The sequence below is a fragment of the Perognathus longimembris genome, chromosome 28 (assembly GCF_023159225.1).
Source record: "Perognathus longimembris pacificus isolate PPM17 chromosome 28, ASM2315922v1, whole genome shotgun sequence".
NCBI lineage: Eukaryota > Metazoa > Chordata > Mammalia > Rodentia > Heteromyidae > Perognathus > Perognathus longimembris.
Window position 1 is genome coordinate 54,919,874 of NC_063188.1, and position 72,089 is coordinate 54,991,962.

General features: G+C 36.2%; 1 protein-coding gene across 1 annotated transcript; it reads left to right on the forward strand.

Annotated features, from left to right (window-relative positions):
- The first annotated feature begins 15,055 nt into the window (after positions 1–15,055).
- On the forward strand, positions 15,056–42,520 carry LOC125343049 (charged multivesicular body protein 1b-2-like). Its single transcript, XM_048335359.1, has 8 exons — positions 15,056–15,104; positions 26,925–27,022; positions 30,615–30,762; positions 31,160–31,227; positions 31,323–31,430; positions 39,042–39,085; positions 41,912–41,981; positions 42,476–42,520. Exons 1-8 carry the CDS (start codon positions 15,056–15,058, stop codon positions 42,518–42,520), a joined length of 630 nt encoding a protein of 209 aa, XP_048191316.1.
- Positions 42,521–72,089: the final 29,569 nt, after the last annotated feature.

The following is a 72,089-nucleotide window of genomic DNA, read 5'->3' on the forward strand; positions in this document are numbered from 1 at the left end:
CTTGACTTATTTCATTCTCAATACCCATTAAAGAAAAAAAATTATATACATGAAAATTCATACTGTCAATCCCTGTACAACAACTGAACAAAGTAGTATTAAAATTATGGTCTTCCAGTGGGCACCAGTAGATTAAATCTCTAATCCTAGCTGCTCAAAAGACTGACATCTGAGGACTGCAGTTCAAAGCCAGCATGAGCAGGAAACTCCATGAGAATCTTATCTCCAGTTAAGCACCAAAAGCCAGAAGTGGAGCTGTGGCTCAAGTGCAGAGCATTAGCGTTGAATAAAATACTTGAAGACAATACTTAGACACTGAGTTCAAGTACCAAGACCAGCACAAATAAACATTGATGTTCCAAGTGAATGAAAATATATGACAAAACATGAAAGAGTAATATGCAAATGAAAAAGGCAGTTAACCTGATAAGTTTACTTACACTTCGTAGACTTTTGTCTGACACACACCAATTTTGTCCTATGGATAAATTTCTGCTAACTGAAAAAGATGAGAATAAGAGCTATTATAGATCAGACCCATAATCCACCCTAATCAGTATTTTGTTTCTGATATGTCAGGTATACAGTGCTAAGCACACACTAAGTAATCAATATTTCATTGAACTGTTCTTGGAATAGTTCTTAAATTGAGTTTTAAGGCACCAAACCCAAATAAAAGCCTGGTTTTCAATGAAATGCAAACAAATGTTAACTTCTTTCTGAATCATTTTCAGCACACAAAATCTTTTAGTGTATGAAATAATATTCCATTTACTAAAAGTTATTTCTACACTATGTCTCAGTAATTCCATTTCCAGTCTACAGCATAGGTGTTGCTTAGGAGAGCAGCCAAGGATGCTCTTAAACATCCTACAAAGCACAAGAAGCCTTTGAAATAATGAACTACCCATCCCAAAGAGTCTAGAGTATTATTTGAGAAACCTTGATTAAGAGGTAAGACCTCTTGATTATACTTACAGTGTCCAAACATAAGAGAATGTGTGTATTAAAACACAGACAACTCAAAAATTTACAAAGCATCCAGGCACCAGTGGCTCTCAGGTCTGTAATCCTAGATACTCAGGAAGCTGAGAAATGAGGATTGCATTTCGAAGCCATCCTGGGCAGAAAAGCCTGTGAGATTCTTACATCCAATTAACTACCAAAAACAAGCCAGAAGTAGAGGTGTGGCACAAGTGGTAGAGTACTACCTTTGAGCACAATAGCGCAGGGACAGTATTCAGTCCCTCAATTCAAACCTCAGAACCAGCACCAAGAAAAAATTGCAAAGCACAGTAGGTTCTATTTTACTCTGTTATTAAAGTAAAAAGAACTATGAAAATAAATTCAATAGAATTTTAACCTAAAAGTTTTGAATCAACCTAGGATAAAAATTGGTAGTGTTAAGAAAGGAATAGTAAAAAGCAGTCTCTGCAAGTAATGTATAATTTTAGTGGCCATGAAAACAGGCTAGAGGAATAGGAGAGAGCAGTTGTGTAAAAAAGAACTTGGATTTCTTTTTACCTTGCTCTTATCTTCCCTTCTGATAAAAGAACCACCTCTTTTAGCCTTTTCTTGCCTTAACAATTTTTTCAAATAACTCCTTCATAGTAAAATAATGTTAAGAAAAAGGCTTAAACACACATTTTTCTGAGCATTTAGGAAAATTAATGTTTTTTCCTCACTGTATCATCCTTTATGAATCAATGAACTCATCTAAGGGAAGGGGTGGGTCAAAGGGGGGAGAAGATGATGAAGAAATGGCACAGATTAAGATACACTATACACAAAGCTTGTCTTGTTAAATAGCAAAAGATTCAATATGTAATCTAACATTAAGATAAGGGAAAGGGTGGATTGGGAGAGAAGGGTGAGAATGTTGAAAGGATGACATTGATCAAGGTGCAGTCTTCATAAACTGCTTCCGTGAATAAGTCATTTGTACAACTACTTAAAGATAACAAAATATTTTTAAAAGGAGTCAATTGTAGAACACAATTTTAATTATTGAAGAATAGAAAAAGGTCTCCTAACAAAAGGACATTTTAAAGTCATGATTGTTGTATTAGAAATCATAGGTTTCCAGAATATACAAAGAGCTCCATAAAGAAATGATGATCCAATTAATAAATGGGCAAATAAACTGAACATACAATTCTCAAATGATCAATAAATACAAGAAGAATGCTCAACAAATCAAAATCCTAATGAGATGTCATGAATCTGACTCCAGTAGGAACTGGTAACAATGTTTACAAAGAAATGTACAAGTTACCTTACTTTTGTAAGTGTAACTCCCCTGTTCATCACATTAAATTTTTAAAAATAAATAAATAAAAAGAACATAAATAAAAGATTGGCTCCTGTGGCTCATGCCTGAAATCCTAGTTACTCAGGAGCCTGAGATCTGAGCATGGCTGTTCAAAGCCAGCCTGAGCAGGAAAGTTTGTGAGATTATCTCTAATTAACCAGTAAACTCCAGAAGTGAGGAGTAGCTCAAGTGGTAATGTGCCAGCCTTGAACAGCAAAAAACAAAACAAAACAAAAACACTAAAACTAAAGAACAGCATCAAATTCTGAGTTCAAGCCTCAAACACACACACAAAAAGCCCTACAAATAACAAATGCTGGTGAAGGTGCTGGAAGAAGGGAGGAATCCTTATTCACAGATGATAAAAATGTAAAATAGGGCAAGAATTATGAAAAATTGAAGCTCCTCAAAACTAAAAATAAAATTACCGAGTTTGGCGCATTTCACACAAGTGGGTGGGCCCACAACACCGGCCCTGGAGTGGTCCACACAGGAAGGCGAACTGCCTGAGAGGTGAGCTCCTCCAAGATACAGAGTGGAAAAAAGGCCCAAAGAAGAGATAAGCCTCCACACCACGCTGAATCAGCAACCAGCAAACCCCCAATAGGGGCACGCTAGGGTCAGCACAGCACAGCTACAGGACACTGTCCCGCAGAGAAAGACACAGAACCTACCGGCCCCCAAGTGCAGGGAGAGTGACCACCTCAGCAACAACCAAGAAGGTCACTCTCACCCATTGGGAAGCAAGGTCAAAGAGCCAAACCCAAACCCAGAGCCAGGACACCAGGACACAAGGCTCCCACTGACAGACAAGCACAAAACCAAACCAGGGAAGCCACATACAGATCTCCAGATGCGAAAATCACAAAGAAATATAACACAGTTCATCAAAGGGCAAGCCAACTCACCAGCTCCAAAAAGCAGCACGACTGAAGAGGAGATGGAGAATCAAAAAGAAACTGAGGCCATGTTAACAGAAATGATGGAAAGCGTCAGAAACGAAATCAGAAAACAATTCCAGGAGTTTAGAATGGAAGTCTTGAAGGACATCCAGGAAGCCAAGAAAGAAATGGAAGCAAAAATGGATACAATGCAAACCTCCTTAAAAGAAGACCTTAACATCCTGAGACGTGAAATGCATGAAAAAATAGATTTAAAATACAACTATTTAAAGGAAGAAATTTCCACGATCAGAGCTGATCTGACAACCATAAATAGCTCTCTGTCATCCATAAACTCCGCACTTGAATCCACAGCACAAAGAATTGACCATATGGAATCCAGTATCTCTCTCCTGGATGATGAAGCAGCCGACAACAACCAAAAAATGACCACACTCCAAGAAACAGTGAAGCTCCAGGGCAGACTAATCCAGGAAATAATGGACAAAGACAAGAGATATAAACTACGCATAATTGGAATAGAAGAAGGAGCCGAATACCAGAGCAGAGGGCTTCATCATATTTTCAATAAGTTATTGCAGAAAACTTCCCCAATCTCACAAGGGACCCCATCCAGGTAACCGAAGCCTATAGGACACATGGCAGGCCAGACCCCAGAAAAGCCACCCCAAGGCACATACATTCAAGACTTAGGATCAAAAGAATAAAGAGCAAATTTTGAACGCAGCCAAAGCGAAGAAAGAAATTTTCTACAATGGGAAGAGGATCCGAATAACAGCAGACCTCTCCACACAAATCTACCAAGCACGAAGTGAGTGGAAGAAAACCATCCAAGTACTACAGGCAAACAATATGCAACCCAGGATTAAATATCCAGCGAAACTGGAGTTCACATTCGAAGGGAAAACCAGATCTTTCCATAGCAAAGAGGATCTATGTGAATATGTGTATGTGAATAAAAAGGAGTATGTGAATAAAAAAAACCAGCCCTACAGCAAATTAGAAGAGGGGAATCCCACCCAACAGAGATCCCACAAGACACACAGACAGAAACAGATAGAAACTACAACAGCCAGAGCCCAACAGAAAGAGCAGCTCACTAAAGACAAGAAAGAAAAAAAAGAGGAAAAAACAGCCCAACAAGAAAATGGAAGGAGTAAAAACACTCTTATCCTTGATCTCTTTGAATATAAATGGTATAAACTCTCTGATAAAGAGGAGCAGACTGGAAGAATGGATCCGCAAACAAAAAGTTGGCATCTGTTGTCTACAAGAGACCTACCTTACAGCAAGGGACAAAAACAGGCTCCGAATGAAAGGATGGAGCAAGGTCGTACATACCAAAACGGCCGGAGTAGCCATCCTGATCGCAGACAAGCTGGACTTTTCATTAAAATCAACTCAAAAAAACAAAAAAGGACACTACATTTTAATACAAGGAAAAAAACAAAATCAAGACATCACGGTGATAAATGTATACTCACCGAACAGAAGAGGCCCTACATATGTCAAGCAAATTCTCACAGAACTACAGAACAAGAAAGACCCAAACACAATCATAGTGGGTGACTTTAAAACCCCACTCTCTCCAAGAGACAGATCCAACAGCCAGAGGATCAGCAAGGAAGCTGAGGACCTAAGTAACACCATATCCCAAATGGATCTGAGAGATCTATACAGAATCTTCCACCCTACAGAGACCCGATACACCTTCTTCTCAGCAGCCAATGGATCATACTCCAAAATTGACCATGTCATAGCCCACACAAAGAACCTCAGAAAATACAAAAGTATTGATGTCATCCCATGTACTATATCTAATCACAGTGGATTAAAGGTAACCCTCAATAACAACTGTTACCACACAGGCTATACACATTCTTGGAGGCTAAACCCACACTGTTATCCAACACTTGGGCCACAGACCAAATTAAAGATGAAATCAACGAATGCATAAGCCACAATGACAATGAAAATACATCACAAAGAAATCTATGGGACACAGCTAAGGCAGTACTGAGGGGCAAGATCATTGCCCTCATCACTCACATTAAAAGAATGGAAGCAGAGCAGATGAATAACCTTAAGATGAAACTAAAACAACTGGAGAAACAAGAAATGACCGAATCTAAGATGACTAGGAGGAGAGAGATCACAAAGATTAAAGAAGAGATAAATCTGATTGAAAATAGAAAGACCATTCAACAAATAAATAAGACTTGCAAAAAAAAGAAGAGAAGAGACTCATATACGTAAAATCAGGGACTCCACCGGAAAAATTACAAGTACACACGATATTCAAACAATCATAAGGAGCTATTCCAGAACCTCTACTCAGTAAAAAACAATAATATTACAGAAATGGATCAATTCTTAGAGAAGTATAAACTGCCCAAATTGAACCAAGAAGAAATAAATCAACTAAATAAACCAATAACTTACAGCAAGATACAGGAGGCAATCAAGAACCTCCCAACAAAAAAAGTCCAGGCCCAGATGGATTCACCAACGAATTCTACAAAACCTTTAGTGAGGAGCTAATACCAATACTCCTCAAACTCATCCGCGAAATAGAAACAGAGGGAGAAAGCCCAAATTCATTCTATGAAGCTAATATCATACTCATTCACAAACCAGGCAAAGACCTAACAAAAAAAGAGAACTACAGACTAATATCACTAATGAACACAGACGCAAAGCTCATCAATAAAATATTAGCTAACAGGATCCAGAAACTGATCAAGAAAAATATACATCATGACCAAGTAGGCTTCATCCCAGAGTACAAGGATGGTTCAACATCCATAAATCAATCAATGTAATTCACCACATAAACAGAACTAAAATCAAGAATCACAATGTTATCTCAGTCGATGCCCAAAAAGCCTTTAACAAAATACAACATCCATACTTATTAAAAGCTTTGGAGAGAACAGGAATAGATGGAACATTCCTCAAAACAATCAAGCCATATACAACAGACCAACTGCTAATATCACATTAAATGGAGAGAAACATAAATCATTCCCCCTAAATTCAGGAACAAGACAAGGATGCCCAATCTCCCCACTTCTTTTCAACATAGTGCTGGAAGTCCTAGCCATAGCAATAAGGCAAGTAGAGGACATCAAAGGCATCCACATCGGCAAGGAAGAAATCAAGTTATCCCTATTCACAGACGACATGATCTTATATCTGAAGGTCCCAAAAAACTCAGTACCCAAACTCCTACACCTAATAAACCAATTTGGCAAAGTAGCAGGTTACAAAATTAATCCAGAAAAGTCAGAAGCTTTCCTGTACACCAGCAATGCACAAGCAGAAAAGGAAATTATGGAAACAATTCAATTTACAGTAGCCAAAAAAGAAAATAGTACCTAGGGATCAACTTAACCAAGGACGTGATGGACCTATTTAATGAAAAGTATAAAAATCTAATAAGGGAAATCAAAGAAGACACAAGGAGATGGAAAGACTTCCCATGCTCATGGGTAGGCAGAATAAATATAGAGAAAATGGCCATATTGCCCAAATTGTTTTACAAATTCAATGCAATCCCCATCAAAATCCCAGTCACATTCTTCTCTGAAATCGAGAAACCAATCCATAAATTCATATGGAACAGCAAAAGACCTAGAATAGCCAAAGCAATTCTAGGCAAAAAAAATCAGACCTGAATCCTTGAAACTACTGAAGCACAGAGTAGGAAGACGCTAGAACTTATAGGCACAGGAAGGAACTTCCTGAATAGAGTCCCAGGGGCACAACAAGTAGGGGAGAGACTCGACAAATGGGACTACTACAAATTAAAAAGTTTCTGCACAGCTAAGGACATAGCCACCAAAACAGAAAGACAGCCAACGATATGGGAAAGGATCTTTACCAGCACAGCAACAGACAAAGGCCTAATATCTGTCATCTACATAGAACTAAAAAAACTAAGCCCCTCCAAGCCCAATAAACCAATTAGGAAATGGGCAAAGGAGCTAAAGAGAGACTTCACAAGAGAAGAAATAAAAATGGCAAAGAAACATATGAGGAAATGTTCAACATCCCTTGTAGTAAAGGAAATGCAAATAAAAAAACCCCTGAGATACCACCTCACCCCAGTTAGAATGGCCTATACTCTGAACTCAGGCAACAACAAATGCTGGAGGGGGTGCGGGGAAGGAGGAACCCTTCTCCATTGTTGGTGGGCGTGTAAATTAGTACAACCACTTTGGAGAACAGTATGGAGGTTTCTCAAATAGCTCAATATAGACCTACCCTATGACCCAGCCATACCACTCCTAGGCATCTATCCTGAACAGCAAACCCCAAGATATCAAAAAGACTTTTGTACTTCCATGTTTATCGCAGCACAATTCACAATAGCCAAAATATGGAAACAACCCAGATGCCCCTCCACAGATGAATGGATCCAAAAAATATGGTACCTATACACAATGGAATACTACATAATGATTAGGAATGGTGAAATACTGTTATTCGCAGGGAAATGGTCAGAACTCGAACAAATATTGTTGAGCGAGACAAGCCTAGAACACAGAAAACAAAGGGGCATGATCTCCCTGATATATGACTGTTAAGAAAGGGAGACGGAGAGACGGTAGAGACCAGGTCTGTGAAACCAAAAACTGCTTGTCAAATGGTATTTCCCACAGGATTGGGGCAGCGACCCAACAGTATGTAACTAAAACCAAACAACTACTCAACATATAAAGGTCAAAAATCGACCTCTCAGTGGAATACAATAGCTCAAAAGCAATGTATGTACATTCATATAAGACTACTGACGACATATTGTCTAATATCGACATTACATTTAAAGCCCTAGGCGAAATTTCTTGGGCTTGGCCACGTGGCTACTGTATATTTTCTTTTTTTTTTTTGGTATATGTTCTTGATACATTGTATATTGTATATATGTCTACCCGACCTAGAGAAGGGAAAGAAAAACAGGGCATAAGAGATCACAAGAAATGTACACACTGCCCTACTATGTAACTGTACCCTTTTTGCACAACACCCTGTCCAAAAAATTTGTGTTCAATTAATAAATAAATTAAATTAATACAAAAAAAAGAAAATGACATCAGAGGAGATCTGTAGACCTCAGGGGTTTTCATGGCAATGGGTTCACACCATTTAGACTTGAATCCAACTATACAGCTTTCCGTATCTTTGCCAGGAAGAATAGTCCCAGGCATTCCTATGCTTCTCAGCCATGGCTACGAGCCTTTGCATCTCCTCGGTGGAACAAATACTAGTAGAAATTTTCATTAAAAAAATAATAAAAAATAAAAATAAAATTACCATATGAACCAGTAAGAGTATTCTTGGATGTATAACTAGAAATTGGGGGGCTGGGGATATGGCCTAGTGGCAAGAGTCCTTGCCTCATATACATGAGGCCCTGGGTTCGATTCCCCAGCACCACATATACAGAAAATGGCCAGAAGTGGCGCTGTGACTCAAGTAGCAGAGTGCTAGCCTTGAGCAAGAAGAAGCCAGGGACAGTGCTCAAGGCCAAGTCCAAGCCTCAGGACTGGCCAAAAAAAAAAAAAATTGGAAACTAAATCCTTTCAAGCCTAAGAAAGTTACCTAAGTATAAATACAATCAAGGAGGCCAAAAATTCTCTACAATAAAACTACAAAACCTTGAGCAACATAGAGGAAATGGAAAGGTCTGTCATGCTTATGGACTGGCAGAATGAATACTATGAAAATGGCCATGCTACCAAAGCAATCTCAATACATATTCAATACATTGCCCATCAAAATGTCAATGCTGTTATTCGCAAAAACAGAAAAATATCATAAAATTCAAATGGAAGCATTATAAATGCCCAATAACAAAAGCAAAAGTTACCAAAGTGAGATATCACAACACTAGATATATCACAGTACCAGGGTTTAAATTATACTGCAGAGCCATAACAACAAAAAGAATGTGGGACTGGTACTGGCACAGAAAATATACATAAAGACCGAATAAAAGAGATATAAATGAATCTGCATGTCTACCATCATTTAATTTTTGACAAAGTAGCCTAAAATAGATACTAGAGAAAACTCTTCAACAAATGGCTCTGGGAAAACTGGTAATCTACATGTAAGAAACTAAACTAGACCTCTGTGTCTCACCCTGTACATAAATCAATTCCAAATAGATCAGAGCTAACGTAAGATTTGATACTGCAGAAAAACACAGGAGAAACTCTGGAGCTTATAGGTGTAAGTAACTATTTTCTGAACAGTACCTAACTTTCCAGAAAAGGAGAGCAAGAATTGACAAGTGAGAGTGATGAAATTTAAAAGATTATAGACCACAAAAGAAATAATTACCAGAACCAAGAAGCAGCACACAGAATGGGAGAAAATCTTTCCCTGTTCTTTCAGCAGACTAGGGATTAATATTTATTCATACAGTTCTCAGAAGTATCTAAAGGACACAGAAAGAAATGTCAACATCACTAGTTACTTTTTTAAAAAGCAAATTTACTCTAAGATTCCAACTTACCCCAATCTGAATGTCAATCATCAAGAAAGCAAACAGCTACAGATGCTGGCAAAGATGTGGGAGATAACCCTCACAAACTGCTTTTATGAATGCAATGTAGTGTAACTACTATGGAAACTGATATGGAGATTCTTCAACAAACTATAAATAGATTTACTTGCCATACGAGTTTTGGGTATATAGTCAAAAATTGTAAATTAATATGCAAGATAGATTCCTGAATATTTATGTTTACAGCAATTTGGTCACAGTAACCAAGCTGTGGTATTTGCACAAGTGTTCAAAACACAATAAACGTGAAATTGAAATATTATAGATATATAGTATGTAGTATTACACAGCCATAAAAATGAAATTTTGGCCGTGTGCCTGTGGCTCCCACCTGTAATCCTAGCTACTTAGGAGGCTGAGATCTGAGCATCACAATTTGAAATCAGTCTGAGGATACTCTACAAAAAAACTACAAAAAAAGCCAAAAGTGTAGCTGTGGCTTCAGTGGTAGAGGGCTAAGTTGAGGGAACAAAAGCTCAGGGACAGCACCCAGGTCTTGAGTTCACGGTAAGCTCTAGTAGTGGCATATACATGCAAAAACATGAAATTTTTTCATTCGTAGGAAAATGACATTTCCGATTTCCAAAAACCAAATATCACATGCATTTACTTATTTGTGGATTCTAGACCAAAGAAATTTTATATATATGAGTCATTTTGTTTGTCAACGGAAATTTGTAAACTGACAATTTCTACTCTAATTATATTATTCTATGCAATAATGGGTTTATATGATATTATAAGAGATTGTTAATTTTTATTTTGGAAACAGATAAAATATAGACTCGGGTACTACTCTAAATTTACTTCTCGAGAATCTGTAGATGTGAGTTCTATTCATATGTACATTTTGTGTGTGTGTGCCAGTACTAGGGTTTGAACACAGGACATCACACTGTCACTTGGCCTTTTTGCTCAAAGCTGGTGCTCTTCCACTTGATCCGTAATTCCACTCTGTCTTTTTTGCTGGTTAATACAAGATAAGATTCTCATGGAGTTTTCTGCGGAACTGGGTTAAATCAGCAATCTTCAGATCTTAGCCTCATGACTAATGAGGATTACCAGTGTAAGACACCAGAGTCCTCTGTACTTTCTAGGTAATTGTACAAAAGAATTGCCATTTAACAAAGCAGTTTATGAACACAAAGCACCTTAATCCACGTCACTTTCATCTATACTTTTAAAGAGGTTACCAAAGTTTGAGAAATACAATATAGTACACGATGCATATTTCACAATAGCATATAACTTTCATGCACCACTATATTTTCTAATCATCTCAAAATTAGTTGGTAAAGAATGTTACAGATATTTTGATGCAGTCAAATCAAATATGATTAATTATACTTTTAAGAACAATTATCTTATAAATAGTTTAAAAAGTTCACTCTTGGTAACACCTATAATAGCTGAACTAACAATGATTAATCATGACAATTCAATATTTTACAGAATTTTAATTTATCACAGTTTATGTCAAATTTTAGTATCCAACAGCAATTGAATTAATATACATATATACTGATCCTTTACATATAATCCTAGTTGAAAAACCATGTAGTTAAAAGTATTATTTTTAGTTAACTATAAATAGGTGAAATCTATTATATCATAGTGCTTTATTTAAAGCTTCATATTTAGAGTTTATTAGGTTCCCAAACAACCTAAGGGTGACAGGAAAATCATTTGACTATTTTGATGAGATAGAGTAAGAAGTATTACTAAACCTGGTAGGAAGGAAGAAAGGACATCATAAAAGAGTAAGAACAGGTCTGGGAATATAGTCTAGTGGTAGAGTGCTTGCCTCATATACATGAAGCCCTGGGTTCGATTCCTCAGCACCACATTTATAGAAAAAGCCAGAAGCGGCTCTGTGGCTCAAGTGGTAGAGTGCTAGCCTTGAGCAAAAGAAGCTCGGGAACAGTGCCCAGGCCCTGAGTCCATGCCCCAGGACTGACAAAAAAAAAAAGATATTGTATAAATAATGAATGAATAAATGACCACTTGGCTTGAGTTTTTACTTTTTTGGTAATGCAGGGCATAAACTCATGGCCTCACAATTGCTCAGTCTCCTTGATGGGCTGGAAGTTTACCACTTAAGCCACATCCAGTCTGGACTTTTTATGTATTATAGAGATGGAATTCTGTCATACTTTTGTTTGTCCCAGCTGGTTTCCAAAAAAAATTAAAGGACTGGAATTCAGTCATCCCTACAAACATGCAGAATAAAATTTTAAACCTAGCTTTAAGAAATAAGATATCCAAAAATAAATATGAAGGGACATTTTGTAATAGAGGTTACTTCAAAATTTATAAAAACAATTTTCCAAGTGGTTATTATGGTCAAGGTAATGATTTTTTACTTGAGATTAATAGCAAATATATCACTATTTTACTAGAAAGAATATATCTCTTAGTGAAATTGTACAATTTTAAAAGAAAGTTTTCTTAAGATTACCTGCACATAACTGATGACATAACCAGAAGATAGAAAAGATAGAAATAGAGATGATAGACATCCATATATATATATATGCAAAAGAGAGAAATGTTTAAATTTAGTAGAACAGTGTAGTTTGAAGGTGGAGGTTTAGACAGAGTTGTGCTAAAAATATTAAGTGATTAGAGAAGATGTTTTTAAGTATTTTTTATCTTTACAGCAAGAACTAAACTTTTTAATAATCAACTATGGTTCGCTAATGAAATAATGATTGAACTGTATTTTTTTCCTTTTGGAAAATGCTATTTGAGGTTATTTGTATAGGTATTTTTGTATTTGAGATTTTATTTGTATTTGAGATTATTGTATGTCAAATGTAAAGTTTAAAAGACAAAAGTAATGTTCATACAGTTTCAACTATGCAAGTCATTTTCACACTGCATTTTTCTCAAACTTTGATTCAAAAAGCTTTTTGTTGAACTTTTTTTTCTTTAATCAGCATCACAGAGCAGTCATAATTAGATAACAAGTTTGATTCCTATCACCAATAATTAATACAATTTTGGGGGCTCAAAAAACAGACAATCATAAAGATAAAAGTTTATTGAATTATATATTTATTTTGTACATGTTGAAATTTTAAAGATAACTAAAATCAAAGTTCTTAAATTATTGTGAGAGAATAATTATAATTTTTGTAATGTAATAACTTAGGTCTTCCTTAAAATTTCTAGAAAGTCGATAGTGAAATTAAAGAAAAAGAAACAATCAGTAGCAGCCTCTCAAAAGTCCAGAAATGACATGTAATATTATCTGTGCATTTTAATAAATCACATATAAAACGCCAAGAAGTATTTAGTACTTTAGTTATACTCTCTGTGGCCGTTATATAGATTTCATTATATTATATTATATTTTAACATTATCAAACAGGATGAAAAGTTCAAATAACCCCGTAGGCATTAATATTTCCCTGCCCCATTACCTCAGAAGTTTAGCGGAACTTGTCTGTGTCCCACTTCTGTCTAAAAGAAAATCAGGGTGAACATTATTAACCGCGGTTCATCTTAAGTGGTTTGTGACAAAAAACGCGCAACAGAATTTTTCGACTATGAAGTTCCTACGTCAAAACGTTCACATCAAACCACGCCCCCTGCCCCCCACCCGTTCATCACTGAAACCCCTCAACGGACCACCCCTCCCCTCCTCCAAGGCTCATAATTTAAAATGCTGAACGGACTGCCCCCATCCCCCCTCACAGCGAAATATATAAGTAAAATTATATATAAGAAATATATAAGTAAAATATATAAGTGGAATATGACCCTGCCCTGAAGTTTTTAACTAAAAACATACTCAACGAACTCCCTCAAGTTTATAACTCAAAACATTAAATGAACCGAGTTTTATATAGAAAAATGGTCAACGGAAAATGCCGCCGCTAAAAAAAACTCTCCATGAAATAGGCCCTCGCCCTCTGCTCCGAGGTTTCCATCGAAAAACTAACAGAGTACCCCACAACACAGCCCGATATCCAACCATATCTAAAAACCACCCGCAGACCTCAACCCCGATTCGAAGTTTATAACAAAAAATCCAGGCCACGAAATCCCACCCTCTTCATCCCGAAAACCCCGCCACAAAAACCCAATCCTTTTCATCCCGAACCCCCGCGCCCCCCCCCGCCCGAAAACCCAATCCATGCCTCCCATTTTACACGTAGACATTTGAGAAAGTAAATTCCAGATAGTCTACCTTTTTCTTCCCTCAACTAAAACTTCAGTTAGGAGGAGAGACCACGACCACGACGGGAGCCACGACAGGAGAGGACCGGACGGGACGGCGAGGGCGTGAGATCTGAAGGGAGAGACCCGGCCCCCCCCCCCGCCCCCTCAAGTTACGGAGGGTTCCACCGATGACAATGGAAAGGCCCAGAAGGTTGGCAGGGCAACGGGGGGGAGGGGCGCGTTACACGGTAGTGAGCTAGCTTAAAGACCCACCCACCCATGAAAGCACCTGAAAAGGCGGCTGAAGACGACGAATCTACAGTAAAGTTGGTCCTCCACCGCCCCCAAGCGACTGGTACGTTCCTAGACGCTGCTTCTCTCTGCAGCCATATTGGCGTGGCCCCAGCTCCGCCCCTCGAGGCTCAGAGGATCGCTGCTTCGCGTGAGGGAAACAGAACCAGGAAGTGGGGCTTGAAGCCCACGAGCGCGCAAGCGGGGTCGACGCGAGAGGTCGCCTCGGGACAGGCAGCCAGAGAAAAGCGCGGGCTTTCACACGCGCTCTTTGCCAACTCGTGCCGCCGCCGCCGGGTGTCGCTTGTCCGTGGAAAGCTTTCGCTGGAATGGACAGTATCCTTTCCGTACAGCAAAGGTGCTGCCCCGGCTCGGGCTGGGGAAGCGGGAGGAGGGCGGGGGCTGCGCCCTGGGAGGCCAGTGGGAGGGGTCCTGACCTTTTAGGGTGCAGTTTAGCCGCCTCTACCCGCTCACTTCGTGCTTTTTTTTTGTTTGTTTGTTTCCCTCCCCTGACTGGCAGCTGCCGCCATCCTAGATCAGAGACCTTGGGTGTGCTTTTGGGAAGGGGACGGGGAGTAGCTGGACTGCTTTAAGAATATTGATTGTCGATACGATCTTATTGATGACTTCTACCACCTGTCTTTCCGATGAATTAAGCCCTCTAATTTGAAATGGATGGGGAATGCGGAGCGTAGCAAAGTGAGCGGAACGGCAGGAGGTTTACCAAGGTTTAGGGAGAAGGTGGAGGCTTTAATTGTAATGCGATAACATATAGCTTGTAGCGGACTGTGCTTGGCTGGCATTATCTGGATGGCGATGATTCGCAGCCATCCGGACTCGCATCAACTGCGAGTAACGGGTTTTTTTCCATTTAATATGAAAACATTATTGTAGTTCCCAAAGCTATAAAATTCACTAGCGCCGCTGGTCATATTTACGATTACACCTTCCAATCAAACTATGTGATGCCCTGACCAATAAAAAGATAAAATTGTATTTTGCAACCAAGATGCCATCACCTGGAGCTCCGAATTGGCATTACAGAAAATGCACTAACTTTCAACTCCCAAAATATGGATAGTAATTTGGTAGCTCTTTAAAACTCCTTAGTTTTGTTTCTTTGGGCCTCCTCCTCCTCCTTCCTCCTCCTCCTTCCTCCTCCTCCTTCCTCCTCCTCCTCCTCCTTCCTCCTCCTCCTCCTTCCTCCTCCTCCTCCTCCTTCCTCCTCCTTCCTCCTCCTCCTCCTCCTCCTCCTCCTCCTCCTTCTCCTCCTCCCCCTCCCCCTCCCCCTCCCCTCCCCTCCCCCTCCCCCCTCCCCTCCCCCTCCCCCTCCTCCCCCTCCTCCCCCTCCTCCCCCTCCTCCTCCCCCTCCCCCTCCCTTACCTCCCACCAAGTTCAACAAGCTTTTTAAAGATAAAATGAAGGGAGGTACACCTGGCTGAAATAGTAGGGTGACTGCATACCATACATAGGCCTTGAGTTCAGACCCCAATACTACCAAAATAGAAAAAAAGGAAGAGCCAAAATGAAATGGAATTGCCTACCAAATTGTACTTTTGTAAACGTTAAGTAGCAGGAAATAAGTTGCAAATTATCCTCTTTTCCCAAAACTTTTGGAAGTATTTGACATATAACTTTAAAGTTTTCTTTCCTACTATAATAATGCAAATAATTTTGATCCACATAAACCAGGGAGCACTGTTTGCTTTCAAATAACAAGATTCAAATAACAGATTACTAATTTTTATAGAAAATTATGCCTCACTATAGTTAAACTTTTAGCCTAGAAAACATGAACTATTCCAGAGTCCATCATATGAACTGAGTTTAACTGAATTGATACTGTCTGTCTGCTGTTATTCCTTGTATTGTTTATCTCTGTTAAATGAGGACCTTTTTTACAGCATAGAAGAAAATAACACAGATAAGCTTCAGTAGTTTTATATTTATTAAAAAAAATGAAAATGTCATTGTTGTGCTATATTAAAGGCTGATAATGTTATTCAGTTACTGTGATTATTTTGACATGCCCAAACAATTAAACATACTAAATTTACTATTATGTATTATATTTCACTTAAATGAATTTGAATGGCCAGCTAGTTTTCATATAGGTATTTTATAAGTATTTGACAGCTATATTTACACAGAGTGTTTCAAGACTAACGCTGTTTAATTGTACAAGTAAAACTAGTAGACAAAGAAGTAAAGGATATTTCTCATTCTTTGTTGCTGCTGCTCTTTTTATCTTCTCCTCTGTTATTGTCTCTCTCTCAGTTAACTTTTTTGGTGCCTGGTATTAGGGATTGAACTCAGGGCCTAGGTAATGTCCCTTAGCTTTTTCATTCATGGCTGGTACTCTACCATTTTTGCCACAGCTCCACTCTGGCTATTTGGTGAATACTTTGGACATGAGTCTCATGGCTTTCCTTCCTGAGATGGCATTGAACCACAATCTTCAGATCTCAACCTCTTGAGTAGCTAGGATTACAGGTGTGAGCCACCAACACCAAACTTCAGTTATGTCTTAACTTTTGTGATTATTATATTAACATATGATTTATTTATATGATGGTTCCTGTCTTTCTAATCTTCTATCCACTCTTCCCCAAACCTAGAAATCAGAGAGTAACATTTGCCACCACTTTTTACTGCTTATTCCTTTCCTTATCTATTTTAACATTAATTCTCCCTACTACCATTGAATTGATTATGTTTACTTGTCTAGCTTAATAGACTGTGAATTTCTAGGGAACAGATCATTTTTATCTTCAAATCCCACAGAATGAGGGAATGAATCTGTAATAATAGATAATTATTTTACATTCTTAAATTCTTAAAACATATACAATACTAGCCAAGTGCTGGTGGCTCATACCTGTATTTCCAGCTACGCTGGAGGCTGAGATCAAGAGGGTTGGGTATACATACATATGTGTGTGTGTGTGTGTTTGTACACATATATGTACACACATATAAATATAGCATAATAAAATCCATCAAAGTAAGTTGAGCTAGACTCAAGTTCCATATTGTTCTTGTATTTAGCAGCTTCTCAGTTATCCATCTCTAGGCTTCAGCTTTTATATCAGTAAGACAAGAGGACTAACAAATGTTTTTAAGGATGCTTTCAGTTCTCATTAGCTAAGCTGTGATTCACTGATCTTAAACTAGAACTCCCTGAAATACACAAGGAGTGATCAATGTTCTGGGAACTTAGAGAAAAGTTGACTATTGGTACTACTGTCTTATTCTAGAACAGATTCTAGGGTAACTAACTTATTTTTATCAGTCATGGGGCTTAAACTCAGGGTCAGGGTACTACCCGTGATCTCTTTTACTGAAGACTAGTGCTCTACCACTTTGAGCCACAGCTTCAATTCTGGCTTTTTTTGTGATTAATTAGAGATAAAATTTTCATAGACTTTCCTTCCTGAGCTAACTTTGAACCATAATCCTCAGATCTCAGCCTCCAGAGTAGCTAGGATTATAGGCATCAGCCACTGTGCCCAGCTTAGGGTAAATTTTTATTTCTTTCCTCTTGCTTCCATTTTTCTTAACATCTAAAATATATCCATAATTATGCTGTATTAAGATACAGCTTTTTTTTATCATTTTCTTTTATTTTTTGTGCTGGGCCTGGACACTGTTGCTGAGCTTGTTTTTGTTGTTTGTTTGTTGTTGTTTTTTCCCCTCAATGCCAGCACTATATGACTTAAGCCCATCTTAATGATGGACTTCTTTGGGGAGGTTATTTGAAGATTAAAGTGTCATTGTCTTTCCTGTCCAGGTGGGCTTCAAACTGTTATCCTCAGATCTCAGCCTCCTGAGTAGCTAGGATTATTGGTCTGAGCCATCAGTGCCTAGCCATAGAGTTTTTCTTTAACTACAGATAGACACACAATTTTTAAATTTTGAAATATATATATATTTTTTTTTATTTTTATTTTTATTTTTGCCAGTCCTGGGCCTTGGACTCAGGGCCTGAGCACTGTATCTGGCTTCTTTTTGCTCAAGGCTAGTACTCTGCCACTTGAGCCACAGCGCCACTTCTGGCTGTTTTCTACAGATGTGGTGCTGGGGAATCGAACCCAGGGCTTCATGCTCACAAGGCAAGCACTCTTGCAACTAGGCCATATTCCCAGCCCTGAAATATATTTTGATAGCTTCAGTAAGTTGTATAAGGTTTCATTTTGACATGTCCATATATGCATAAAATGTACTTTGATCAGATGTGTACTATTGGCTCATCTTGTAAGCTTCACTATCCGGGAGGACAGTAATTTGAAGCCAGCCCAGGCAGAAAGCTGCAAGACTCCATCTCCAAAAATAACCAGCGAAAAGCCAGGCTGTAGGCATGCCTAGTAAGCAACCAAACCAAGCATGCACCAGGCCCTGAGGACTTTTTGGTTTCGGTGTTTTGATTTTTGTTTCTCTGACTTTGTTTTTTAGTAGTATGTGCAAAAAAAATTGATTGTTTGATTACATTCATTACATTGATTACATGCATTACATTGATTGATTACATTTACATTTTCTATCACTGTCTTTTTTTTTTCTTTTTTTGATGCAGGTCCTGGGGCTTGAATTTAGGTCCTAGGTGCTGTCCCTGAGCATTTTTTGCTCAAAGCTAGCACTCTACCACTTGAGCCACAGTACCACTTTTGGCTTTCTTTTTTTTTTGGTTAATTAGAGATATTAGTCTCAAAGACTTTCTTCCCCAGCTGGCTTCAAATGGTGATCCTCAAATACATCCTCCTGTGTAGGTAGGATTACAGGTGTGAGCCAACAGTACCCAGCCTATCACTGTATATTATTCTGCTTCCTTGCTCCCAAACCAAATCTGCAAGCTCAAATTTTACATTTCCATACATGTACATAAAGTCTTTAGACCACATTCGCCCTTCTTCAATAGTACCCACACCTCAGACAGGACCTGTTTTACATTCTTATCATTCACTATTTTAGTGCATGCTCATTGCTCATATAGATTTTGTAGTGGTATTTCACATATGCTCTCACAATAATTTAATCAACTTGACCTCCTTTATATGCACTACCCATATTAGTCAAATGCTTTCAGTGAGTTTTAATTTGCTATCATCATTCAAAGATGCATTGGACTTCAGTATTGTTCATCCTGTAACATTTTCTTCCTCTCCCCTCAAATCCTCTGAAACAGTCCCACAATTACAAGCACATGATATGCACACATATATATTCTTGTATTTGTTTACATATATGATTACCTTTTTAACGTTTAGCAACCATACATAAGAGAAAATGTATGCTCTTTGTCCTGAACCTGCCTTGCTTTGCTTAAACTTGATCTTCACTTCTATTCCTTTTTTTGTGGTTTTGTGATTTTTTTTCCGGAGCCGGGGACTGAACCCGGGGCCTTGAGCTCGCCAGGTGGGCACTCTTCCACTGAGCCAGATCCCCAGTCCCCTATTCCTTTTTTAAAAGTGACATAATTTCATTCTTTTTTAATAACAATAACATTGGGTATATATACCACGATTTCTTGATCTATTCATCATTTTTATGACATCTGAGTTACTTTTCTGGCTTGGCTTTGGTGGATACCATGCAATGAATATTGGTGCACATTACCTGTATTGTATACTGACTTACATTCCTTTGGATATATGCCCAAGAGTTATATTGCTGGATTTTTATAGATAACTATTGAAGTTATTTTTAGGATAGTATTTATCTCACAATTGTTTCTGTCTTTGACATCTACTCCTTTCTAAATCTTATAATTTTAAGGTCCTATTTAAAGCATGGAGCTGTGATTTATTCAGTGTGTGTGTGTGTGTGTGTGTGTGTGTGTGTGTGTGTGTCCGTGTCCTCCAAACTGGGCCCTAAATTCAGGGCTTGGCGCTGTCCCTTGGCCTTTTTACTCGACTGTCTACTAGTTGAGTGAGCTTTTTGCAGGTTAATTACAGAAAAGGGTCTAGTGGATTTTGCTGCCTAGGCAGGCATCCATCCATGATATTCATAGCTCAGCTTCGTGAATATATAGGATAACAAGTGTGAGCCACCAGTACCCAGCTCTATTTTTTTAAATCCATTTTGACATTGGGGGATGTTTCTTTGGTTGTATGATGTCTCTGACTCTTCTTTCTCTGTGATTTACTTCACTTTTCCCCATTACTACTTGGAAATTATATACTACTACTTTAGCCCTAACCTGTTATTTTAACATACTTATTAAGTTAATGTCAAAACCATTGAGAATTACTTTCCTTCCAAATAACATAAATGTTTTTTAAAAAAAAGTATATTGATTCATTTCCCCAATTCTGTGTCTTAAAATTGTCCTCATATATTTGTTAGTTCTGCCTTTAAAAAAATTCCAGTGTAGACTTTGTGATTCTCTTGTATAACCAGTATTTCTTTGGATATACCTGTATTTAGTAGTCTCTATGCTTAGTAAACCTTTATATCTGACCTAATTATTATGTCAGATCTAATTTTGTTTTTGAGAAATACAATTGGTGCAAGCGCTGTTGGCTCACACCTGTAAATACTAGCTACTTAGGAGGCTGTGATTTGAGGATTGTGGTTTGAAGCCAGCCTGAGCAGGAAAAATCCTTGAGATTCTCACCTCCAATTAACCACCAATAAGCCATAAGTGGAGCTGTGAGCTGTAGCTCAAGTAGTAGAGCAGAGCATTAGCTTTGAGAAAAGAAAGAAAAAAGTTCAGGGACAGTGCTCAGGCACTGAGTTGAAGCCCCAGGAACAAAATACAGTTGTTGTTTTTTTATTCACAGACTCTCTATTTGAAAATTTGCTTACATGGTAAAATTTGCAACCCCAAAATCAGTATATATATTCATGGTCATTCTAGGACCTAATCAGAATACTAAAAGTTTTAACTCACTAGATGGACATGCACATTCCTACCTGAGGATGAAAAAAAGAAATGAATCTCCTTAAAGAAATGTATTTTTCTACTACTTAGTGCCACATTTTTCATATTTGTGTGCCTTTGGTTGGTGATTTCATATTTAAAATGGCATTCCACTATATTGCCTGAAGCTCTGGCTAGTGTTCCTTAGTATAATATGGCTATGACATAAGATATGGAAAAAATAACGTGTTAAATAAGCTTCTTTATGGGCATGAATTATAGTGCTATTGGCTGTGATTTCAATGTTAATGAAATGATAATAAATATTAAATGAAATGTGTTACCGGAAATAGATATAAAATTACATTATTGATCAGCTGATAACAATGTGGACTCATGATATCTCTAGAAGCAATGCTTCAGTAATTGCTAATTTGGTGTTTGTGGCAACTACTTTCTTTGAGTTACATGTATTGATTGTATATATTTTGAAACTTAAATTGTTTTGTTTGAAAATTTTGCTCAGTCTGACTAAATCTTTAGAGGTTACAGTTTGGCTCTTTTAAAGTTATTTTAGTTTTTGACATGTGGAGGTTTACTATGGCATGTCTAGGTGTAGATTTATTTTGATTTGTACTATTTGAAGTTTTTGTGCTATTTTCATGGATTTCATTGTTCTCATTACTTGTGGAGGACACAATTTCTCCTTGGTTGCCAACTTTTCATACACTTTTTAATTTTTTTCCTTTTTTTTTGCCAGTCTTGGGGCTTAGATTCAGAGCCTGAGCACTGTCCCTGGCTTCTTTTTGCCCAAGGCTAGCACTGTACCTCCTGAGCCTCAGGGCCACTTCCGGCTCTATTTATGTGGTGCTGAGGAATCTAACCCAGGGCATAATGCATGCAAGGCAAGTACTCTACCATTAAGCCATATTCCCAGCCCCTTTATTATGTATTTGCAGGAAACTAAACAGTATACCTTTACATTCTATTTCCTTTACTCTTATTACTTATTTATTTTATTTCATTTTGGGGAGCAGGTTGAACTTGGCCTACAGCTCCTGTTTAGCATTTTCTTCTGTCATTGTACCACCTACAAATTCATTCTGACTTTATGCTGGCTTATTGGAGATAAGAGTCTCAGATTTGTCTGCTGAGGCTGCCTATGAGTCTAGATCCTTAGATCTCAGCCTCTAGAATAGCTAGGATTGCAGGTATGAACTAACAATACTGGACATTCCCATCTTTTCTATTTCTTGGTAGAATTGGGGTTTGAACTCAGGGCCTCATGCTTGCTAGTCTTGCTTACTATCCCTTGAGCCACACCTGGATCCCTGCTTATTGATGGTTATTTTGGATATAGAGTCGCATGGACTTTTCTGAGCCACTAGCTTCAAACCATGATCCTCCTAGCTCCTGGATTTATTCCCATCCTAAGTCAGGCCTATATTGCAGTTTCCTAATTTTCTCCTCAGGTTGGGATCTTGAAACTCCTAGGCTGAGGATGTCTCTAACTTGGGATTGTATTAAATTACTGTTTAAAGCACTAAACATTCACACAGTGATAACAAAGGAGGATATTCTTGAGAGAGGATCACAAAGGCTCAGTAGCTATTTTTTTTTTTGGGGGGGGGGGCCAGTCCTGGGGCTTGGACTCAGGGCCTGAGCACTGTCCCTGGCTTCTTCTTGCTCAAGGCTAGCACTCTGCCACTTGAGCCACAGCGCCACTTCTGGCCATTTTCTGTATATGTGGTGCTGGGGAATCGAACCTAGGGCCTCATGTATACGAGGCAAGCACTCTTGCCACTAGGCCATATCCCCAGCCCCTCAGTAGCTATTTTTATGATCATACAGAATGATGCTTACTGAATTGAAATCCAAGAAATGGAAACAAGAAGTTTTTATTGCACTATTTGTGGCTCTTTTTCTTTCTTTCCGTTTCTCTTTGGTTTACTTTCTTCTTGTCACTGATTTTGATTTCTGTACCCTTTGTTTTCTATATGTTTATCTGATTTGGGGAAGGAAAGAGGAATCATAGAAACAGTGGGCCGAAGGATGAACCAATTCCACAGTGATACTCACTAGACACTATGTTGGAAATGAACTATACAACTTTGGGGGAAGGAGAGACAAAAGAAAATGTTGCTCAAAAGAAAATGTATTCATTACCTGATTTATGTAACTGTAACCCCTCTGTACATCACCTTTACAATATTTTTTAAAGAAATAATAAAAAGTCAGCATTTTAAGTTACTTTCCTAGATTATTCCACCCTTGAATTCTAAATCGATGTAAAGATGTATCTGGTTATGAATTCTCCAGGCGCTGTTGCTATACTTCTCCTAACCAAAGCCCACAAAGACAATCTTATGTCCTCATCCGTTGTCTACTGTTAGGACTCAATTCTTTTTACATAAACTTATGCAAACAATATGGCTTTAAAGGAATGGGTATAGTTTTACTTTGAATGCACCCAGGCCCAGGAACACTGTAACAAAGCAGATTTCAGGGGCTTCAAATGTTTCATTACTATTAATGGTTAATTTTCCTCTGTGGTTCTGTCCTTTGGGATTTCCCTAGTATTTTAATTTTTCATTTTATTTTTATTTAGCATTCATCCATATTGAAACAAGATTGCTTCATTATGATAATTCTAAGAGGTGCACAATATACTCTGAGAAAGTTTACCTTCTCTATTATATTTCCATGTCTCCCATCCCTTTCCCCTTTTTACTTGGAGCAAGTTCACTCTCTTTTTTACATTTCTATAACTCCTCTTCCTTTTTTTAGTGTTTGGTGAGTTTTATGTGCTGTCTCCTTACATATATATGATATTTATTCCTTACCTTTCCCTTTCCTACATATCACTGGTTCCATTGACAACTCACTTGTATATATTTGTATTCCATTACAATAATTTTATTATTGTTGTTGTCATCATTACTTTAGGACTAGAATTCACAGTAGGGAAATGAGATACTTGACTTTGGGGGCTTGGTTTACCTCCCTCAATGTAATAAACTCCAGTTTCATTCATTTTCCTGCAAATGGCATAATTTTGTTTTTCTTTATGGATCAGTAGTACTCCACAGTACATATATACACTATTTTCTTAATCACTTCATTGGATATTGGACATTAGCTGATTGCACATTGTGGCTATTATGAACAGGCTGAAATAAACATGAATATGTAGGTATCACTCTTGTATATTGTTTTATACCTCTCAGATACACCAAAGAATGATATCAGTTGACCTATTTTAAGTTTTTGAGGAACTTCCATTCTAAATTTTCCCAAGGTGGTTTCACTAGTTTATATTCTCACCCACAATTCTTCCCTTCCCCTCATCTTCACCAGCATTTGTTGTTTTCTTTTTTATAGATACTATGTTTGGGGTGAGATGGACTCTGCATTTTTAATTTGTATTTCCTTTATGCTAAGCTGACTTTCATCATTTATTCAGTCTTCTGATGAATTTTTCTAAAAGTTTAGAGACTCCTTTAGTCTAAGAGTAAAAACATGACATTGTGTGGACTTGTGTAATAGAGCTCCTGTTACAGTGTAGAGCCCGTTTTGGGCCAACATTTTATAATTTACTAACTTTATCCATCTTAACTACTAAATAACTTAAGGCTTGATTATAATAGCTGTTAATTATTCCTCAGCATTTACAATTTACACTAAATTTCATCTAAAACAATTAGCTTCATAATTTAGCAATTCAGCTTTAACTGTAGTGACTTTTAATACAAAGGAAAGATTACTTAAGGTTATTTAAGAAATGTAAAAACCTTCTTATACTCTGTAGCAGTGATTATAATTTTCAATAGTTTAATTTTCCTTTTCCTACCCTAGGTGACATTTGGGAATATCTGGAAAGGTTTTTAATTGCTACAACTAAGAGAGTGGTACTACTGACACCTAATGGTTTGTAAAAGGCAGTGATGCTGCTGAATATGTTCTAGAATTATGTGACCCAAACAGTACTTAGAATAACAACTATAAAAGGAGATATGGCCTGGTGCCAGTGGCTCACGCCTGTAATCCTAGCTACTCAGGAGGCTGAGATCTGAGGATCACAGTTCAAAGCCAGCCTGGGCAGAAAAGTCCGTGAGACTCTTATCTCCAATTAACTACCAGAAAACTGGAAGTAGTTCTGTGGCTCAAAGTTGTAAGAGCACTAGCCTTGTGCTGAAGAGCTCACGGACAGCACCCAGGCCCAGAGTTCAAGCCCCATGACCAACAAAAAAAAAAGGAGATATGATTTTCCCTTAGCAGAAATTGTCAAATCTTATAAATTTTCATGGTCCTTTAGATTGAAATTATCCAGAAATTTATTCACATGGTTTTTTAAACAATTATAGTAGTACTTCAAATTTATATACTGAATACTAAAGATAGCATGTTTATCTTTCTCATTATGTTAAAGGTGTTAAATTAGAAGCATGAAATCATTGAGATATGAATAAGATAGTCTACATAGCATTGGTAAATAGATCACTCACTTTTCCTGAACTCTTTGAACTGCATTTATGTAACCTTTCAAAAAAAACTGCACCCTCCATTATTGTAGATTTTCCAAAGAAATACAAAGTTTATTGAAGTAAATTTAATCTGATCCTAAGTATCAGAATATGCAAAGAAACTTTCTAAGTACCAACTAAAAAGTAGTTAGACTTAAATAACTCTTATTTTAGTTTCTCTCTCTCTATATATATACATGACAATCATTCTTATAGCATGAAAATTAAAAGAAAAGATTCACCATATTGCTTATTGAGGTTTATTGAAGAAAATATCTTTCCTTTCATTTTCAATAACTTTTTTCTCTTTCACAGTATAATTTGAATCATAAAATAGAGATTTGAAGAAAAGTTGCACAAAAGTAGTCATTGTATACCTTTTACTAAGCTTCTAGTAATGCTGCCATATGTAACTGTAGTATAAATAGCAGCAAGAGAAAAATCAATGACTGCAATATTGTTAGCTAAATTTCTGATATTACTTAGATTTCATGAGTTTTCCTAATAATAAGTATACTTTCTGCATTCTAGGATAAAATCCAAGATAGCATGTTACATTTTGTCACCCTATCTCTGTTCTCTAATTGGTGACAGTTATTATTATTATTTAACCTTTCCTAGCATTCCATGAATTTGGTACCTGAATACACAAATGTCTCTTGCTTCCGGATACTGTGATGCAGATTGAGGTTATATTTGTAGCACACCATGGAAGTGATGGCTGTATAAACCTTTCTCAGGTCATCATTTCAGATAGTAAATGATACTAAAAGGTTTACTGTTAGCCAGGCACTGGTGGGTCACACCTTTAATCCTAGCTACTCAGGAGGCTGAGATATAAAGATTGATGCTCAGAGCCAGCCTGGAGAAGAAAGTCTGTGAGACTCTTATCTCCAAGTAACCACCAGAAAAAGCCACAAATGGAGCTATGACTCAAGTGATAGAGCACTAGCCTTGGGCACAAAAGCTCAGAGGCAATGCCCAGGTCCTTATTTTAAACCCCAGGACTTGCACAAAAATAGATTTTTAATGCTGTTAATCATGGTTAAGATATCTGCCAGATTTCTTCACCATAGAAAAGTGTTTTCCCTTTATAATTACCAAATACTGTATCTTAGTTTAATTTTTATTGAAAGCAAGGTTTTATTGAAAGAGGTTTAGATTTTTCTAGTTCCTCAAAAACATTTTTATTGTTGATGTAAATTAAACTTGTCAGATAATTGTTGTAATACTAGTATAATATTTGCAGTTATATTGGGAATATGACTCTGTGAATAGCCTTAACCTATATTTTCAGAACATTTGTTTAACTTGAAGTTTGCTGTAAAAGAGCTTACTAGGAATGCCAAGAAATGTGATAAAGAAGAAAAAGTTGAAAAGGCCAAGATTAAGAAGGTAGGCCACTTTTAATATTCTCACTTTTTTTTATGTTGGAAGTACAGCTAATTATGTTGATAGGTGGTTAACTGTATATACAGTTTGTTTTACATTGAAAAATCAACCTCTGTCACATTTTATACAAAATGTCTATTTAGTTTCCCCACATAATTAATAATGGCTTTTTTTCTTTTTTTAAAAGTTTGTTGGTGGTTATATTTCCAGCTTTCAAGTGCCTCTTATACGATAACACAGAAGCACTATCTATGAAATAGCAAATGAGCCTTTTTCAGACACTAAATCTAGAAACATCCTTCCCTTCACAGCCTCTAGAACATGAGAAATAAATTTGTATTATTTATGTCATCTACTTTATAATATTTTCTTTTAGAAGCCCAAGGAGACTTAGTCACCTGCTTACTATACATATTATCAGCTTTCTTAAGGTAACTGAAGCATCAAAAGTGAGTCAGGGGCTGGGGATATGGCCTAGTGGCAAGAGTGCTTTCCTCATATACATGAAGCCCTGCGTTCAATTCCCCAGCACCACATATATAGAAAACGGCCAGAAGGGGCACTATGGCTCAAGTGGCAGAGTGCTAGCCTTGAGCAAAAAGAAGCCAGGGACAGTGCTCAGGCCCTGAGTCCAAGGCCGAGGACTGGCCAAAAAAAAAAAAAAAAAGTGAGACAGATTTCTATTGACCCTTCTCTTGTAGGACCTGCTACCACAACATAACATCCCCAACTAAACTATATCTTTATACTTATGTTTACTTTTGGTCTTTCATTTCAAATATTCACCTGTCCTCCCTTTTGCCATCCTGATACCCAAGCTCTTCACCTCACTTTTTAAAATCCTTCAGTAGTTGTGCAAATGGGTTGCCATTCAACAAATCTGCTTATAAGAACAATACATCTTGGTCAGTGTCATCACTTTCATCATTCTCCCCAATCCTGTCTAACCCAAACCCTCCCATTAATATTCTTAGTTTTATGAGATATGCACTGAATATTATGACTTGCTTCCTCTCTTCAGTTCTCTTTATTTATGCCCTGGGCCTTTGTTTCATGAACCATCTCCTTTTTGTTATCTTGAGTTCTCTACCTTCCTATCTTCACTGGCTCCTTGCCTTCAGCCAAAATTATGCTTTTAAGTTTATTCAACCTTAAAATACATCTAAGTTTCATTAACTGTCTCCTTCCTGAAATGCCTAAGAGTACTCACATTGGGTTTTAAATTTTCTCTCCTCTCATTAGCTTGTTAAACTGGCTGTTCTCGCTTATTTGGGACTGTGTTCAGTAGTCACAGGGACTTCGCAAGTCACTCTGCCAAATATTTTGTCAAGTTTGGAATATTTGATCTGGTACATTTGATCTCATTGATTTTGACCCCTGAAATAATTTTGATATGCTTCTGTTACATTACATGCTTTGGGCTCCACTACTCAAATCTCCTTGACCTTTTGATATACAAAGTAGAAGCCTTTTTCCTGGTTTTGTCATCTAATATTAAACTAAATTATTTTACAAGTGGTCAATAGGCAGGTTTGGGTTGGAAATAATAGATTTGAGAATACCCGTTGTATTAGCCAGGAAGAGGGTTTGGAGAGAGGGCCACACACTTAGTGAGAGGGCCACCAGATGCTAAAGTTCTCATAGTTTTCTTCCCAGGATGGCCTCTAATCACTATCCTCCCAGTGTCAGCAAACAAAGTGGCTAGAGTAGCAGGTGTGAGCCACTGACTTCTGGCTGCTTTTTAAGAAATCTAGATTCTGCATATGAGAGAAAACATGTAATATTTATCTTTTTGAGTCTGTCTTGTTTTGTCTAACATGAATTCCAATTCTATCTGTTTTCTTGCACATGATAGTTTTATTCATCTTTATTCTTTAATACTGCTATATTATGTATATATGCTACTATTTCCTTATCTAATTATCCATTAATGGGACCTGGATTGATTCCATAACTTGGCTTTTGTAAATAGTGTTGCAGCAACCATGGCCCTGCATGTATTATTATTGCATGTTGACTGATTTCTTTCAGTTTGTTTCCAGATATAACATGATCATATGGAAGTTCCACTTTTAGCTTTTTTTTTTTTTTTGCCAGTCCTGGGGCTTGAACTCAGGGCCTGAGCAATGTCCCTGGCTTCTTTTTGCTCAAAGGTAGCACTCTGCCACTTGAGCCACAGCGCCACTTCTGGCTTTTTCTATATATGTGGTGCTGAGGAATCAAACCCAGGGCTTTATGTATATGAGGCAAGCACTCTGCCACTGGGCCATATTTCCAGCCCTTAGCTTTTTTATGAAGAACCTCTGTACTTTTTTCCATAGAATCCGGACTAATTTACATTTCATTTATCAGTGTATAAGGATGTCTTTATTTGTGCACCCTTGCCAGCATTTTTAACCTCACTTTAATCAAAGAAATTTGAGATGCTACGTTTTACTTCCCAGGTTTTCATAGAATATGCTTTTATTTATCCTATGATGCTGAGTTTATGTGGCAAAAACAAATATTATACAGAAAAGTGAAAATTGTTACCAACATTTTAGAGAGAACTGTGAAAACTGTGACTTGAGCTAGAGACATGCTCATTGGAAGAGCACCTGACTAGCTGGCACGAAGCCCTGGGTTCAAAATCCAGTTTAACCAATAACAAGATATACCTGTATCCAGTCATTCTGAATCTAGGAATTTATTTAATGAAAATACATGGAAAGTGAATAAAGTTTCAGGTCTTGCATAGTTGTCAGAATGCTGTGATCTTATTAAACAATTGAAAACAAATATCCAGGCATCAGGAATATCATCCTTGTGCTCTGATTTTAGCCATTTCTGTACCACCTCCATTTGCTGTAGTGAAGGAATGTCTGAACCATTTATTTAATAATTTTTCTCTAATTTTACTTATTTTCCCTTAGACTTTGTCCCTAACCTAACCTATTATACCAGGAAAAGTAAAAATTTGTTCTAGGTGTATACATATACATTTATATGTATATATGACATATATATATATATAATGTGGTACGTGTTTGAAGAAAATGTCCATGTAATATCTGAAATCATTTTCTGTTCCATCAGTAGTCCTACATGTGAGAATCCTGAGTAATTAATTGTATAACCATTAGAAATGATGACTTAGTTACATATCTTTTACTTAAAAGGGTGTTTCCTTTTCATACATGAGAAAACAGCTTCTAAAACATGAAAACAGCTTCTAAGAGAGTGTTCTCTATGTTCTTTGATAATAAGTACATTTATATTGTAATAAGTATATATTGAAACTACATACTAAAATATTACTAGTGGAAATGTCTCATTAATGTGAGCATGTACAATTTTTAACTTTAATTTTTCTATATATGCTAATTTAAAAAATATTAATGAACATGTGTTTTCTTCTCAAAAGATAAAAAATTTAAAGAACTGTGTGATGCTTCTAATAGTTTAAGATATATTTTTTCCGTAAGAGATAAATTAGTAGATCTTACAGATGATAGGTTACTTTGAGGTAATTTTTAAGTTCTTTGTCTTCACCAGTATTGTCGTTTGCTCTTTGTCTTCAACAATATGTATTTTGCTTTTGCTCTGATTAAAACAGGCTATTCAGAAAGGCAATACAGAAGTTGCCAGAATTCATGCTGAAAATGCAATCAGTCAAAAAAATCAAGCAATCATCTATTTGAGAATGAGTGCTAGGATTGATGCTGTCACAGGCAGAGTTCAGACTGCAGTAACAATGGACAAAGAAAGACTTAATACCTATAAATAATAGGAACTCTTTCTTGGTTTAAGTTTAATTATAGTATAATAGTAAGAGTAGTCAGAAATCTGTATCTATTGCCAGGTGTTACAGTTTCCTGGTATAGGCTTTCATGGACTAGAATAATACAGTTATAATGTGCTTAGTGAGAAAAATTATGGTGGTAGTGCATTTTCAAAATAAGGTATGATTTTTTTCTAATGAAGTAGAAGATCAAAGGTATATGACAGACAATGCCTAGATGAGAATGAATGATGTATTTTTACTCCTAAGGAAAAGGTAAGGTACTTTTTATAAATTGATCTATAACTGACATGCTTAAAGGAATACAAAATGCCAACACTGTTTATATCATGTATGCTAAATCTGTTTTATACTCCAAATAGCAAAATCCACAGCAGGTGTAGTTAACTCTATGGATGCTTCTCTGAGGACTATGAACCTTGAAAAGGTAAAAAGAAAAAAAATGACTTTTATTATTATTATTTGATAGCCTGATAACGCCTTTTCATTGTAAGATTTCATATGAATGTATTTTTTAAACAGATTTCTGCCTTAATGTACAAATTTGAACACCATTTTGAAACCCTGGATGTTCAAACACAACAAATGGAAGACACAATGAGTAGCTCTACAACTCTAACAACACTACAAGTAAGAATTTCCCTATGGAAAGTAGCTTTCCAAAAGTCACCTGACTTCAAAATACAAGGGCTTTGTGAATCTAAGCCATCTTTTCATTTCTATATATACATAGAGTACTGCAAAATACAAGTAGGGAATTAACTGCTTTTCCCCTAGGTTTTCAGTGCAAGATCTGAGGACTACATTATCTAGCTTACTTTGGAGTTCTGGAAATTACTGTTGGGTCACATGTCTAAAATACACAGCAAAGTTACACCTAGCTGCCACTGATACTATTATATTTATTATAACTACATAAAATTTTAAAGTGTAACTATTAATTGGGTAACAGTTTTTAATGTGTGTGTATATATTGTATAATGATCAAATCAGATTAAATATATCTGTCTTAGACATTTATAATTTCTGGTAAAAACTTTCAAAATTCCTTCTGGCTTTTTTAAATGTCTAGTACATTATTGTTAATATGCTTACTAGCACACCAGAATATGTTGCTCTCATCTAAGAGTAAGTTAATACCCAGTAATCAACCTTTCTCTAGTCCTTGACCCTCCTTTCTGGCCTCTCAACTTCTATGAGATCAACTTTTATATATTCCATATTTGAGTTAGATCATATAATATTTGTCTTTCTTGTGCCTGGCTAATTTCACTTAACAAAAAAATCTCCAGTTTTACCTATATAGTCACAAATGATATTATTTAATTATTTTTTATGGATAGTGTCTCATTTTGAGTTCATATCACATTTCCTTTGCCCATCGTCAGTTGAGAGATCTCTAAAATTGTTTCCATTTCTTAATTATTGTGATGAGTGCTAGAAGGAAGGTGGAAGATGCAGATCTTTCTCTGATATACTCCTTTCATTTACTCCTATGTGGGATTTCTGAATCATGGTAATTCTTTTAAAGTGCTCTGGGGCCCTTACGTATTGTTTTCCCTAATGGCTGTACTAATTTATAATCCCTTCCGTATTGTGGAAGTGCTCTCTTTTCTGTACATCTTCCTTTTGCAGGTACATTAATTGATCCTTACTTGTGGCTTTATGATTAGTTGAATTTTGGAAGCACAAGTAAATGGGAATGATGACTTGAGTAAGTGTGTTAGGATTACTAACCCTTGCTCTGCCACTAATTAACTTTGAGACTTGAATTACAATGTTCATGCCTCTGGGCCTCAGTGTGTATAATTGTAAAATGTAGATGTTGGGTTTGATGATGTTTAAAAATATCTTCTAGATTTTAAAAATTCTGAGATTCATTTGTGGAAAAGCTCAATTTCAAGTATGGGGCCATTTGCTGGAGACATTCATACATGCAAACGTTTCATCAAAAAAAGTAAAACTTCAGACACAAATGAATGTACTTAATTTGAATGTACTTAATTTCCCAAATACTTGTATCCTGCTAATATCTAACTAGGCTTTAAGTGGGATATCCAGTTTGTAACAACATCTTAGTAATATTTATTCTGTTCTCATTGTAGCAACCAGATGATCCTGATAAAAATAAGTTTAGTTGTGTCATACTTCTGATCAGAACCTTCCAGTGGCTCCATGTTACCCCCAGAATAAAAGTCAGATTCTTTCTGAGTAATAAAATCTTGCTTTGTTGACCTAATTTTCTATTACTTCTTATTTTATTCTGACACTTTACTTCCTTATTGTTTGTCAATCAAACCAAGCATATTTCTTATTTTATAGCCCTTCCACCATTTGCAAGTTCTCCAAGTGTTTTCTCTCTAGACATCCATATGACTCCCTTCTTCCTTCCTGTCCATTCTTCTTCAAGTCATCTTCATGGTGATATCTTTCCACTCTACTTAAATCTACATAAATATGTTCCTTCATGCCCTACTCCCCACCAACCTTCCCTTCTATATTTTTCTCTACAGTACATATCATTTTCATTTTTAAGATTAGCTTATATCAGGTATACCAAGTAGGGAGATTTCATTGTTACATCTCTTCACATGTTGTATTCCAATCAATTGGACTCCCTCTATCATGGTCTCTGTACCTTGTCCTCTAAGAAATAGCTTCACCAACAGGTTTTCTTATTACATTTTCATCGTTTCAAATTGTGTACTTTGACAATATTTGATTTTCTTTTTTCTCCCCCAGGCACATCCCCTCCCACTTGTACACAGACTTTATTCCATTTTCCTCCTATCAGTATTGATCTTGGTCTTCTGTTGAGTTTCTCTGTGCTGCTCTCATATGTACCTTTTATGGTTACATTATTATTCATTTTTGTTTTACAATTCTTCCCTCTCCTTCTTTTATATAGTTTCTGAGTTTGATTCATGTTCTATATCTAACCCTATAAAGTAATTATGCATATGGATATTTATAGTTATGTGCATGCCTCTGTGTATGTATGTCTTTTAGGTATAGCTTTCACATTTAAGTGAAAACATACAGTACTTTCTTTGTTTTTTTCTTTTTGAGTTTGGTTTGTCTCACTCAGTAGGAAGTCCTCCAGTTGTACCCATTTTCCTGAAAATGACATTTCATTTTTCTTTATAGCTGTGTAATATTCCATTGTGTGTATGTGTGTGTATTATATATTCTCCATCCATCTGTTGCTGAGCACAGTAAACAGTGTTATTAATAAACATGGATATACACATGTCTTTCTAGTGTATTGATTTGCTCTTTCTTGGGTATATACCCAATGAGTGGTATGGCAAGGACATGGGAAAATCTAGTTTTAGTCTTTTAAGGAACTTCCATAAATAATTTCCACAGATACTGGACTAGTGTACATTCCCACCAAGAGTGTATGAGGGATTCTTTTTCTCACATCCTGTCTAACGTGTTTTTTCCTGATGGCTACCACTCTAACTGGAGTAAAACAGTGTCTCTGTAGATTTGATTTTGCATTTCCTTTATGGCTAAGGATGTTGAACACCTTTTCATGTATCTTATTACATATCACTTTCTAATATAACATGTACTTCTCTAAAATTTTTATTTGCTCCCTTTCCATGTATACACTAGAATGTCAGCCTAATACAGATTTATTTTCCTTTTTTATAAATAAAGCAAATTATAAAAACAACTAAAAATGCTGCCACTACTTTTAGAGATGATTGTTCCAAACTTTGTATGGTATTCCTATTTATCATATATTGTTTTCTTTTCCAAAATTCATTTTTCTTTAAAAAAATTAATGTGTAATAAATTGCACACTTTTGAAGGCCAGTGCTATGAATTTTGGCAAATACCACAGTTATTTGACTACTTCAACAGAAACAATTCATAGAAGGTCCTTTATATCACTGAAATAATTCCATTTTTCTTGAAGATCTAACTTTCTCCATTTTTGTTAATGTGTATTGTACTTGTTAATGGGAAATTTGTGTGATATGTTCTCTGAGGAGCACACATTAAATCCACTTTTTCCTTACTCAATTTACCCACCTCCCCATTCCTAGCTTCTAGTCTGGGGATTGCTAAGTCATATTTATAGTTTTTTTTAAGAAGTTCCGTACTGTTCTCCATTATAATTACTATATTACATGCTAACCAACAATGTATACCAGTTCCTCTTTTTCATAGTCTCACTAGAACTTGGATTTCTCCATTTTTTTCATAATAGCTATTTTAGTACAATGAAGTGATACCTCATTTTGATTTTGATTTGCATTCCTGTAATGATTAGCAATGTTGAATATATTTAAAATAAATTGTTGGCCATTTGTTCTCTTTTTTAGAAATGCAAGTTTATTGCCCATTTGCTAATTGGATTGTTTTCTTTCACTTTTGAGTTTTTGAAATTCCTTGTGTATTCTTGAAGTTAAGTCCTCATCAGACAAATAACTAGCAGATATTTTTCCTATACTGTTAATTATCTCTTTACTATTGTATGTTTCATTTGCTGTGCAGAATCATTTGTGATTGGTGTTATTCTATGTGCCTATTTTGCTTTTCTTTCCTGTGCTTTGGGATATACCCCAAAAATCATGGCCCATATCAATGCTATGAAGTATTTCCTCCATGTATTCTTCTAGTACTTTCATATTTTTAGGTCTTTGCCCCATTTTGAATTGATATTTGTACAGGGTGGTATAAAAGTGAAATTTCAGATCTTTACATGTTGACAGCCGTTTTTCCTGGAACCATTCATTGAAGAGGCTGCCATTTCTTTATTTCTTTTTTCTTTTTTTTTCTTTCTTTTTTTTTTTTTTTTTTTTTTTGGCCAGTCCTGGGCCTTGGACTCAGGGCCTGAGCACTGTCCCTGGCTTCTCCCCCGTCAAGGCTAGCACTCTGCCACCTGAGCCACAGCGCCCCTTCTGGCTGTTTTCCATATATGTGGTGCTGGGGAATCGAACTGAGAGCTTCATGTGTAGGAGGCAAGCACTCTTGCCACTAGCCCATATTCCCAGCCCCTGCCATTTCTTTATTGTATTTATTTTGGTGCTTTTGTCAAAAATCAGTTAAATATTGATGTGTGGCATTATTTCTGATATATCAGTATGTTCTATTAGTCTGTATGTCTTGATTTTAGGCCTATAGTATTATGCTGCCTGTGTTACTTGTGCTCTATATTATGTCTTGAAACAGGGTATTGTGAAATATCCAGCTTTGTTTTTTTTTTTCAGTATGTTTTCAGCTACTTGTGTTCATATGTGCTTCCATATGATTATCTGGGTTTTTCTCTAGATCTTTTTTTTTTTTTTTTTTTTTTTTTGGCCAGTCCTGGGGCTTGGACTCAGGGCCTGAGCACTGTTCCTAGCTTCTTTTTGCTCAAGGCTAGCACTCTGCCACTTGAGCCACAGGGCCACTTCTGGCCATTTTCTGTATATGTGGTGCTGGGGAATTGAACCCAGAGCCTCATGTATAGGAGACAAGCACTCTTGCCACTAGGCCATATCCCCAGCCCTTTCTCTAGATCTTTGAAGAATGTCTTTGGTATATTGATGGAGATTGATAAATAATGCAATCTCTATGTCAGATCCTTTCCATACTTTCAATTTAAATCTATTTTTAAATTAAAGTTCATTTATGTTCATTGGAATTAAACCACACAGCAATATTAAAATTATGGTGCTTCTCTCCCCTTTCTACCTGCTACTGGCATGAATATTTGTTTATCAATGTCTCCAAATATGTAAAACATTTATTTGTCATAGAACAAGTGTTCATTACTTTCTGAATATTGTTGAATAAATTTAAATATATGACAATGCATGGTTTATAATATAGGACTTCCACTTTCAAATGTATGCACTAAAACATCCATTTTTGTCTTTTTCTGAATAATTATTTTCACAGTGATGTACAGAGGGGTTGCAGTTTCATACGTAAGGCAGTGGGTACATTTCTTGTACAATTTGTTACCTCCTCCCTCATTTCCCCCCTCCCCTTTCCCCTTTCCCTCTCTACCCATGAGTTGTTCAGTTGGTTTATACCACATGGTTTTGTAACTGTTGCTTTTGGAGTCATTTGTCTTTTTATCCTTTGTCTCTAGATTTTGATATTCCCTTTCCCTTCCCAAGTTCTAATACCAGTATATACAGTATCCAGGATACTCAGATGAGATACAGTAATAGTACGGGGACAACCACAGGAAGAGGATACAAGAGGATCATCAACAAAAAAAGCTACGGTTTCACATGGCATGTTGAAAGTAATTACAACAGTGTTTGTGTATACAAAGATACACATAAACATGCCTATTGCATTTTCTCTATATAGGAAGAAGTTAAGAAAAAATTTAAATGTACAGAAATGAAATGGTTTTAAATTTAATGTATTTCTCTATTGAACTATCCTATAAGAATTAAGTTAAATGAACTAGATGATTAAATACAAATAAAATCAATTATAGTACTAAGGAAAACAAGATACAGAAAAATATGTTATATAATCAAAATCAATTTTCAAAATACAAATAATTCCAGTCTAGATATAAAGTAAAATGACAAAAATGTTAATCCATGTAGGTATGTACTCTATTATTTTCTGAATTTGTATTGAATATTGTAAATGTTTGTGAAGTGAATTACACAAGAGAAACTAAGGCTCCAACAATAAAGTTGATGGCGTGCTCAAAATCATATGGCTTGTTACTTGTAGAGCTGTGATCTCATTTAGAACTTCCTTTGCAAATACAAAATACTTTTGACAGCTAAATTCTCCGGAGTACTCCCTATACCTTAGTACATATCTAAGTATAGGGCCAAGTGTAATCTCATGCATATGATTGTAATCTCAGTATTCTGGAGATAGAGGCCAAAGGCTCTTGAGCTTTATGACAGTTAGATATCAGCTACCAGGCCAGCTTGGGCTCTATAGGGACATCATGATATCTTCTCTCAAAAAAAAATTACAACAGTAGTTCAATCATTAGTAACTATAGACACCAGAACTTGAGGACATTTAAATAGTATAATATAAATATCATTATATAATATATAAATACAATTGCACATCCTCTTATTTATAATTTAAAACATCTGAATTTTAGTACATAATGCAATATAAATCTTATATGAATACTTACTATACTGCATTGTTTAAAGAATAATGACAAGAGACACAGTATCTCCAATATAGATACTGTATTCTTCCAAATACTGGAAAGTGTTTCTAAATATCTAATTTGCACCAATCTAAATTATGGCTATTCTAATCCAAAATTTAAGTCATCATATTTTTGCTTATTTAAACCTAAGAAAAATAATAATAGGATACAACTGTAACTGGTTTGCATGAGGAACCAGTAAGACAGGGGAATGGGAAAGCAAAGACTGACGAGGGATGATCAAAGTACATTGTGCTTTTATCTATGCTTGCGTATATATATAGCAATATATCCAAAATTTTTGAAGTCCATGCATACATGCATATATACATGAAAACAGCATAATGAAACCCAACCAAATAACTATTAAGAACTGGGAAGGGGTTCTTATTCATAAGCAACAGAAGGGGTAAATTTGTTCAAAGTACAATATGCATGTATGAAATAAAAACAGCAAAACTTTAAAATTTATATCAATAAAATTTTGAAAACACAGTGGGTTGTGATGGAGTTTTACAGATTGAGGCGTTCCCTTAGAAAGACTCCTCAGAGGTACAAATCGTATAGGAATCTTACTCCTAGTATTTTTCAAGTTACTTCAAAATATTGGGCTTTAGAGTTTATGTTATTAGAAAAAGCCATGTTCTAAAATAGATCAGCGCACCCTCTGGTGGTAATGAAAGTGTTTTAATGGTTTATTTTTAAAGTCTAAAGTTTTAAAGTTGAGGATTTCATTCGCACAAAATAAGTTGTACAGAGTGAGAGGATTTTATCATGGTATTTTCATACATGAATATATTAATTTGATTATATTAATCTTTTCTATTGCTATTTTTATACCTCTTGCTCTCCTTCCTTTTCTCTTGCCCTTTTACGTCCTAGTAGTCTCTCTTTTACTAGTAGAACCTTGATTGTTTAGTTTCGTTTTATTTCCTCCTAGCTTCCACAAATGAGGGGAAATACGTGATATGTGTCCTTGTGGGACTAGCTTATTTCACTACATGTGATAATTTCCAATTCCTTTTTAACGCCCAAGCTTACCCTTTAAAGTTCAAACTATTGAAGTATAAATTCTAATATTCCTTTTCTAGAACCAAGTGGACATGCTACTTCAAGAAATGGCAGATGAAGCTTGGTAAGATATTATTCAGTGGCTCTTGGATAATTTTGATGCAATATCTAGTTTCTAAAATTCTTTAGGTGTATGGCCAGTGGTGTGATTCAGTGGTAGATTGTTTGCTTAGCATGTGTGACATCTTGTGTGAGGTTTCTAGCACTCCAAAATTGTGATACAGATAAAAAATTTTTACTCTTTATTAACATTGATTAAAATTTGTTTTTTTTTTGACACTAAAATGTTATGATTGGAAGGGTCTTAATTGACATCTAGTTTTTGGCATACTCATAAAAGCATGGCATTGTTCATATCATGCTAATATTTTCTTTACAGTCTCCTAAGATGGATTCATTTAATATAAGGTAATAAATGAAAGAAGGTAACCAAGAAAAACAGTAGTTTACAAACTTGCCTTGATACCTACTTGTGAAGAGTAGATTTGTATTTTTCATGAACGGTCTTTCCAAAAACTTCATTGAATCAAAAATCTAATTTGACTCCTGCAAACTGAGCGATATGTACAAAATATACGAATAATTCAAAAGAAAGATGCATTACATGTATTCTTTTGCTTTTTTAAGACAGCAAATCAACACCCTTTATAGTACTGATGTTGGAAACAGTATGTATAATATATACTTGTTATTGTTTAGTCTTTCATGTTTGAAGGGAATAACTTGATCATACCTGTGTTACAGATGTCATGTTACAGCATAACATAATAAAACATTCATTTTTTAACCAGGTGCAGATGGCTCACACCTGCAATCCTAGCTACTAAGGAGGCTGAAATATAAGGATTGCTGTTCAAAGCCAGCCCAGACAAGAAAATTCATGAGACTCTTATCTCTAGCGTTGATCAAAAAAAAATCCAGGGACAGCACCCAGGCCCTGAGTTCAAGCCCTAGGAATAGCACTAAAATAAAATAAAATTTTCTAAATTAACAAAGCTGAGTGTTTAAGATTTATTCTTAAAGAGTAGATTAATAGGTTGAACTAGGGTTACGTAGACTGTTTTTCTTTTCTCTGGAAAGAGAAAGTTTAATGTCACCTATGTAATAGAGTGGTATAATTGCTAATTAGAATGAAAAATTGGGTTTATCACTTCTTTAGATCACTAATTTGTCATTGTAAAATTAATATCCAAGTTAAATTAAAATAAGCTACTCAGTATTTGATAATAAGGCTTGAAGTGAGGTTGTCCACTGTTTTGCCTTGTTAGTACTCTACTTCAGCTCATATGCTAACATAAGCAGGTGATTTTTATTGACTATTAGGAAAGAAATAAAAGCATTGTGTGTTAGAAGACTTATTTCTGTTTGTCTTAGGTATTAAATGAATTTTTTGCTAAAAGGCTAAATGATAGCTGGGTGCCAGTGGTTCATGCCTACAATCCTAACCCTTCTGAGATCTCAAGATCATGGTTCAAAGCCAGACCCAGCCTGGGTAGGAAAGTCTGTGGGACTCAATTGACCACCAGATGCTGGAACTAGAAGCGTGGCTCAAGTGATAGAGTGCTAACTTTGAGCAAAATAAAGCTCAGATACAGCACCAGGCTCTGAGCTCAAGCCCTAGGACTAGCACAAAAGGAAAGACTAAATGAGATAATAGAGCTTAGAAATACATTACAGCCTTACTTTCCCTCAGTCATAAATCAATATCAGCAGGTAAACTTTTTGATAAAGTTTAAAGCAGTATTTCTCAACCTGTTCAATATTGCCATTTTGACGTGACCATTTGGTTCCTGTGCATTGTAGGATGTTTAACAGCATTCTGGCCACTATTCACTAGTTAACAGTAAGAAACCTTTCCCTCAGTTGTGAAGCCAGGAATGTCTCTAGATTTGAGAAATGAATTAAGTCAGTAATGGGTAGCGGTGACAAGAGCAATAAAAACAGAACTACTGATACAGAAGAACTAATACCCATATTTAATGATGTGAAATATCCAGTTGCTGTTGGAGTTTGTAATTCTCACAACAATGTTTTAGTATCCTTCCCTTTCCAAGTAATAATCTGTCGATAGCATCTTATAATGAATAGTAAAATTGCTGTATTTTCCCTATATTGTTTTTAGACTGTAGTTGACATGCACTGTTTTTGATACAAGTGATAAGAATAGTTAATACCCTAAAGAAATAGTACAGTGGAGATTAAAATAGTGAAGCAAACCAGCCTTGGTTTAAATCCTCTCTCACACACAAGGTGATCTTTGACAACATACTTAATTTTTCTGAACGTAAGTTTCATAATTGGACTCAAGGAATTATTTTTATTAAGGGCAGTCTAAAGCTAAACATTGAAATTGGATTGAAAGGCTACATTCACCTAGCCTGATTTATCTCTTTTCAGCATATTAATTTCTCTTTGCAGTGAAGTAGACATCCTAATCTTGACCTAATATAGTACATCAGATGACCATTACTTTGGTCTTTTGTTCAAAAGACAAAATAATTTCTCAGTCTTTTATTAGCTTTTCTCTTGTGATTGCATCATCCACGTGGATGAATTTTAGGGCTCAAGAAAAATACTTTTAAATTAATAACCTCACTTATCCTAAAGTATGTATTTAGAAGATGTCTTAAGTTTTATTTACAGATGTATGACTCTATTCTATGTTCACTTAAATTTAAGTAGTGGGGAACGATGCAAGGGATGACTCTTATCAAGATACATCATATTCATAAACTGGCAAGTTGAAACGCCTTCATACAACTATTTAAAGATAATAAAAATACAGTTAATATATTAAGATAAAATCTTAGCTGTAGTATTTAAATTTGAAATGTTTATTATAAAATACAATGATAATCATTTATGCTAATCTTTTCCAATTTATTTTTAGCCTTGATCTCGAGGACCTTTCAATGGGCCAAACAGAGTCTGTTGGCACCAGTATTGTTTCTATGGAACAGGTAGTGGTTACACTATTTTGATTTATATTCTCTTGATGGCTATTTAAATAAATAATTTCAGGGCTATGTCTTTTATGTGATGTATGCATGTACTTATATTAGTAAACATTTACATTTTTATATTATAAAAACTTTTTCATTTTTATAAAAGTAGTTTTATGGAAGAATGATTGAAGTAGAATATCTACTTGTACTTAGTTTCCAAACTAAAATCATATTTTCTACCATATTATGTCATAAATTAGCAAAATGTGGTTATCCTATAGCTTTGTACAGAGGCATTTTCTGTGCACATTTCATCTGCAAATTGATTTTGTGGGGACATCACTTTTCCTCTACTAAGTTTTTCATTTCTTTAAAATGTTTTTAAAAATTAAACTCTCCATGCTGTTTCTGTGTGAGTTTCTGATGGAATTATTTTAAAAGGTGTTTAAAATACTAGTGATTTATATTTGTCACAACCTTAATGACCTGTAAAATTTGCTTCCTTCCAGGATGAACTGTCACAGAGGCTTGGTCGTCTTCGTGACCAAGTGTAACATAAAAGAACTGGTGCTTGTGTTTCTAACACTTGCTTCTAAAATATTCTTCTAGATTAAAAACAATATTATTTGTATGTAATGCTTTGTTTTGCCTTGTGGTATTTTCCTAAGAAATCTGAAATTTTCTGTATTAGTCAGTTTTTGTTGTGTATTTTATGTATAGGAATGGGAGAATCATATTTCTGTATATATCTTTGGCAAAGACATTAGTTTCCTGTAAACATCTTAAATATTAGATAAAAAGCTGTAGCACCAAACTACAACTAAGTAGTTTTATGAATATACAATAAAAGTTTGTTTTTGCCAGTAGTTTTATTTATTTATTTATCTATTTATTTTATGTTTCATTTTTAATTATATTTTTATTATCTTTAAGTGGTTGTACAAAGGGGTTAGCATTCAACGAATTAGTTTATAAGTACAGTACATCTTGATCAATACCTCTCCTCTCATCATTCTCCTCCATTCCTACTAACCAAGGTCTGGGATTTTTTTTTAATTCAAAGTGGTTTTAAATTTCTATTTGATGGCATGCGATTTATCAAAATAAAAACAGGAAGTTATACTATGGATAGTGCCATCTGTGTATTTTATGGGATTCGTTTGTTGCTAAGTAGAATCACAGTTGACCATCAGTCTATATTCACCAGCTCTTAAGATATTAGATCATTAGATATTTTTACCCAGTAATTTAAAGACTAGTATTTTAAATCCCTAAAATTAAAAACATGTTTCAGTAATAATTTCCTTATTTAACTAGAAAAGTTTTGCAACATTAAATCAAAGAAGTTAATGCTTGTTCATTTAAAATTTTTCCTTTGCTAAATATCATTAAGACTCCTAGAAGAATTTAACTTTTATACTTTTTAAGAAACATTTTCAATGCTTCTTCCATTTATATTGATAGCTCTTTTACTATATTTTAAAAGGAGTTGATTTTCATGGTATTCATATTACTTATATATTTAATCTTCCATATGATTGTTAAATTATTTCCCCAGAATATTAGTTCATGTTTTTTTAATCCAGCCAACAAAATAACAAAAAAGAAAAACAAAATGAAGTAACTCAAATTTATAACCAAGTCCTCATTAACTGTGTCCATTCTCTTAAAACTACTCTTTAGTAATTGAAACAAATGATACGGAAATAAAGAAATCAGATTGACTTCCATTCCAATTGAACTTGAGAGCAAAGCATTGTGGAGGGGGGCACCAAAGTTATAAGTATATAGAGAATAGACTGGGGCTCACTAGGATCCTTGAAGTAGGGGAAGTATTTGGTTAGAAACTGTACTACTTGTTATCTCCTCAGGGATATCTGTACCCAACTAAAACTGAACAAATTAGTACATGCCCGCAGATTTTGATATAACAGTATCAAATATATGCAAGTGAGTGTCCAAGTTGTATTTCAGAAAGCATACCATTAACGTAGATCAAACAGGTTAGTTGTTTTCCCTGTCTCACTCCGAGATTAAACTCCAATATTTTATGAAGTGCTGTTGAATAACAGATCTGCTTAAAAAGATCTTTCCATTTTAAGTCATGAGGGAATTCAAAGTGCAGTTATGAAGTAACTTTTTTACTGAGCACATCATTAGACCCTTGGTATTTTTTGTTATATGGTTTCAAGGAACTAACCACTGGGGAAAAACCATGAATATTCAGGATTCTTAGAATACTATATGGAGGATTCTTGGCTAATTTTTCCCAAAACACTACTGAAATTTCATTTCTTCAGAGACATATCCCTTTTTAACAAAAATTCAATGTAAAATTTTCACATAATCATTAACAATTAAACATATTCACTTATTATTATCTTTAAGTAGCTATACAAAGGAGTTTCAATCCACCAATATAAGTGCAATGCATCTTGATCAATGTCACTTCTATTGCTCTCTATCATCTTTCCCTACCCACCCATACCCACAAGTTATGTAAACAAATCCACTTTGACTTTACTTTTTAGTTATTACTTGATTCTGAGAAGTCCTATTTTCATAAGAGAGGTCTTGTAAGGTACATGAAAACACTTAGCAGATCACAGAACTGTTTAAATTTGTCTAGACTAACAGAGTTTTTCTATACCAACTGAGCTGCGCAATGCATGCACAGGAATTCAAATTTTTGTTTTGGAATTTCTTTTGATATTGAATTCATATTTGGGCCACATTTGGACAAAACTGTGTGAAATAAACCCATAAGCAAATCAGACTTACTGTATTCACTATTCATATATGATGTTTCCTATCATGTATGAGAGTGTAGATTTTTGATATTTAAAAGAAAATTTTTTCTTGCTGACTTTAGGTCAAGCTTATTTAACTTTTTGGTACTTGATAATTGTCAATGACATGTGTAATTTTCCATTTTGTTAGTAACTTATGCTTTGTCCAGCATGTCATTTTCCTAGTGGATCTCTAGTACTTAGGAATTTTTCACTGAAAGCTGATTGAAAGGAGATATCAGCAGCCTACTCAAGATTGTCCAAGAGATCTCTAAGGTACAGATTCCCACAAATAGTCGCTGTACTTAAATGACACTCAGGCTAACTTCTGTGCAAGAAAAGAGGCAGCCATAGCATTTAGCTGCTTCTTAGGCTTCTTTCCTTCCTATAAATACCCTGAAAATTATGCTAACTGAGAATGTCTGATGCTCCTACTCACTCATGGGGAAAATGGGAACATTATGACTCAGAAAAGGACATGACTGGTCAATGTACTATATCCATATCAAATCAGTAGCCTTCCTTGCCTATAAGATATGACAAATGATAGTATTTAATTTGGCTACACAAAAAGTGATTCAATATAACTTTCTATAGAATGTAAATTTTATTGACCCTCATTCAACCTCGTGGCAAGCTTTTCTCATTATTGATCATCACTGTCATTGTTATTCAAGTGTTAAGAAACTTGAATTTCTCCAACACTTACTGGTTGAGAACTAGTTTCATATGTGCTGTGAAATTCATTTAGAAACTTTAAAGGGAGCCAGAAAAGGATAATACTAACCTGGTTTTATTGATTTTTATATGAAGGTGAAATAATACTAAATCACCTCTCCAAGGTCAAGCCTGTCCACCTGTGTCCAAAGTAATAGGAATTTCCCCCACTTTCTGTGTTCTAGAGAATATTAGCATCCTCTGTGTATATGGAACCTAACAAACAAATTATCTTACCTATTCCCAAATATCGAAAGGTTATGATATGAGGATAGAGAGACTTTTATGTCACATATAAACTGGCCTAGCATCATGCCTGCATTCATGTTTATTAAGATCTATTCCTTGGAGCTACATATTTTTGTGCAAAATCCTCAAAATACATATAATTATGTACTATCAACAATTCACATTTCAGTGTGTATTTACGTGACAAAATTCAGAAAGTCCCCTTCCTTACCCTAGCCAGATTCTAGAAAAAGAGAAATAGGTCCAAGTAGATTTTTTTATAGGAGTGGCAATTAAGCATGGACCAGGCCTACTCCCTTGAAACAGTTAGGTGGCATTGGCAGGCAGGGCTGAACAATGTAAGGTGGGAGGAATATACTTCAGTATATTCTGCGCTAGAAACTGCTATATACTTCAACGGACTTTTGAGGACAGAACTTACAAAAATGATTGATAACTGAGAATCTGGTAAGATAGAGATATTGGAAGGCAATGATATGGATCGTATCCACAATGTTCTGCCTTGCCAAAGCAGTTTTGTGCTTTCACTGATTTTTGGTGCTTTTTCTATCCTACCGTCTTATTAAAGCAAAATCCCATTTGAGTTCTTATAAGAGGATATATATGACATGTGAAATGTAAATCTTTAAAATATAGGCATTTGGCATGTAGATAAACCTGAGTAAATCAGTAACTCTCCTGGGTCTCTGTCTTAATTGGTCAAAAGTAAAGAATTATGTTATCTACTATAAGATTCCTCAAAGGATCTTTATGATGACTAACTAGGAGATGATTCATATAATATGCTGAGCATATTGGCAAAGAAATTGATGAGTAAATTTTAGCTTCTGAGCCTCAATTTCATATGTCACCTGAGAATAAACATGCCCACTCTACTTATCTCATAAGACCATTGCTATAATCAAAGAACATTATATAAGTTAAAAACATCTGAAAATGAAACTAGTTTGTGTGGCTATTTGAGTTTATGACTTCTTATTCCCCTGAAAGTAGACATAGGATAAAAGTCAGCATCAGAGAAGGTTAAAAGCATCCTTAGAATCTTGGAATCTTGAGTCGAGAAGGGCCATTAGCCCTTTATTGTTTATATGATACAAGTGTAGGTCAAGAAATACATGCATTTAGTGAACAGAAATAGACAATAGTAGCCAGGTGCTGATGGCTCAGATCTGAGGATTATGATTCAAACAAGCCTGAGCAGGAAAGTCTGAGACTCTCATCTCCAATTAACCAACAAAGGGCCAGAAGAGGAGCTGTGGCTCAAATGGTAGAGCACTAACCTTGAGCACAAATGCTCAGGGAAAGCACCCAGGCCAAGTTCAAGCCACACACACATGCAAAGGAGAAACTAGGGCATAGTAACAGTAGATGTGAGAATAGCTAATGTTGGGTCCTAGCCTTTGTCACCATTTCATGTTCTGTACCTTATGTTCCTGTCTTTCTTCTTCCCCCACTACTATCAGCTCTTTGTGTTCTGAACCGTAAACTTGGAGGCCAAGCAGGACCATTTTAGAAGCTGTTGAGTTAATGTGATCAATCAAGATTCTCCCTCACTAGCTGTATTAAGGAGAGACTGTGTGAGCCAAGAATTTAGGGATCCATTTGAACTGAGGAGTAAATGGCATATTTCTAACAGTCTGTACTTCTGCTCAACAAGTACACATTGCTCTTGACTCCTTAACACACAGAATGGAAAGCGTTTATACTCAGGACAGAACTTAATTTCTCCTACCTTACCTAGCTTCTACATTAGACATGATAGTTCTTGCTTAAGGTAAGATTAGATGGTAGTTTTTAAAAATTCACTATTTGAGGTTTAGCAGTGGGCTGAGGGAAAGATGATGTATCCAGTCCTAAAGTTAAAGCCAACTTTTCTTAGATACGCCGCATGAATTGACTACCCAAAGGGAGGTAGTAATTTGGTCACCCAGATGTTCCAATTCTGCCTAAAGTACCATCATTATCTTTTTCTTGTCACTATTTCACTGTATCCATGATACTAATAATTTTTAAAATAGAAAAAATCAAAACATGTTCCCTCCCTTCTCCTACATACTAAACAATAATAAATAAATAATTAAGAGTATCTATTGAGATTTCTTTTTAACATTTATCATGAGAAGCCTTAACTTGCCCTCCATCAGTGTTACACATTAGTTCCAGTCTGTTAGAAAAGACTGAGACAAATTGATATGACCTGGAAGTTGATAAAAAATCTTTTTGACAGATTAATTTCTTTTAGATTTTAACAACTGGAATCCCGTTGAACATCCTTAAAGACCTATCCTCTCATCTTCTACAAATATACATAGTTTCTATGATGAAATGCTAATGTCCTATCAGATGGCTATTGAGTAGGCCAGCAAGTACAAAGACTTATTATATTTGTGCTATAAATTAATAAGGAAAAAGGAGTATAGAACAATGCTACAAGTCCTGTCCAAGTTAGAACATTCCCATTTACAGCTCCTGAGGGTACCCTTTAATTTTTCAAGGTTTGATCTATTAAATGACAGCTTAAAGTCTATTTGCTTCAAAAGACCTACTCTGCAGGAATATGACTATACGCTCACATGGAATAAGCTGTCTGCTACAGATATCCAGAACTTGTTCTCAGATCTTATAATTTAATTTTCATACCATTTGTGCATTAGCTCATTTCAAATTGCTTGGCCATGATGAAAGCACACAAAAACTTATTGGGACTTTTAATTTCATTTGCATTCGTGAACCCAATTGTTTTTCTTTTCTTTTTTCTTTTTATGTGGGTCCTAGGGCTTGAACTCGGGGCCTAGTGCTGTCCTGAGCTCTTTTTGAACAAGGCTAGTGCCTTACCACTTGAGCCACAGCTTTCCTTCCAGCTTTTCTTTGGTGGTTAATTGGAGATACGAGTCTCACAGGCACTTCCCCGGCTAGCTTTGAGCCTTGATCTTCAGATGTTACCCTCCTGAGTATCTAGGATTATAGGCATGAGCTACCAATGCCCAGCTTAATTTTTTTTTCAATTTTGACTGTTAAATGGATCTAAACATGGCCAATTCCTTAGTGACAGATATAAGTAAATATTGTAAAAACATCACTTTTTCTCTTCCCTTTCCAAATATTGCCTATATGGTAACCAGATTTTTAGTTGATTAATATTATAGTGTATTCATTTCTACCCTTTTACACTTTAACTTGCCTGTGATTTTGTACTGTAGTGAACGTCTTACAAGTAGTATCTATTTGAGTCTTCCTTTATCCACTTTGACAATTGCTCCTAATTAAGGTATTAGATTATTACAATGTAATGTGACTAATAGTATGTTTAGGCATAAATCTACCCTGTTATTTGTTTTCCCTTTGTCCCTTTTCTTAATTTTATCTTTTTTGGTTTTGTCTACATACATTTGGATTCATGGAGTATTTTTGTGATGGCATCTTAGTTGCTTGATTGACTTATTATCTAAAATTGACCACAACCTACCTGAAACATATCTTATCTCATTTATTACAAGGACTCTCATTTCTCCCCTTAGCCTTTATATCACTTACTTATTATAAGGACTACATTGTCTTCCCTATTTGTCTAGGGCATTATTATACTTTCAACAGATATTTGGAAATAATTATATATATACACATATATACATATGTTTATATACATGTGAATATAAACATGTATATGTGTATACACAAGGCCCTGTAAGTAACATTATTATACGTTTTTCTTTGTGAAGTTCCATATTTCCAATTGGTATTGTTTACTTTTGTCCTAAAGCACTTTCTTTACTCTTTCTTGTAGCATAGGCCTGCTGAAAAGTCTACGTTTTTCTATATAAGAAATCCTTAGTACATCTACATTTTTAAAAGTATTAAATATTTCTACAATTTTGTATCTTAAAAAAGTCACTCCACTGTGCCCCTGCTTGAATTTTTACTAAAGATGAAACTATCATTTTTTTCTTCTGTATATTATTTATTTTTTCTAGCAATTTAACTTTGCTTTGGCATAAATTAGTTTTCTTCATGTTTATTATGGTTAGGTTTCATTGAATATCTAGTACAGATCTATAGTTATCCCTACTTTTCTAAAGATATTTATCTAGAGATAAATATATTAGCTCTAATAGCACTCTTTAAGTTTTTCCAGAGCTTATGGATGTACCTTTCAATTTCTTTCTTCTGTGGTTCATTTTGCATAATTTTATTTGTGTCTACAAGTGCAATAAGTTTTTCTTCTTTTGCTTTTAAGTTATATAATTTTGTAAATTGAAATCCCAGATAGTGAATTTTAAATACCAAGAATTTAGTTTCCATATTTAGAAGTTTAGGTTGGATCTATTTATATATTTGTCTCTACTTAGCTATTCAACACACCATGTGTTGAATACGTTGAATACGTGTTAAACACGTTTAACAACTGTTTTAGCATCCTTACCTGCTAATTCTAACATTTGCCTCAATTCTCAATCACCTTTCATTGATAGATATTTCTTGCTATGGCATTCATTTTCACACTTCTTTTTTAATGACTATTATGTTTTATTAATATTAATATGAATTTCCCCTTTGTGGATGCTTGATATTTTTATTCCTATGAATATCCTGTGACATAGTTCTTTTATGAAAAGAGTTTTATCATTGCAGCTTTTCACTATAAGATTTTTTTTTGGCCAGTCCTGGGCCTTGGACTCAGGGCCCGAGCACTGTCCCTGGCTTCTTCCGGCTCAAGGCTAGCACTCTGCCACTTGAGCCACAGCGCCGCTTCTGGCCGTTTTCTGTATATGTGGTGCTGGGGAATCGAACCTAGGGCCTCGTGTATCCGAGTCAGGCACTCTTGCCACTAGGCTATATCCCCAGCCCGCTATAAGATTTTAAAATTGAAGCATTTAGACTAGAGTCTTAATTCAGAGCTCATTATTTACTACCACTGAAGCAATATTTTCTGAGTATCTTACCTTATTCAACGTGAATTGTGAGGTTTTCTAATCTGAAAGTAATAGGTACTAATTTCATCTTCCATTGCACTGCTTTTTTAAAATTCTATCAGGTTTATTTCCTCAAGTATATTCTTTATTGCACAGATGAGCAGTCTGCTGAATACTTAAAGTGGATCTTTTACAGCATTATGGGATTCTCTTTTTCTCTCTTCTCTAGTATTTTGTACTGCAAACTATCCAATTTGATTTTCTTGATCTCTCAGGTCCTCTTCTTTAATACAGAGAATCTCTCTATCTGAATTGCCTCTCCTCATGATGTAGCCTGGAAACCGTCTTAAGAATTCTGTCCCAAGAGCGTTAATTCCTTATTTGACTAAAAACATTTACATGGTGCTGTCTGTAACAAGCAGTGATCATTTGTACAAATACTAGTTTATATAATTCTTCTAAAATAAGGACATGCTATATCCTCATATTGTAGATAAGGAAATCACTATAAATACATTAATTTGTTCAATATTTAAACAGGAAATACATTGTAGAAGCGGGATTTGTACCCAGTTAATGCTGGCTTCCCAATCCACATGTTTCACAACCAAATATCACAAAGTAATGAAGCTTAGTATTTGAGAATTTGATTCTTCCTTTGCTCTGTTTCATTTGTTTTCACTTGTTTATTTACTTATTTATTTTACCTTTACCAGGGCTTGAACTTAGGAGTCTGTGCTCTTTCTGGGCTTGCTTGTTTATGTTTGGCGCTCTACCACTTCTGCCACACATGCAGTTTGGCATTTTATTCGCCCATTGCAGATAGAATCTCACAGACTTTTCTGCTTGGGCTACTTTTGAACCTCAGCCCTCTGGCTTACAGGAATAAGCCATCAGTATTTAAAGATCATTCTTCACAACATTTGAAAACGAGCAGCACAGAAGACAATAAAATTTCATTCATGTTAAATGGCTCTCCTAACTTTGATGACTGTACATTTGTTCTTTAAGAACCTGCACTTGTTCCTTGGGAAAATTTGGGGGTTAGGAATCATGATTTTTGCAACTTAACTCCCAAGCACTTCAGTAGTCAAAACAAAAGATAGATTAAATGTTTTTTTTAAACCCTTTTATGTATGATATACAAAAATGTGCCAAGTTCCCATCTTCAGCTTTAGTGGCTCTAGAGCCACAAGTCACCCAGTCTGTCCCAAAGCAATACAGCTAGAAACAGTCATGCCTAGGACTGGTTTGGCTCCTAACTCCATTGTTGACAAATGGGTATGTTCCCATCTAAGCTCAAGGAATTTCTTTTTAACTTACAGCAAATGAAACAAAACTGAGGTGAAATTATTGTTATCATTCTCTTTAAACTACATTTGTCTTAACAAAATAAATCTGAAGGCTTTGCTAAATGTCTCCAGCAAATGAAACCAATTTAATTTACGCCTGAAGCTCATTCACCTTGTATCTTATTATTCTTGAGGACATGTGAGATGCCTTATGTTACCAGACATGAGCTGTCACAACATGTGTCTGCTTCAGGGAAGTCAGTGAGTCACATTTATTTAACTCCCCATTTTGGAATATTGCTATTACATTTATCATTTTATAAAATGCGCAGGCTTTTGTTTGAACAATGTCCATTAAAAGAAACGCCGATAGAGTATATATTTAATTTGGAAATGTTTTCCAAGTACAGTATTGTTTAAAATCCAATTGAACACATTACAAATGTATAACTCATTTGTAAAGGTCCTTGGAAATAAGGAAAAGTAGAGATCACACAAAAGACTGTACTGTGACTCCCATTTCATGACAGTAACCAGAAATCATAAATGTTTTAATATTCAGATTCCCAGTTTATTGCACAATTTGAAAAAGATGTAGCACTCATTAAATTGTTGTACCTTTTTGCTTGAAATAAGAAACACAATATTTTCTCTTTGATCGTAGTATATAACTCTTAAGTACACAAATGAAATCATTTTTCATGAAGTTGGTGTAAAAGAAAAATTGAGACAGAGATAGAAGTAAAAGAAACAACTTGGAAGAAGCCTTCCATTATTCTTGGGCCTCTTGGGTAGCCAAGGACTAGAAGTCAAGAAACTTTAAGACAGCTGGTAACTATATTGAACATGGAAGAGTTTGTCACACTTGTCGTGTGTTAATTGAATTCTCTTTGACAGGGAGCAGAAAAGCTGGTAGGTGACCTAACTGGAATTGAAGATAGGGCTTCAGCAAATCAATTACCATCTCAGTGTTGGTGAGCAGAAACACATCTTGCAGGTCTGTGGAGACAGACAGCAGGGTGGAATGACAGCAACAAATGGGAACTGGAATGACTACTTCTTACAGCTCCTGGGGTGACTGACCTCTGCTACCACGCATGAAAGTCAAACAAGAAGAAAACAGGAGCTGAAAGAATCAGACAGTAAATCAAGAACTGGATTATACAGCACTGATATAGGATGCTTCCAAGTGCTGATTAATGTTGGGTAGTAGATTAAATTGAAACACACAGAAGTAGAAGAGTCATGAAGTCTTTCTAGCACAGATCTGTGATGGCCAACCAACATCTGCTTGCTGTCATTCCATTGATGTGAGGGAGAAAAAGAGAAAAAAAATGATCATATACTTTCTATTCTTCTACCGCTGCATAACTGGTCATTTGAAAGTTTTATCTCTTTAGATGGCTATTGTCTATGTGAATTATACCACCCCTTGACCTCACCTCTCCAAAATAAAGAAGTAAAATATTCTGTGACATGTTTTATCACAATATGATTCCATGTGTCAGAAATGAAAACCATGTAACAAAGCCCATATGCTATTAATTGAAGGATAGAATAATACAAAATAGGGGCTGAAGATGTGGGTAAGTGGTAGAGTATTTGCCTAGCATGAATGAAGCCCTGGGTTTGATTCCTCAGTAACACATACACAGAAGAATACAAAATAATGTTTAGAGCAATGCTTAAGAGTATTAAGGCTGTGCTTTAAATGACAAAATCCAGGAAACTCACAATTTGAGATGATTTGTATTTAGAGAACAAAAAAGCAAAGAAAATGAAAAAAAGGGGAAAAAAGCAGAAAAGAGCAAATACTGGCAAGCATTAATTTCTCAATTTCTACTACATGATTTTTATCTACAGCATGTATGCATTTCTTCCTCATCAGCCATCTTTATTTCCACACTGCTGAGAGAAATGATCTTATTAATGTGTATCAACTGTCAAACCTAGAGTCCCACAGTGACATTTTCATATATCTATGCAACATGTTAATCACATAAATCTCCTACTACCCTGAATTACCTCCTCCAATTCCCCTTCATTCCCTTCCTGGGAAATACTTTTATAGGCATGTGTGCCTGCTATTTCTCAAGGTTTGAAATTGATTACAGGAAAATTTTTCACTTATATTTTAGGAGAAAAACCTGGAAGTCCATTGACAAAGGATGAAAACCCACATGAGAAGCAAAGACAGTGAATAGAAGAATTTGACAAAGCCAAGAACTGGTGGCACAGTCTTGTAATCCTAGGTACTGAGGAGGCTAAGATCTGAGGATCATGATTTGAAGCCAGCCTGGGCAAGAAAACCCATGAGACTGTTATCTACCAAGAATGCTGGAAATGCAGTTGTGGCTCAAGTGGTAGAGCCCTAGCCCTGAAAAAAATGTGCAGGGACAGTGCCAGGCCCTAAATTCAAGCCCCAGGTCTGGTATACACACAAAGAATTAAACAACTATGAGAATTCAGATATTAATCTCTTAATGTTGATTGAAACTAGTCTGCTTCCTAACTCTAAAAGGTGGGATATTGGGTAAGTCACTGGGCCTTTTGTAGAGGGCCTCCTTCCTCACATGTATTCAAGGTAGCATTAATCCATTAGTCCCAATTGGGTAGTACCAAATGTATTGTCTATTGAAAAACATAAAGCCATACAAGTGTTAGGGATATGTTTGATTTTCCTGTGTCAGGGGAGCAATTCAACAAATATCCACTCAAAGTGTACACATTAAATTTCCCCTATGAGCTAGGAACTTGCTGAGTTGTGCTGAATCACCTCCTGGAGCAATTTAGGAAATTACAATTAAGTAATTGTAAACCAAAATAAAAAATCCCTTAGATACACATCCTATGAAAAAGCCTTGATAAACAGCAAGAGTTTACCTTTTTTCAGGAAACAATTTGAAATGTGCAATCAAGGAGGGACATAAGAGCTTCATAAAGATTGACTATAATCAAGCATGTAAATTACTCCCAGAGTCACATCCTGTACTTAAACCCTACATCCAGTAGATGGCGATTATAAGCTTTATGCCCAGACATCAAATACAGAGAAAAAAAAATGGAGTAAGAGGAAATGACGGGAGACAGAGAAGAAAGAAGATAGGAAGAAGAGACAGGTTGTGGTGATGGAGGAAAAGATGCAATCTGATAGAAACTGGGCTTAATCATTCTAAAGACTCCCTTAAATGTGCGTAAGTCATAGCTATCTTGCTAGCAGTTACATTTGCAGCTATCCCTGCTGTTAGGAAAGAAATTTGCATTTGTATCCAGGCAGATAATAATCCTCCCAACTATATAAAGAGAAAAGGTAACTATATTTGAACTGTGTTACACAGACCTTTTGACCCAGTGTAAGAAATTCTCTTAACTCTTCTATTCCCTAGATGTCTCTTTCTATTGGAAATACTAACAAAAGAAAAGCAAAGTCAGAAAACAGATTTCCCAATCAATTACTGGAGGTATGTACTAAAGGCAGAACAAAAGAGAAATTCTACTCCAGATAAACTTTTGTCATGCAGGTAGAGATTAGCTCCAAAAGGAGAATCAAGTATGAAAACACCTCATTTCAATGTTTACTGTGATACATGAAGGGACTTCAAATTATATGACTGAAAGTGAACAAGGGAAGGAAATGAAAAATGAAAGACCATCCTGCCTCTTTGAGGATATGAATCCATTTCTCTCCGTTTTGGTGTAAATAGACTATGATGAGACAATCATTAACTCAATCATCCTGATATGGGGTCAGAATAGTTGAAGGCAATTTATCCAAACATTCTAGTCTTTGAAACTGCCAATCTCTGTAGATCAGAAATCTGTCATACTCTGTCTTATCAGGCTAAGATTAAGGCCTGTGTTTCCTTCTGGAAGTTCTAGGGACATTCTGTTTTATTTTCCTCACTAGCTTGTAAAGGTCACTTAGATTATTTGGCCCATAGCACCTTCTTTCAACTTCAAAGCCATCAGTATTGCATATATCTGATCATTTTCCCTAATCATATCTTGTTCTTAGCCACAGCCCAGAAAGTTCTTTCACTTTTGTTTTGTTTGTTTGTTTTGCCAGTCCTGAGGCTTGAACTCAGGGCCTGAGCACTATCCCTGGCTTCTTTGTGCTCAAGGCTAGCACTCTACCACTTGAGCCACAACACCACTTCTGGCTTTTTCTATGTATGTGGCGCTGAGGAATTGAACCCTAGGCTTCATGTATGCAAGGAGAGCATTTTACCACTAAGCCATATTCCCAGCCCCAAATTCTTTCACTTTTAAGGATGCATGTGATTGACTTGGCCCACACATACAGTCTACAGACCAGGATGATCTCATTATATGGAGGTCCACACCTTTAATCATACATACGAGAATGTCTTTTATGCCATGTGGGATAAGATTTTCATATATTCTGGAGATTAGGATAAAGAGAAAGAAAAAGAATACCAAGTTTACAGAATAAATTATACCAACTCTTACTGCCTAGCTTTCAACGGTTCAACTGAACTATTTAAAAATGGGTATAATGGGTCACTAAATGGAGCCAGGCAGTTAAATGCCTTTAACAAGAACATTGTTTTTGTCGGTATGAATTTGGCTCTGAGGAGAGGAAATATAAGCATAAATCAAACAAATAAAAAGATACATTAGTCTTTCTTAACACTATATTTTGTGGGATATTATTTCTTGCCAAAAGGCCTATTTCAAAGCATTTTATGTGGAGAATCTCATTTAGTTCTCTAATCACCACCATACCCATTTCACAGATGAAGAAAATGAGTCACATGTTACTTCTAAATTGTATAAACAGGAATCCATTCAACTGACTCTGGAACTCAAGGTCTTTACTATATTCTAATGTGTCCATGTTTGTTAGATTTTTTTCTTTAATTTTTATTGTCAAACTGATATATAGAGCAGTTACAGTTTCATACGTTAGGCATTGGATACATTTCTTGTACTGTTTGTTATCTCCTCCCTCATTCCCCCCTCCCCCTTCCCTTTACCCTTTCCCCCCATGAGTTGTTCAGTAGATTTACACTAAACAGTTTTGCAAGTATAGCTTTTGTAATCGTTTGTCTTTTTTTACCCTGTGTCTCTCGAATTTGTTATTCCCTTTCAGTTTCCTAGTTCTAATACCTGTATATACGGTTTCCAATGTACTCAGATAAGATACAGAGATAGTACAGGTACAACCACAGAAAGGGGATACAAGAGGATCATCAACAATAGAAGCTACGGCTTCACATTGCATGTTGAAAGTAATTACAAGGCTAAGCATAGAGCTCCCCTATGACCCAGCAACCCCACTTTTGGGCATCTACCCAAAAGACCACAAACAAGAACACACTAAAGCCACCAGCACAACAAGGTTCATCGCAGCACAATTTGTCATAGCTAGAATTTGGAACCAACCCAGATGCCCCTCAGTAGATGAATGGATCAGGAAAATGTGATACATATACACAATGGAATTTTATGCCTCCATCAGAAAGAATGACATTGCCCCATTTGTAAGAAAATGGAAGGATTTGGAAAAAATTATACTAAGTGAAGTGAGCCAGACCCAAAGAAACATGGACTCTATGGTCTCTCTCATAGGGAATAATTAGCACAGGTTTAGGCTAGTTACAGCAGAGGATCACAAGAGCCCAATAGCTATACCCTTATGAACACAAAAGATGATGCTAAGTGAAATGAACTCCATGTTATGGAAACGACTGTTATATCATGTTTGTTAGCTTTTCATGAAAAAATATGTATGTCTAAACACCAAATTAGTATATATATAGTCCAAATTATTTTCCTGATTATTGAATGCCTGATTTTTTTTTTCCAGTCCTGGGCCTTGGACTCAGAGACTGAGCACTGTCTCTGGCTTCCTTTTGCTCAAGGCTAGCACTCTGCCACTTGAGCCACAGTGCCACTTCTGGCTGTTTTCTATATATGTGGTGCTTGGGAATCGAACCCAGGGCTTCATGTATACAAGGCAAGCACTTTTGCCACTAGGCCATATTCCCAGCCCCTGATTATTGAATGATAAGCGGGTTTTTTTTCTCTTTGACCTTGAAGAAAGAGATGATGTCAAAGCTATCAGTGCTACCCCTTTTCAAAGTTGAGTTTCCTGAAATGAGCTTCAAGTTTCCTTTATATTCAATGATCCATGTCTTCATTATTATTTTGACAACTATTTCCAGCCATGGATCTGACAAGAGATGGGAAAAGGCTTAAAATCTATTCTCTTCAGTACAATTCCTCTTGCCAGTTTCATTTAAATGAGTTTCTACAATTACTTTAGAAAAAAAATGCTTAAAAGGCAAAGCATGTTTTGCATGTACCTGATACTTCTTACCTTTCAAATTAGAGCTACATGCGAGGACACAGGAAATGTATACAGAGTATTTATCCACAGGAGTACAAAGATAAATATTTCTGACCTTTACTTTTTAAGTTTATCTTTACAAAATGCCTGGACACAACCACCTGCCATTCTTAAACTACAAAGAAAATAGGGTAATGCCTGACTTTTCTTTAAAAAAAAATATATATATACATACATATATATACATATATATGTATATATATATATATATATATATATATATATATATATATATATATATATAGCCAGTCCTGGAGCTTGGACTCAGGGCCTGAACACTGTCCCTGGCTTCTTTTTGCTCAAGGCTACCACTCTGCCACTTGAGCCACAGCACCACTTCTGGCCATTTTCTGTATGTATGGTGCTGGTGAATTGAACCCAGGGCCTCATGTATAGGAGACAAGCACTCTTTGCCACTAGGCCATATCCCCATCCCATGCCTGACTTTTCATAAGAATCATTTAGACAGAAATGTTTTGGAAAATGCATGTAGCCCACTACTTTCTTTCACCAATATAAAATTATTCATTAAAGTTATTTCAAAATTATAACAAGTTATTATTTATATTTTAAAACAAATAATTGTTTAATATATTTTAAAGTCTATGCACTTAATATGATAGTATTTTTGTATTAATCACAATAATAAGTAGTCAGTCATTTTCGCTTTATTTTTTCTTAGAATTTTTGATAGTATGATTAAATGTATTTTGATGTTGGTTTTAATTTCCTAGCACAGAACTACTAAAATCTTTGGAATCCTTAAAGTAATGTTTCTTTTTAGATTCTAATGGGTTAACTCAGCTGACAGTACTTGGTAACTATGATAGGGGTTGACCAATGGAAAAATCAAGACAGGATTAGAGGTCTAAGACTTTCAATTCTACCCTCTGACCTTCCTACAGGGAAGAAAAAGGAATAGAAAGGTAACATGATGACCAATGGCCAATGATTCAATCAATCTTGCCTACATGGGTGATTTTATGGATATCCTATCAGTTTTTTACTTCCACATGTAATATACAGTTCATTTCTCTCCTGGAAAAATGATTTATGTGTAACACTATAAACTTCATTCAGTGGTACTTCTCATTCTCTTTACTAGCTTATGATCCCATTTTGGTTTCCTTCTGACCATATATTTCTCTATGAATTTGCATATAAAAAAGCCCCAGAAAATATATCATGTGATTTATGGTTTGATATAATGCTATATTTGATATATTGTTTTCTAATTTTCTTTGTATTCTGGTGAGTGCATAGGTATATGCACTTTATCCACCTGCTTTCCTTAACCATTCAATGTCATTACCCTTTTTAGCTGATGTACAGTAGTTTATTATAGTATATAATATGTTGTTAAATAATACTTCCTTAATTGCCATTTAGAATGTTTCCAATTTTTACTACTTCAAACAATGCTGAACATCTTTGCATATGTCTCTGTATACAGGTGCAAATTTTCATAACCACATCACTTCATACTTTCTGCCTTCATGTTGACACATTTTAACATTTAGAAAACAAGGTAAAACTTCATTCCCAACGGTAGTGGTGGCTCCAATTTATTTTCTTATCTGTAGTATTTAAAAGTACTCAGAGCCCTGAGCCATTGGCCACACCTGTAATCCTAGCTACTCAGGAGGCTGAGATCTGAGGATTGAAATTGGAGGCCAGCCCCAGCAGAAAAGTCCCTGTGAGACTCTTATCTACAATTAACCACTCAAAAACCAGAAGTGAGGCTGTTGCTCAAAGTGGTAGAGCGCTAACCTTGAGCAAAAGAGCTCAGGAACAGCACCTACACCCTGAATTCAAGCCCCATGACTGGAAAAATAAACCAAAACAAACAAACCAAAAAAAAACCCTACTCAGTTCCCTATATTTTTTTTAATTTTATCATCTTGATTGACAGAAAAAAATTCAGTTTTAATTTTCACTTTATTGTCAACTAATCAGGTTTAGCATTATTTCACATGTTCCTTTAACATTTGATTTTTCTTATTTTTAATATGTTTAGACTGCTGAGCAAGGTACTTGGTACTAGGTACTTGGGAGGCGGAGATCAGGAATATCATAGTTCATGGCCACCCTGGGCAAATTTTTCCAGACCCAATCTCAACAGGAAAAAAAAATCTGGATGTGATGTATGTATCTATTAACCCAATTATGGTAGGAAGTGTAAAATAGGAAGATTGGGGTCTAGTCTGTCCTGGCCTAAAAGCAAGTCTCTATGGAAAAAATAACCAGATTATATAAAAGACTAGAGGCATAATTCAAGAGATAGAGTGCCTGCCTATCAAGTAGGAGTCCCTAACCTCAAATCCCAGTGCTGCTAAAATCAAGTGTTTACACAATTTCTGATTCAAATATTTCTCTTCTTATTGATATGCTACTATAATTTAAACATTAATAAGACTAATCCATCATGCACTGGTGGCTCACACCTGCAATCCTAGCTACTCAAGAAGTTGAGATCTGAGGATCTCTGTTTGAAGCCAGCCTGGGCAGGAAAGTCCAGGAGACTCTTATCTCCAATTAACCACCAGAAAACTACAAGTGGAGCTGTGGCTCAAATGGTAGAGTGGAAAAGCCATGAGCAGAAAGCTCGTGCCCAAGGGCAGAAGAAGAAGAGGAAGAGGAGGAAGAGAAAGAAGAAGGGGAGGGGAGGAGGGGAAGGAGTAAAAGGAGGAGTGGGGAGGGGACTGGGAGGAGGAGGAAGGAGGAGGACAGAGGAAGGAGGAGGTGGGGAGGAGGAGGAGGAGGGGGAGGAGGAGGAGGAGAAAAATAAGAATCCTGGTGGAACCAAGGGTGAACAGCAATGGTACTCACTAGACTTTATGTGGAAAATGAACTGTATATTTTATGGGTGGGAACAGGAGTGAAAAACTGCTTGAGAGCGAGGGAAGGGCTAACATGGTTCAAAAATTATTAGTTGATTTAAGATAAAGTCCAAAAGTGTTGATTTTGAGTCATGTTTAACTTTCTAAGATACTGCCATATTTTCTTTTCAGAGTGACTGCAAAATTGTACAGTCTCACTAACAACATACAAATAATTCAGTTTCTCTGAATACTCATTGGAATTTGGTATTTTCACTGTTTTCTATTTTAGCCATTCTGATAGGCATGTAATGATAGCTTATGATTTTAATTTACATTTCTTTAATGACTTTAGGATATTCAACACATCTTCATCTACTTATTTAACATATGAATATCTTCTTTGGTGAAATATATTTTCTTGACATTTGTGTCATTTTCTAGTGATACAATTAACTTAATTCCTCTTTTCTTTAAAAGGAGAAATTCTTAACCCCAAATCATATATTGAATTTTCAACTAATTTTTTACAACCCTTGCTTTTTTATTTTTGTGGTTTATTATTTGAGGATGTTATTCTAAAAGATTTTTTGTGAATTCTATAAAGTTTGGCATTAACATTTTCCTGACTCAACAGCCAACTGTAATTGTATTAGCCATTTATTCTCCAATGATTAATATGATACTTTATAATGCAAATGTTTAATATTTTGTTTGGCTAATTACATACTATCATATACTCATTTTATATATCAATTACATCATATTCTAATACACAATTTGTTACTGAACTCAATTTTCATTATTACTGTAGTATTATGCAGAGGCGTTACAATTACATGAATCAGGTAATGAATAATGAGTACAATTCTTTTTGAACCATGTCTTCCCTTCCATTGCTCTCTCCCAGTTTTTCCCTCCTGTGCCCACCCACAAGATGTACAATTCATTTTCCACATAATGTCTAGTGAGAACAATTGTTGTATTTGTTCACTCTTTTGAACTCTTTATTCTGTTGAGCTCTAGGTTAGCAATATAGGTTAGCAATATAATGCTGTTTAACTTCTTATAGTTCTATCATATGCAATAATGTTTAATAGAACATTTTCTGCTCATGTATTATTTCTAAGCATTAATTAGTTATTACATATTTTTGTAAATATACATTTAGCCTAACATATAAATTTAAATTAGTTCTACAAAACAGAATCCTATTGTGGTTTCTATTGGCATAGCATAGAGCTTAAGGATTGGAGGAAAAGAAATGACCCTACATTTATAATATTGTATCACTCATATTATTTCTATCTCATTCATAACTCCTGCCACTGCTTGTCATTGTCTTACTATAACACATTGTATTTGTGGGGAATGAAGGTAAAGTTAAAGTTTGGAAGGCATATATATATATATATATATATATATATATATATATACATACTTGCATATTATTATACTTATGATTAAGCCTTATAGGTATCCTAGTTTGACATGTAGTAGAGTAAACGTGGAAGAAGGATACAGAAGTGACCCTGAAGTACAATGGACATGGACAGAGAAAGGCTGTCTGGTTTCAGAGCCCCACTGATAGATACCTTAGGAGAGTCTTAGAAGCACTTGGAGATAGCCAGAGCCAAGCAAGGCGCTAATGTTAGATGAGGTGAGTCAGAAATACTGGGGTGGAAAATTGGCACCACAGACTTACCACAATCTGAGTTTGGGGTGTAAAAGGAAATTTAAGTAATTAAGAACTCAGAGAAGCTAGATTAGTTTTTTTTTAAGTTGATTGCTGGACAGTGGAGGCTCATACCAGTATCCTACCTAAATCACGAAAAAACCAGGAATACAAAGTGAGTTGTGTCTTAAGCGGTAGAGCACTGATACAAAGTATGGTTTATAAGTCTGTTTGAAGAAGTACATTAGAATTAAACACAACAAAAAACACCTTATGAATTATCCTAGGTGACATATTTACAGAAATAAGTCATAAATTAGAATAGCAGTCTAAATGTTATGCACGACTATTGACTCTCACTCTATCTGTATAACTTTGGGCATATAAATTAAGCAAGAGAGGGAAAAGGCATCCAAATTGGAAAGGATGAATTGAAATAGAGTGGACTGATGAAATGATCCTACAGATCTCCCTAAAATGAAGGGTTAGAACTGGTTACATGATGTAAAATCAACTTACAAATTGGTAGCTTTTCTATATACTAACAACAAACTTTAATGCAATAGAATAAACAACGTTGAAATAAACCTACACATATGTGGTCAATTGATATTCATTAAAGGTACTGAGAGCACATAACGGGGAAGGAACAGCCTATTCAGTAAAAATTAGATGTCCATACATATGAATAAAAATGTACCTTTATGTTAGCACTTACATAAGAATCAGCAAAAAAGTAAATTAAGTACTGAAACATAAGATAAATATTGAAATTTATAAAAACTACTAGAAGAAAACAGGAAAGAGACTATGTCATTAACCTAGGTAGGGATATCTTGGGTGTAACCTCTAAAACACAGGAAATGAATGAAAAAAATAGAGTAATAGTATTAAATCAAGCCAAAAAGAGTCTTAATAGCAAATCAAATAATAGAGTGAATAAGTAATGCATGGATTGAAAGAAAACATTGGCAAATCACAGCAGACAACTTCTCAATACCATGAAAACAAATAGCCATATTTCAAAAGATGGCATGCACATAGCCAAAGGATATATGAAAATATACTCAACATGTCTAGCCATAAATATATGAAAATTTAAAATACATGGAAATATCTTAACATATCTGGATATCTGTTATCGAAATGATGAGTGATAAATGTTGGCAAGTTCCTCAAAAAGGCTGAAAATAAGAAAATCAATTGCATTATATATAGGCAAGAAAACTAAAATCCCTATGTTAAAGAAATGACTTCGGGGGAGGGAAGATGGCGCCGCCACAGTAGGGAGGCACCCCAACTTGCTCCAACTGAATAGCGAGCCAGGAACTCAAGCACCCCAAACCCCATCAAGAACCCAGCAAAACCACCAGCCAGAAGCAGTGGAGAAACGCAGGAAAAAAAAAAAGGAGCAAAAAAGAAGAGCCGAAAACTTACACGGAGCCGGAGAATCTCCGGGGCACCCTCCGACCCTGGCCGACCCTGGCCTGAACAGGGCCAGGCTGGGAAAGGGGACCCGGCGATCAGCAGACCGACTCCCAGGAACACAGAGTCCAGACAGCGGGACTCCATGGACACTAGGGAAAGTGCGGACCAAGACACACAGTGGCGATGGGAAGTTTGGGTCCACACCAGGAACGGACTTAAGCGGCTGGGGAACCCAGCAGTGCAGAAGGGGAGAGCCGGGGATGCCACCACGACCTTTCGCCACACCACAGAAGTCCACCCCCGAAGGACCAACGGCATGACACAGAACCTACCGGCCCCCAAGTGCAGGGAGAGTGACCACCTCAGCAACAACCGAGAAGGTCACGCTCACCCATTGGGAAGCAAGGTCCAACAGCCAAACCCAAACCCAGAGCCAGGACACCAGGGCACAAGGTTCCCACTAAAGGACCAGCACAAAACCAAACCAGGGAAGCTACCCACAGATCTCCAGATGTGAAAATCACAAAGAAATATAACACAGTTCATCAAAGGGCAAGCCAACTTGCCAGCTACAAAAAGCAGCACGACTGAAGAGGCGAGGGAGAATAAAAAAGCAAATGAGGCCATGTTAACAGAAATGATGGAAAGTGTCAGAAGCAAAATCAGAAAACAATTCCAGGAGTTTAGAGTGGAAGTCTTGAAGGACATCCAGGAAGCCAAGAAAGAAATGGAAGCAAAAATGGATACAATGCAAACCTCCGTTAAAGAAGACCTTAACATCCTGAGAAGTTAAATGCATGAAAAAATAGATTTAAAATACAACTCTTTAGAGGAAGAAATTTCCACGATCAGAGCTGATCTGACAACCATAAATACCTCTCTGACTTCCATAAACTCCGCAATTGAATCCACAGCACAAAGAATTGACCATATGGAATCCAGAATCTCTCTCTTGGACGATGAAGCAGCCGACAACAACCAGAAAATTACCACACTCCAAGAAACAGTGAAGCTTCACGACAGACTAATCCAGGAACTAATGGACAAAGACAAGAGATATAATCTGCACATAATTGGAATAAAAGAAGGAGCCAAGTACCAGAGCAGAGGGCCTCATCATATTTTCAATAAAATTATTGCAGAAAACTTCCCCAATCTCACAAGGGACCCCATCCAGGTAACCGAAGCCTATAGGACACCTGGTAGGCCAGACCCCAGAAAAGTCACGCCAAGGCACATAATATTCAAGACTTCAGATCTCAAGAATAAAGAGCAAATTCTGAATGCAGCCAAAACAAAGAAAGAAATTTTCTACAATGGGAAGAGGATCGAATAACAGCAGACCTCTCCACACAAACCTACCAAGCGTGAAGTGAGTGGAAGAACACCATCCAAGTTCTACAGGCCAACAATATGCAACCTAAAATTAAATATCCAGCAAAATTGTAGTTCACATTCGAAGGGAAAACCAGATCTTTCCATAGCAAAGAGGAGCTAAAGGAGTATGTGAATAAAAAACCAGCCCTACAGCGAATTCTAAGAGGGGAATCCCACCCAACAGAGATCATACAGGACACACAGACAGAAACAGAAACAGAAAGAGCAGCTCACTAAAGACAAAAAAAAAGAGGAAAAAACAGCCCAACAAGAAAAGGGAAGGAGAAAAAACACACTTATCCTTGATCTCTTTGAATATAAATGGTATAAACTCTCTGATAAAGAGGAGCAGACTGACAGAATTGATCCGCAAACAAAAAGTTGGCATCTGTTGTCTACAAGAGACCCACCTTACAGCAAGGGACAAAAACAGGCTCCGAATGAAAGGATGGAGCAAGACCTTCCAAGCAAACACACATACCAAAACAGCAGGTGTAGCCATCCTGATCTCAGACAAGCTGGACTTTTCATTATAATCAACTAAAAAAGACAAAGAAGGTCACTACATTTTAATACAAGGAAAAATCCAGAATCAAGACATCACGGTGATAAGTGTATACTCACCGAACAAAAGAGGCCCCACATATGTGAAGCAAATTCTCACAGAATTACAGAACAAGATAGACGCAAACGCAATCATAGTGGGTGACTTTAATACCCTACTCTCTCCAAGAGACAGATGCAACACCCAGAGGATCAGCAAGGGAGCTGAGGACGTAAGTAACACTATATCCCAAATGGATCTGACAGATCTATACAGAATCTTCCACCCTACAGAGACCCAATACACCCTTTTCTCAGCAGCCCATGGATCATACTCCAAAATAGACCAAGTCATAGCCCACACAAAGAACGTCAGCAAATACAAAAGTATTGACGTCATCCCATGTATTATATCTGATCACAGTGGATTAAAGGTAACTCTGAATAACAACGGTTACCACAGAGACTATAGAAATTCTTGGAGGCTAAACTCCACACTGTTATCCAACACATGGGCCACAGACCAAATTAAAGATGAAATCAACAAATTCATAAGCCACAATGACAATGAAAATAAATCACAAAGAAACCTATGGGAAACAGCTAAGGCAGTACTGAGGGGCAAGATAATTGCCCTCAGCACTCACATTAAAAGAATGGAAGCAGAGCAGGTGAATAACCTCACGATGAAACTAAAACAACTAGAGAAACAAGAAATGACCTAATCTAAAATGACTAGGAGGAGAGAGATCACAAAGATTAAAGAACAGAAAAATCTTATTAAAAATAGAAAGACCATTCAACAAATAAATAAGACTAAAAGCTGGTTCTTTGAGAAAATAAATAAAATTGACAGACCCCTCGCAAGACTTACAAAAAAAAGAAGAGACTCATATACGTAAAATCAGGGACTCCACCGGAAAAATTACAACAAGTACACACAATATTCAAACAATCATAAGGAGCTATTTCCAGAACCTCTATTCAGTAAAAACAATAAATTTTCAGAAATGGATAAATTCTTAGAGAAGTTTAAACTGCCCAAACTGAACCAAGAAGAAATAAATCAACTAAATAAAACAATAACTTACAGCGAGCTACAAGAGGTAATCAAGAACCTCCCAAAAAAGAAAAGTCCAGGCCCAGAAGGATTCACCAACGAATTCTACAAAACCTTTATTTTTTTTCAAAGTTTTTATTATAATACTGATGTACAGAGAGGTTACAGTTTCATATGTTAGGCATTGGATACATTTCTTGTACTGTTTGTTACCTTGTCCCTCATACCCCCTCCCCCTCCCCCTTTCCCCACCTGAGATGTTCAGTTCACTTACACCAAACTGTTTTGCAATTTTTGCTTTTGTTGTTGTTTCTCTTATTTTACCCTTTTTCTCTTAATTTTGGTATTCGCTTTGAATTTCCTAATTCTAATACCAGTACACACTGTTTCGCATACACTCAGATAAGATTACAGACATAGTGTAGATACAATCACAAGAAGGTGATACACGAACATCATCAATAGTAGAAACTACAGATACACATGGGATGTTGAAAGTAGTTACAACTCTGATATAACAATCATTTCCATAAAGTGGAGTTCATTTCACTTAGCATCATCTTATGTGATCATAAGGGTATAGCTATTGGGCTCTTGTGATCCTCTGCTGTGACTTGCCTAAACCTGTGCTAATTATTCCCAATAAGGGAGACCACAGAGTCCATGTTTCTTTGGGTCTGGCTCACTTCACTAAGTATAATTTTTTCCAAGTCCTTCCATTTCCTTTCAAATGGGGCAATGTCATTCTTTCTGATAGAGGCATAAAATTCCATTGTGTATATGTACCATATTTTCCTTATCCATTCGTCTACGGAGGGGCATCTGGGTTGGTTCCAGATTCTCGCTATGACAAATTGCGCTGCAATGAACATTGTTTTGCTGTTGGCTTTACTGTGATTTTGTTTGTATTTTTTTGGATAAATACCCAAAAGTGGGGTTGCTGGGTCATAGGGGAGTTCTACATTTAGCCCTCTGAGGAATCTCCATACGGATTGCCAGAGTGGCTGAACCAGTTTACATTCCCACCAACAATGAAGTAGGGTTCCCTTTTGGCCACATCCCCTCCAACAACTGTTATTGTTAGTTTTCTTGATATATGACATTCTTACTGGGGTGAGATGGAATCTCAATGTTGTTTTGATTTGCATTTCCTTTATGGCCAGTGATGTAGAGCACTTTTTCATATGTCTCTTGGCCATCTCATTTCCTCATCAGAGAAGTCTCTTTGTAGGTCTTTAGCCCACTTCATGAGTGGGCTATTAGTTCTTTGCGGTTTTGTTTTGGAGGAAGGTAATTTTTTTAGTTCTGCATACATTTTAGATATGAGGCCGTTGTCCAATGAATGGCCGGTAAAGATCTTCTCCCAGTCTGTGGGCTTTCTGTTTATCTTGCAAGCTATGTCCTTTGCCGTGCAGAAGCTCTGCAGTTTGATGCAGTCCCATTTGTCCAACCTTTCTTTGATTTGTAGCCTTTCTGGGTCTTTGTTCAGGAAGTTCCGTCCTGCGCCAAGGAGCCCAAGTGTTTCTCCTATTTCTTCCTTTAGTGTTTTCAGGGTGTCTGTTTTGATTTCGAGGTCTTTAATCCATTTGGAATTGATTTTGGTGCAGGGTGATATAGAAGGATCTAGTTTTAGTTTGTTGCATGTGTTGAGCCAGTTTTTCCAGCACAATTTGTTAAAGAGGCTATCTTTCTTCCAAACTATTGTCTTAGCCCCTTTATCAAAGATTAAGTAGGCGTAGTTCTGTGGGTTCATTCCCGGGTCTTCAATTCTGTTCCATTGGTCTTCAGGCCTGTTCCGGTGCCAATACCAAGCTGTTTTTATTACTATAGCTTTATAATACACCTTGAAGTTGCGTATTGTAAAATAATAAGGGAATATTTTGCAAACCTTTATGCCAACAAATCGAGAACTTGGAAGAAATGGACGATTTCCTAGAAAAAATTCATATCCAAAAACTGAACCATGAAGATTTAACCCTCCTAAACAGACCCATATCCAGTATTGAAATAGAAAGGGCAATAAAGGATCTCCCATCCAAGAAAAGCCCAGGTCCAGACGGATTCACTGTAGAATTCTACAAGACCTTCAAAACAGAACTCACAACAATATTTCTCAAACTCTTCAATGAAATTGAAAGAGAACGTTCACTTCCAGACTCATTCTATGAAGCCAGTATAACCCTCATCCCAAAACCAGGCAGGGACTCATGACGGAAAGAGGACTATAGACCAATCTCCCTGATGAACATAGACGCAAAAATTCTCAACAAAATTCTGGCCAATCGACTTCAACAGGTCATCAAAAAAATCATACACCACGATCAAACTGGATTCATCCCAGGGATGCAAAGCTGGTTTAATATACGCAAGTCAATGAATGTAATCCACCACATCAACCGGAGCAAGCTAAAGAACCACATGGTTTTATCTCTGGATGCGGAAAAAGCGTTTGATAAAATCCAGCACCCATTTATGCTAAAAGCCCTGGAAAAACTGGGATTCCCAGGAACATTCCTGAATATAATCAAGGCAGTGTATGACAAACCAACAGCAAGCATAACTCTAAATGCTGAAAAACTAAAGCCATTCCCTTCAAAATCAGGAACAAGGCAGGGATGTCCACTCTCTCCCCTGCGCTTCAACATAGTACTAGAATTCCTAGCCAGAGCGATCAGGCAAGAAGAAAATATAAAGGTTATCCAAGTAGGTAAAGATGAAGTTAAACTCTCTCTCTTTGCAGATGACATGATCCTATACCTAAAGAATCCCATAGACTCTACCCCCAAACTACTAGGGCTGATCCAAAACTTTGGCAAAGTTGCAGGATATAAAATAAACCCTCAAAAATCAACGGCCTTTCTGTATGCTAACGACTCGAAGACCGAGGCTGATATCAGGAAAGCAACCCCCTTTGCAATAGCCTCCAAAAACATAAAATACCTAGGAATAACCTTAACCAAAGAAGTGAAAGACCTCTTTGAGGAGAACTTTAAAACTTTGAAAAACGAAATTAAGTCAGAACTAAGGGAATGGAAAAACCTCCCATGCTCCTGGATTGGGAGGATTAATATAATCATAATGGCAATATTGCCAAAGGCTATCTACAAATTCAATGCAATACCCATTAATATCCCAACACCGTTTTTTGATGAAATAGAGGAAGCAATCCAGAAATTCATATGGAATAATAAAAGACCTAGAATAGCAAAAACAATCCTAAGCAGAAAGAACAGTGCTGGAGGAATTACAAAACCTTTAGTGAGGAGCTAATCCCAATACTCTTCAAACTCTTCCGCGAAATAGAAACAGAGGGAGAAATCCCAAACTCATTCTATGAAGCTTATATCATAGTCATTCCCAAACCAGGCAAAGACCCAACAAAAAAAGAGAACTACAGACCAATGTCACAAATGAACACAGAGACAAAGCTCCTCAATAAAATATTAGCTAACAGGATCCAGAAACTGATCAAGAAAATTATACATCATGACCAAGTAGGCTTCATCTCACAGTCACAAGGATGGTTCAACATCCGTAAATCAATCAACATAATTCACCACATAAACAGAACTAAAATCAAGAATCACATTGTTATCTCAGTCTATGCCCAAAAAGCCTTTGACAAAATACAACATCCATACTTATTAAAAGCTTTGGAGAGAACAGGAATAGATGGAACATTCCTCAAAACAATAAAAGCCATATACAACAGACCAACTGCTAGCATCGTATTAAATGGAGAGAAACTTAAATTAATCCCCCTAAACTCAGGAACAAGACAAAGATGCCCAATCTCCCCTCTTCTTTTCAACATAGTGCTGGAATCCCTAGCCATAGCAATAAGGCAAAAGGAGGACATCAAAGGGATCCACATCGGCAAGGAAGAAATCAAGTTATCCCTATTCGCAGACGACATGATCTTGTATCTGAAGGACCCAAAAAACTCAGTCCCCAAACTCCTTCACCTAATAAACCATTTTGGCAAAGTAGCAGGATACAAAATCAATCCACAAAAGTCAGCAGCTTTTCTGTACACCAGCAATATACAAACAGAAAAGGAAATTATGGAAACAATTCCATTTACAGTAGCCAGAAAAAGAATAAAGTACCTAGGGATCAACTTAACCAAGTACGTGATGGACCTATTTAATGAAAACTATAAAAATCTAATAAGGGAAATCAAAGAAGACACAAGGAGATGGAAAGACCTCCCATGCTCATGGGTAGGCAGAATCAATATAGTGAAAATGGCCATATTGCCCAAATTGGTATACAAATTCAATGCAATCCCTATCAAAATCCCAGTCACATTCTTCACTGAAAAAGAGAAAGGAATCTATAAATTCATGTGGAACAGCAAAAGACCTAGAATAGCCAAAGCAATTCTAGGCAAAAAAAAAGCAGTGCAGGAGGTATCACAATACAAGACTTCAAGCTCTACTACAAGGCCATCATAACAAAAACAACCTGGTATTGGTATAAAAACAGACCGGAAGTCCAATGGATCAGAATTGAAGATCCAGAAATAAAACCGCACTCTTACAGTCAGCTGATACTCGACAAAGGAGCTAAACACATACAATGGAATAAACATAGCCTCTTCAACTACTATTGCTGGGAGAACTGGGCAGCCATATGCAGAAATCTCAAAGTAGACCCAAGCCTATCACCATGCACCAAGATCAACTCAAAATGGATCAAGGACCTCAATATCAGACCTGAATCCTTGAAACTACTGATGGACAGAGTAGGAAGGGCGCTAGAACTTATAGGCACAGGAAGGAACTTCCTGAATAGAGTTCCAGGGGCACAACAAATAGGGGAGAGACTCGACAAATGGGACTAGTACAAATTAAAAAGTTTCTGCACAGCTAAGGACATAGACACCAAA

Excerpts from the sequence above, each read along its gene's own strand:
- LOC125343049 (XM_048335359.1), top strand. The coding sequence starts at position 15,056 with ATGGCGATGATTCGCAGCCATCCGGACTCGCATCAACTGCGAGTAACG. Across the intron at positions 30,763-31,159 it reads TGCAGTAACAATGGACAAAG|TAGCAAAATCCACAGCAGGT; the intron begins AAAGACTTAATA and ends TTATACTCCAAA. Across the intron at positions 31,431-39,041 it reads CAACTCTAACAACACTACAA|AACCAAGTGGACATGCTACT; the intron begins GTAAGAATTTCC and ends TTCCTTTTCTAG.